A 60,948-nucleotide genomic window follows, 5' to 3' on the forward strand; every position below is an offset into this window, starting at 1 on the left:
TACACTTCCTGTTCTAGGGGGCGTGGCCTAACTGATGTTCATCATTCGATCATAGGTATTGTAGCACACCCGATGATGATCAATCACAGTAACTTTGGTGCCTCTGTGAGTTTCTGTGTAGGAGATATAGCAGTTTATGTTTTTATGGCGAGTAGGTGAACTTTGACCCCTGCTAACCCCCCTTCAGCATACTCAAAAACTCACGTTTTGATAACTTTAGATGGGACATGCCTTATGAACAGACTGACCAAGTTTGAAGCCGATCAATCGAAATCCCTAGGAGGAGTTCGATCAATACGAAGGCTGTAAACGGCAAAAATGGGGTCAAAATGGACTTCAATCCAAAATGGCTGACTTCCGTGATACTTGTAATGACATTAATTGTACAAGGTACACGTGTGTACAAAGTTTCGTAATTGTAGGTTAAAGCATGGCTTGGGGCTGGTCATTTAAAGTTTTCTAGGGGGCGCTATAGAGAAGTTAGGCGACGCCCAACAATTATTGTGATGGATTCCTGTCGGCGAGTTGATGGGGATCCATCCTTGTGAGTTTGGAGCAGCTGGGCCCGAAAATGTGGAATTGAGAGCCAAACGTATGGCGATGGCGTTACAGGTCACTTCGCCACGCCGCCACGCCCACCTGCTACATCGAAGCTGGTTGGGGTTGGAATCCTCAATACACCAACATGTCTTCTGTGTCTGGCTACAGTTTCATGTTGATGAGGTCAAAGGGGTCAGATAGCGACCCTTCACAGTAAAACATTACACTTCCTGTTCTTAGGGGCGTGGCCTAACTGATGTCATCATTCGATCATAAGGTATTGTAGCACACCCGATGATGATCAATCACAGTAACTTTGGTGCCTCTGTGAGTTTCTGTGTAGGAGATATAGCAGTTTATGTTTTTATGGCGAGTAGGTGAACTTTGACCCCTGCTAACCCCCCTTCAGCATACTCAAAAACTCACAGTTTTGATAACTTTAGATGGGACATGCCTTATGAACAGACTGACCAAGTTTGAAGCCGATCAATCGAAATCCCTAGGAGGAGTTCGATCAAATACGAAGGCTGTAAACGGCAAAAACGGGGTCAAAATTGGACCTTCAATCCAAAATGGCTGACTTCCTGTGATACTTGTACTATGACATTAATTGTACATTTTGAGCATCTCAGGGAGCTCTACAAGTGTACCAAATTTCATGTCTCTACGATGAAGTAAGTGAATAGCAAAGGGTCCTTTGAAAATTTATAGGTGGCGCTATTGAGCCATTTTTATGGGATTTTTGTGACAAATTGATGACTTTCTGCTGTTCTTGTTTCGCTTCAACAACACAAACAGTCTCAACTCAATAATAAGTTAGATCAAATCTTTTTACCAAAGCAGAATCAAAATTACCTTTTTTCCTTCACTTCAACGTCAGACAAGCTTCAGCTCTTCTGTCTGGAGGTCCTGGAAACAGCTGCACTTATACACAGTCACTGACAGACCTGTCAATAATACACTAGTGACTCTAATGTTTCAGTGAAATCAAAGCAAAGATGTGATTTTTACTTTATGACTTCAGCATCAGGGATTATTTTCACTGATGACATTTTTTGGAAAAAGGATTTAGCTTGTACTTCCTGTCCTTGTTAATTCATTTCCTGTTTTTGTGTGCTGAGTTGTGATGTTTTGAATCCTTTGTGATGTTTCAGTGAAAAGTCCCAGGATACATATTAATCTGACGAAATTAGGATTTTATTCCTAACAAGCCCAAGTTACAAATACATCCATACAAAGCAGGAAGTAACAACAGGAACAAAATGTTATTTTTCAACTTTCTTGACAATGTTAAAAAATGCCCCGTTTTCATATTTCCTAGTGTGTGCTCACTAGCACACACACTATGCTAGTTTATGAATACAAGCCTGAAAATTCACATGTCCAAATTTTCCATTCACTTGGCTGCAGAGGGAAAAGCAATTTTCTCCTCTTTGCATAAAAAACAGGTTGATGTTGCCTCTTGTGTGTCGAGACCAAAAGAATCTAATTCTGTAAATGATCTTGAAAGATCTCTGTAGGATAGCCTGACATGTTTAGCTCTGTTACATTTTAACAAATATGTTAAGATGTAACATATTTGTTACATCTTAACTTAGATGTAATTGAATCACCGACTTTGATTCAGTTGTTGCAATTGACTGCAGCCGTTTGTTGATGTAGAATAATTAAGATTGCCATAAAAACTCATCTTATATCAGGCATGTTGTGGGACCACATTGTCTCAGCTGTGAGCTCTCAGCAGGAGCTGTCAGCTCCTGTGAGCTCTGAGAAAAAAGAACGTTTGTCATGAAGTGGTGAAGTGGTGAGGTGGTGAGGCAGACGCTGGAGACCCAGGTAGGTGAATGGTGAGTAATTTAATTAAAATAATCCACAAAAACACAGTCAATAGAGTCCGCGGCCAGGCAGCACGGCTGAGCGGAAGCCAGGGCTCAACGCCGGTAGCAACTGGTCATACAGGCGGCTAAACACACAATGGCAGACAAAGGCAAAAGTACGACAAAGACCCGACGAGGAACAAAGGACACAGGAGGGACTAAATACACTGAGGGTAATCAAGGGAACAAGACACACCTGGGAACAATCAAGGGGAAGACAGGACAACGAGGAGACTCAGGACACAGAAACGGAATAAAACACAGAAAAACACCAAACCTGACAGTACCCCCCCCTTAAAGGGTGGCTACCAGACGCCCAAAAACACAACCAGGGAGGGCGGAGGGGTGACGGAAGGAGGGTCAGTCCAGAAACATAAAAATACCCACAAAGGGTGGGCGAAAAAAAGAGGGGCTAAGAGTCCAAAAGTCCAAGAATAAACAGAAAAACTACCCACAACGTGGGCGGAGACGTTGAGGGAGGTCCGGAGGGCGTCCGCGGCGCCCGAGCCAGACCCCACGGGGGAGGTCCGGAGGGCGTCCATGATGCCGAAGAACACTAGGGGGCACTGGAGGAACACTAGGGGGCAAGGGAGGAACACTAGGGGGCACGGGAGGAACACTAGGGGGCACTGGAGGAACACTAGGGGACACTGGAGGAACACTAGGGGACACTGGAGGAACACTAGGGGACACTGGAGGAACACTAGGGGACACTGGAGGAACACTAGGGGACACTGGAGGAGCACTAGGGGACACTGGAGGAGCACTAGGGATCTCGGAAGGAGCACTAGGGATCTCGGAAGGAGCACTAGGGATCTCGGAAGGAGCACTAGGGATAGAGGCTGCCGGAGCAGCAGCACGAGGAGCAGAGTCCACGGAGGCCGGAGCGGAATCCGGCGGAGCAGGAGCCGGAGTGGAATCCGGCGGAGCAGGAGCCGAAGCCGGAGCGGAATCCGGCGGAGCAGGAGCCGAAGCCGGAGCGGGGTCCGGCGGAGCAGGAGCCGAAGCCGGAGCGGTATCCGGCGGAGCAGGAGCCGAAGCCGGAGCGGAATCCGGCGGAGCAGGAGCCGAAGCCGGAGCGGGGTCCGGCGGAGCAGGAGCCGAAGCCGGAGCGGGATCCGGCGGAGCAGGAGCCGAAGCCGGAGCGGAGTCCGGCCAAGCAGGAACGGCAGCCGGAGCGGTGTCCGGCGGAGCAGGAACGCCAGCCGGAGCGGGGTCCGGCGGAGCAGGAACGCCAGCCGGAGCGGGGTCCGGCGGAGCGGCACGAGGAGCTGAGGATGGAGCTGGGGCTGGAACTGGAGCCCAATGTTTTTGCTGGACGAACTCATCATAAAGTTCAAAAACTAGCTCCAGCATGGAAGAGTCTCTTTTAAACAACTTGAAGAGGTGATTGAAATCTTCCTCTGAATTTATTTGGAAACCGGCTGGAGTTAGAAACGGAGGAGCGTTGATGGTGGCTGTCGGGGCGTGAATTTGTGAATTCGCCATGTCATAGTCCGACGGTAGTCCCATTTCCTCCAGCAGCAGCGGAGAAGGCAGGATCTCCACATCCTTGTAGAGATTCTTCTGTGCCAGCTCCAACTGCTGCTGGATCCAGTCCTCATGGTCCATCTGGGCTCTGTATCTCTTACGCCTCACCATAATTCCTTTCTTGGTCGGGTCCTTCTGTCATGAAGTGTTGAAGTGGTGAGGCGGTGAGGCAGACGCTGGAGACCCAGGTAGGTGAATGGTGAGTAATTTAATGAAAATAATCCACAAAAACACAGTCAACAGAGTCCGCAGCCAGGCAGCACGTCTGAGCGGAAGCCAGGGCTCAACGCCGGTAGCAACTGGTCATACAGGCGGCTAAACACACAATGGCAGACAAAGGCAAAAGTACGACAAAGACCCGACGAGGAACAAAGGACACAGGAGGGACTAAATACACTGAGGGTAATCAAGGGAACAAGACACACCTGGGAACAATCAAGGGGAAGACAGGACAACGAGGAGACTCAGGACACAGAAACAGAATAAAACACAGAAAAACACCAAACCTGACAACGTTAGCTTTGGTTCCTCTAGGCAGTGGCCTCAGTCTGCATTCCTCCAGTACCCGAGTCCTGCAAGTTTCAGATGTGTCCCTAGACCTAAAGACTTTAATTTAACTGTCTCACTGGCATGCAGTGAGGCTCTGCAGAGCTCTGTTGATGAGCTGCTATTGGAGCCAGGTGTGCTGAAGTATCTAAAAGTTGCAGGACACCAGGAAGACTTCCTGCCCCAACAATCAGGAATCAAAGGAAGGATTGGTGACCAGGACTGGTTGGTCAGGAGGTTCTTCTGTCATAGGGAAAAACACAAAAAGTGAATTTAATTGTTCAAAGAAACATAAATATCAAGACAATTTAGTTTAAATTGCTTTATTAAATTCGAACAAAGAAAATGTTTATTTGTTTAATTTATTTTGAGTGCGACACACTGAGTGCCTGCACCTTCGCCATGTTACTCTGGAGACAGAGTAGTCAGGTTGTTCATTAATACCTGCAGCTGATTATTGATACCTGAGTTTCCAAAGAATCTCAGGAAATGTTAACGCGAACAGGGTTATTCTACGGTCGCATGGAAGGAAAATCTTTGCACTTTTTATATTTAGGTCAATGAAAGAAAACGAGAAAACACAGGAAATGAGTAAAATAATAAACTACAGATCATATGGATTTGTTCTGGCATAAAACTGGTCTTTAGATTTGGTTTAAATATTCAGAAATAAAATGATCAATGTAAAAAGAAAAAGGATGAAATATAAATGTGTATTATGCCATGTTTGAAGATTTTCAAGTGTTTCCTGAACTGCATATGCAGGTTGTGCTTTAATCTGTTGCTGTGGGCTGTAAATGTTTATGACTCCAGAGATGTTTTCAGGTCAATGTCATTAACCCTCGGGCGTTCCTAATTTTCTATTTATGCCCCTTCTCCTATACTTCATTTGTTTTTATTATGTCTCAGTGTTTTTTGTTGTGCTGAGGAGCTTGGTGTGAGGGGTTGGCAGCAGATTGAGAAGGCAGGTGCAGGTCAAATGCAAGTTCAATTTGTGCATCAATCCAGTTTCTTTAATGTGTGTGTGTGGGGGGGCGGAGGCAGGTGTGTGTGTATGTGTGCGTATGTATTGGAGAGAGTTTGTGTGTGGCTTTGAACTCTTTTTCTGGAGTTCAAATGGTTGTCAGAGCAGTCAGGTTGTTCATTAATACCTGCAGCTGATTATTGATACCTGAGTTTCAGAGAATCTCAGTAAATGTTAACATGAACAGGGTTATTCTGCGGTTCCATGGAAGGAAAATATTTATACTTATTATGTTTAGGTCCATGAAAGAAAATGAGGAAAAGGTAGGAAATGAATAAAATAATAAACTATAGCTCACATTGATGGTTTCTGGAATAAAGCTGGTCTTTAGATTCGGTTTAAATATTCATGCAAATCCAGATATAAAGCAATGTTTTAAAAAAAAGATTCCTCAGAATAAATTAATATCAGAATGATCAATGTAAAAGAAAATTGATGAAATATAAATGTGTAGTATGTCATCTATGAAGGTTTTCATGAGTTTCCTGAACTGCATATGCAGGTTGTGCTTTAATATGTTGCTGTGGGCTGTAAATGTTTATGACTGCAGAGACGTTTTCAGGTCAAGGTCATGAACTAAGAAGCTCTGAGGATAAAACCTGTTTGTTTATCATTCAGGTTTATCATATTTCACTGGAGGTCATGCTGAACGGTTGAATTTTAATGGTGACATGTATATGATCTACAGAAAAACAATCTGCAGAACATTTACACTTTTTGTTTTTTCTTACTAAAAACTTGTAAAACGTTAAAAAGGTTCCCATCCAACAGCAGGAAAAGTGTATGTCTGATATTGACAGGTAGGTTTTAAAAACATTGAGACATTTTAATATTGCTAAGATGTGTCTGTTATTACTTATCACATGTTTGCGCAAAGATTTCTGCACATAAACTGCAGAAAATCAGACAAATTCAATCTTTAGAAACTGGGGAATGAAAAATGTTCAAGTGAAATCTGTTAGAGGTATTTTTTGTATGAAGCTTATGGCTTCATTCAATACATAACATTTAACTTAAGTCTTTAAAATGTAGTTTAAACTTTGCAGCTTTACATAATGAATTAATTGACACAATTATAATTCAGCTTTTGGTGTGATTTAATAATAAATAAGGAGGTGAAAACAGATGCACTGATTTTGACCACAAACAATGAGAGAAAAAAAGAAAGAACAAAAAAAAGAAAGAAAGAAAGAAAGAAAGGAAGGAAGGAAGGAAGGAAGGAAGAAAGAAAGGAAGAAAGAAGAGGTTGCTGTCATCCGTTTTATAACCACTAGGTGTCACTGTTGGATTTTCTTTCAGAGGTTTGGAACATTTTTCTAATCTGCAGAATAATGGGACAGGATGTAGATGAAGTCTAATAAAAAGTTCTCACAATCTCAGAGAAATTCTGCAATGTTTTAGTAATATCAATCTAATTAAATGAAATATAATTTCATCAATCACTATTAAGTTAAGGATGAACTCATAAAGACTGAATTGATCACATAGTGAACATATTGAATGGAATGAGAGGAAGATATCTTTAAAACAGAATAACAACAATCACTGGGAAATTAATTAGTATAACTTGTATGTTATCTTAAAGAATTAATGCTTACACTAATACTAATCACATTGTAAGACTATGCCTACCTTGAGTTATTTAAAACCTTCTTTGAATTAGTCTTTTCTTAATTTTTAACTTCTACTCGTTTACTATGTTTAAAATTTACTTTCTCTATTTTTACTCTGCTTGATCTTTTACTAACATTATTATTATTATTATTATTATTATTATTATTATTATTATTATTTTGTGACTATCTTCTTGCTGAATGTTGTTTTTTACTTTCTTGTACAAGCACTTTGAATAGTCTTTGGCTGAAAGGAGATGAATAAATAAAGTTGTCTTGCTTTGCCCAAATGGTTGCAGAACCTCAGTTGCCTCCTTGGCCTTTACCTCGACTTCAGATGGAAGCACAGGAGAGGAAGCTAGTACATAAAGCAGAGTTGATTTCAAATTTCGAGTCCATAAATTGGGAACTGATGCTGAGTAAGTGGTCAAATTGAAACAGCATGACTTGGAAGATTTGCGACTTTCACTAAGCAAGTCACCGCTTGGTGAATCTGTTCATTCAATTCTTTTTTCCAATGTCAGTTATGAGGTGTCAAGTTTCCTAGATAATGGTTGTACTATATATATCAGTCATTCAATATATATGGTTGCAGGCTTTAAAACTGTTCCTATTGTTTTATCTTAAATATTCAGATATACAACATTTATGCTGCAAAAACTTTCCAGTTGCAATGAAAGTTAAGAACATTTAAAGTTTATATTTGCACTGAAAGGTAAAAAATTCTTCCAGACCTTTGCAGCTTCATTGTGAAATATCACACAAAAAATGAACATAAACTGGAGATTTGGTTCAATTATATGTTTAAAAGGCTAATTATACCAATATATCCCATACTTTTTAATTGTTTATAAGACTGTTGAAAAAATGCAGGGTTTTCAATTAGTATTAATGCACTACATTAATGCACTACATGTTGCGTTTGCAAATCAAACCATAAAATAAATTGTATTGGCACATATAAGCTTGGAAAAAATACAAATTCGGGTTTGAGGCCCAGCTGGTTCATTCATATGGATCCATATGCAACTTCCCAAGTTATTAAAATGCATGAATAGCTTCTGAAAGAATGACCCATGCCCAGTTTTTAGAAAAATTGTCTAAGTTCATTTACTTATGAGTTTATTTGAAAGGCTATGTTTTTATATTATTATTCTGTGTGTTGTTTGCTTGACTCCTTTCTTTTGTGGTACAATATTAACTGTTTTTTCAGAAGTTTGCTTGGGGGTTGGAAATGTTTATACATCCTTGTGATACCACTGCTTTGATCATTAGCTGTCTGTGTTAACTACCTGTTGTTATTATTATTATTATTGTTGTTGTTGTTGTTGTTGTTATTATAATAATACACAGGTAATAACAACAGGTAGCTGTGTTAACAGCTACCTGTTGTTATTATTATTATTATTATTATTATTATTATTATTATTATTATTATTATTATTATTATTATTATTATTGCTGTTGTTGTTGTTGTTGTTATTATTATAATAATACACAGGTAATAACACAGGTACCTGTGTTAACAGCTACCTGTTGTTATTATTATTATTATTATTATTATTATTATTATTATTATTATTGTTGTTGTTGTTGCGTTGTTGTTGTTGTTGTTATTATTATAATAATACACAGGTAATAACACAGGTACCTGTGTTAACAGCTACCTGGTAACACAGGTATAACGGTCAGCCTTGTGTCCAGGTAAGGGCATGTTCACAGAAGGTCCCAAAACATCTTGTGGTTAAGGTTATTGATCAATTGTTTGTGTGACTGTGTGAAAAAGCCCAACCTTTTTTCTTGTAAACATAATAAAAGGCAGTTGAGAGCCGGTGGAGGAGACACAACACGGTGTTTGACGGTGGTAGAAAAGTAATTTGTGTCTTTGGTTGATTCTTTGCAGGTTGGGAACCAAAATAGACCCAACACCAGTTTCTTGATAATCAAAACTTAAAAGTCATTTAACAAAATTACTTTTTTCTTTTCAGATTAACACCTGGAGTTTCCATTAACATTCAAACTACTCATTCCATTACTTTGGATATAGTAGTCCACCAATAAATATCAATTTTAAGTTGAAGCACAATGCATTTGTTGGAGCTCTGCAGCATTTTCTGCTTTTAATTTCTATAATTTGCAAAAGTAAAAATAGAATTTGAATATTATTACAGGCATTTCCCCAAACATCTGCACTATGTATCAGAAAAGGAACAATTAGTGAATTGTATAATATCCACTATGCCTGAGCATTCAGTGAGTCTTTCACTGCATATAATAACAAAACTTTCTTCAACCTGATCAAATCAATCAACACATCTACAGAGTCTAAAAATCATGTAATTTGTTTTTTCAACACATTGACGCACATCATATGGTCATTATAAATGGTCAAACTATAAATATTTTATTGTTCTCCTGATATTATTAGATCAAGTTCTTGTGCTATTTTTTTACATTTTATTGCAAGAAAAAACTAATTGATGACTTTCTGCTGTTCTTGTTTCGCTTCCTGATTGTTTCTGATAAAAATCAAATTACACTCCATTTCTTTGTCTTAGCTAACACCAGATATACTTTATTTTCTCTGGGAGTGACATAAACAGATCATTAAATAGATATAGATGTTGACATTGACACAGTTGAGCATAAAATTTAGAATTATGGAAGACCTGGTTGTTTTTCAATTAATTGCATTTAACCAAGAGGTTTGATTCTAAAAATGTTTCCATTTGGCCCAATTTGTGTTTTAAAACTGGCTTATTTTAATTTTTACATAAAAAAATACAGACACACAAATATTGCTGCTGGCATCTTATTTATTATCAGAGATGAATTGATTACAGGTAGCAAACTCTCACCAATGATTTAATCAACTGGATTATATTTATTAGTAATCAAGTGAACTTTTGACTCATGTTTGAAGCTAAAAGTTGATGGTTGATTATAAGTCTAATATATACAATATAAAATAAACAAACACACAATAATAATAATATATACAACTAAATTAACTAAACTAAAGGCACTCAACCACACCAAAGAAAAAGCAGCAGGTCCAATTATTGTAAAGTGCAGATGATGTGACAGTGCAAGTGCAATGGCTGTGTGTGGGGTGGGGAGTATGTGAGGTTATGATATGTGTGGGAGGAGGTGGCGGGGGGCAGCAGGGGGCGGCAGGGAGTAATGGCTCTGACGGCTGTGGGGAAGAAACTGTTTCTCAGTCTGTTTGTTGTCATCCGTATATTCCTGACCGCTTGCCTGATGGCAGCGGCACAAACAGACTGTGGCCCGGGTGGCTGGAATCCATGGCTATGGATCCAGCTCTCTTCTTGACCCGGCCTATGTAAATAGAGTCCAGATCCGGGAGGGGGCATCCCACAATGCCTTGTGCTGTTTCCTCTCCAGTGCTGTGCAGCTACCATACCACACAGTCACGTTGAGGCAGAGGACGCTCTCGATCGTCGCCCTGTAAAAGTTCACGAGCAGCCGTGAGGAAAGTCCAGCCCGTCTCAGTTTCCTGAGGAAGAAGAGCCTTTGAGAAAATTTCCCATTTAAGTTATAATACTCCTCAGATATTAATTTCTATCTGCCTGTTGGTTCTCCATCATCCAGGACATGACGAAACTAAAAAAGGCTTTAAAATAAAGCAACTTAAGTTATAATTTAAATATCCCGTGGCTTGCATTGGGAGCCATTACAATATGTTTATGAGGAATTTTATTAAGAGCAGTTGCTGATTAGCTGCTTTTCTTTTTATTTAGAACTTTAACTTTTTGTAGCAGAGATTAGATCAGTGAGACTGAACAAAACTCGTATCCAAACAACATTTGAATTTTATTTTACTTCTCAACAGGAATCTTACTGAGAAAAACATGTTTGATTTGCATTTCTAGTTATTTTTGCTCCTGCAGCTTGAACGGGGTTTAAAAACGTTTTAAACATTTTCTATTACATTTCACTGTAACTCTGCTGACCCCCATAAAATTGGTCTTAGGAGATTTTTCCTATTTTTGATCCCCAATAATGAGATGGGATTTTCACCTTGGTTGAATGTTGTGCATTTTTGATTCAGTAAGGAGCCACACCTTTACACTGCGGGTTCAAACATCGGCCCACTCAATCTGACTGCGCCACATGTCAGTGTGCTGCAACATCTGGGCCTCAAGCAAGAACACAAATTCATTGATCTCAAGTCGCAGCTTCCTTCTGTCGTGAGTTAGCAGAAACATTGCATTCGAACCATCAACCTGTGTTTGTGGTCATTCAGAATTGACTCTAGTTTTCAGTAAGATAAATAAAATCAAGGTGCATATATTTAACAAACCGACACAATTAAATGCTTTTTACGAAACCTTGATGTTTATAGTGTGAGATTAAGTCACTTCCCTGCTGTTCTGTATTCAAACAGGCTGAAGACTCCAAAGCTACCAGACACACAAAGTTAGAGAAACAATAGAAATTGGTGACATTTATTAAATGTCCTTCACCAGACATTTGTTTAAAATTCTGTCTGTGTTTTATTTTTATTTTCAGTGAGTGAGAATTGAGAGAAGGAGGAAAATGTTCAGCTGAAGTTTGATGTTGATGAACCAAAATCCAAACGCCCGCCACCTCGACGCCATGTTGACTTACGCTGCAAACTTCTTATCCTTCTTTAACTTCTTGACAAGTTTTCAAAATTGTTTTTTCATTTCACAGTTGAGTCTAAAATCTGAACTTGTGAGGTTTATTTGACTTGCAGATTAGAAGTTAGGAGTTTCACATGATACAGAGACAGATTTCATTGTTGTGCCAACAGGCACTGCAGATGTTGACTTAACTCAACAGACCTTATCAGATTATTTGCAGACATGAATCTGAGCACACATCAGACACTAACAAAGCAAATGATTAATCTCCAGAAGCAGTAATAAATGGGGAATATCCTGTATTTGTATCAGACTTTCTCAAATCCAGAGAAAACTGAAACACTTCACACTACATTCACTCACCTGGTTTCTTTTGCAAAGCCCTTTAAACTGCCTTGCTTCTGAAATGTGCTGTACAAATAAACTTGACTCCAGTACCTGGACTGTGAGGTGAGGAGTGAGACGTGTGTTAAATGTCTGAGTTTCCCCCAGCAGGGGGCAGTGCTGCCACATTACTGCAGCCAGCAAGCACTCAACGCTTTTATGGTTTTTTATATTCTGGTTGCATCCTTTTGTGTTTTAGTTGGATTTTGGTTTGTAAAGCACTTTGTGCTGCACTATTGCAAATTGTTTCCTATTTCAAGCTGCATTTTAAAGGGGTAGGAATATGTGTGCTCTGTTTTATAGAATAATTAAATACCTATGTTACCTTCAGTTATCAAAATACTATATCAAATATGACAAACAAAATCTTACTTCCTTGAAATTGTCCTTTTGAATTTAATTCAGATTAACTTGTTTATTTGCTGGAGTTACAAGTAACTCTTTGTTTTAGTCCTTTTAATTTTGAGTGTTTGTAAAACCTTGTTTTCCCTGATGCAGTAGAGTCTCTGGGTGGGCAGCTCCAGGCCTCGAGGGCCGGTGTCCTGTCAATTTAAGATGCGTTTCTACTTCAACACACCTGGCGGTTGGAGTTGGTGCTGGAGATGATGGAGAGGCTGGAGCTGAGATGGTGGAGTCCTCTAGTCATAAGGAAAGTTTCAGCTGCTTTGTTTGCTCCTTCAGATGAAACAACATAGATATGAAATTATGTTAGAGGAACAAAACACAAGTAGCATTTCAGTTGAAGATTAGAGGAGCAAAGCACCAGCAGCTTAGTGTTTGGTTGTAAGATCTGTGGACATTGGGACAACAGAGCTGGGGTTGGTGGTCCTGTTCTGGGCCAAGTTCCAGTCCAGGCCTGGAAAAAACATTTCACAAAATAAAAAGAGGATCTCAAAAGAGAAGTTTGTTTCACAACCGTACTTCCACTAGCTTATTGAGTAATTCCTTTGCTCATTAAATATTTTAGCAAATCGATTGCACAATGCATGTGAAACATTTTTGTACTGTTCATTGTCTCCTCCCTTGGGTCAAATGAAACATTTCCATTTAAGGATGTGAACTCAGGTCAAATACTCATTAGATAAAAGAAGAGAGAGAAAGACAGAGAGAAAGAAAGATTGATTTTTAAAAACTCATTTATTCACTCAGTGATGATACACATAACATAAACATTCACCACAATTTCAAATTAACACATTCATAAATGATAATTCAGAATTATTTAAAGTAAATAAAACACCGTCATAATCCCAAATATTTTGAAAAACATTTAGTTCATCCACATTTAAATAATATTTATACTCTAACATCACTCTTGCTCTGACCATACTCTTAAAGAGTTTTGCACAATCAGTATTTTGTTCGTTATTAATTTTAAATTTCCTACTCAAATAAATTGCAAGCTTTGATTGACCAAGAAAAAAATTTAACAGTCGTCCAATTTTCTTCTTTTTTTTCCTATAAGAAACCAAAAATAAAAGACTGTTCTGTAAAGCTTTCTCCAAATAATTTCCAAATTTTTCTTAATAATGTAAATAAATCTATTAACCTAAAACATTGTACAAAACAATGAAAGATTGTTTCTCTTAACGAACAAAAAGGACATTTATCTGACACACCAGGATTAATAATAGAAACAAAAGCATTAACTGCAATAATTCCATGCAAAATTCTCCACTGTAGATCACCAACATTTTTAGTCAATGGTGGTTTATAAAGTAATCCCCATACAGGTTTAAACTCAAAACCAACTTTGAAAAAATCTCTCCAAGGAGTATCTTTTTTATCTTTTAATTTTACTTTGTTCAAAGCCTTTACACATTTCATATATAATATCTTTCCATTCACAGAGTCCAAAAGTGTCCATTCTTTTTTATCTTTCTGTAAAAAGAGTCCAGAACATTCAAGATCTTTCAATTGTGGCTTAACACACAACTTAAAGAATGGATCAGCTTTATCAGGCGTTAAAACGCCATCAAACCATCCTTTTATGAGTCTTTTATCATCTTCTGATAACATCCGCTTAAATGTCGCCAGCATAGTGCCTACAGTTCTTAAAGAGTGAATCTCCAATCTTCGAGCCAAGGAAACAGCATCATTCATTTCAGATCCAACAAGTTCAAGCAGATGTCTCAACGTAACCACCCCTCTTTTCATCAACAGTTCAGGAATCATAACCATGTTGTCCCAAGCTGAACCCAAACGAGATCCCTTGAGCACGGGTTCACGTAACAACCAATGTAAAGATGTGGATGTCCCATCTCTCTTTGTTTCCATGAGGTTCCAAGCTTTTAACACTCACATAAAACGGTGATAAACACTTTACACAATATTTTGAAAGGTCCATAATGAACAACATTTTACCAAAACCTAAATTACCAACTTTTGAAAAAATAAACTCTGTGACATGCCTCCACAAAACATTTTGATCACCATACAAAAAACTCTGTAAAAACTGTAACCTAAATGCTGCTTTCCGACTTTCTAAATGAATCAAACCTTGCCCTCCTTCTTCCTTTGACAAAAACAAAACACTCTGAGGGACCCAATGTAATCTGTCCCAAAAGAAATTCAAAATGATTGTCTGAAGTTTTACCAGAAGACCTGGTGGGGGTTCTAGAACAGATAAGCGGTGCCACAGAGTTGAAGTTACCAAATTATTAATAATTAGTGTACGACCTCTGTACGAGACTCGTGGCAAAAGCCAGTGCCATTTCTTTAATTTACCCTCCATCAGTTCAAGAAAACCTTCCCAATTTTTCATTACTTGAAATTGATCTCCCAGATAAACACCCAAATATTTAAAACCATTTTTTGACCACTTTAATTCATCAGGTAATTTAGGTTCTTGTTTTGTCCATTTACCAACTAACAAAGCTTTACTCTTGCTCCAATTGACTTTGGATGAAGAAATTTTCCCAAAACACTCAATAATTTTGTTTAAAATAAAGACATCTGACTCTTTTGTGATTGCCACAATAATATCATCCGCATATGCAGAAAGTTTAAAAGGTAAAGATATTTCATTTAAATTCACCCCCTGTAACTTTTTCCTGATTTGACATAACAAGGGTTCAATGCTCAAAGAATACAACATTCCTGACATTGCACAACCTTGGCGAATACCTCTCTTTACAATAAAAGGTGCACTTAAACCACCATTGACTTTCAATACACTTTCAATGCCACAATAAAGGGTTTTAATCATGGCAATGAACCCAGAGGAGAAACCAAAAGCCTTCAAACTATTCCATAAATACTGGTGCTCCACTCGATCAAATGCCTTTTCTTGGTCGATAGAAATTAGACCAAAGTTTAAATCCAATAAATTAGAGAGGTCCAAATAATCTCGAATTAAAGTTATGTTGTCTCTTATTGATCTGCCAGGGATGCAATAGGACTGATCAATATGTACAACTTGATCCATCACTTTTCTCAATCTGCATGCCAGAACCTTTGAGAAGATCTTATAGTCTGTACACAAAAGACTGACCGGTCTCCAGTTCCTTATTTCATAAAGATCACCCTTCTTAGGAAGAAGAGTGAGCACAGCTCTCCGACAGCTAAGGGGTAACATTCCCCTTGCCACGCTGTCATTGAGGACTTCCAAGAGATCTTCAGCCAGAAACAGGCCAACACGACTTATAAAACTCCACAGGCAAGCCGTCTATTCCTGGAGCTTTGCCATTTTCCATGCTCAGCAGCGCCTCCTGCAGTTCATCCAACGTTATGGCATGCTCCAAAACAACATTGTCATTGTCTGACACCTTTGGCAAGTCTTTAAGAAATTCTTCTGTTATCACAGAGTTTTCTCTGTAATCACTGGCATATAATGTTGAGAAAAAGTCCACAGCTCTTTTCCGCAGGTCAGTAGGATCCGTCAATTCTTTCCTTCTTCAGATCTTAAGCAATGGATGAAACGATTTTGTCCATTTTTTTCTCCAAACTGAAGAAGAATTTTGAAGGAGCATCCATTTCAGAGATACTTTGAAAACGTGAACGTACCAGAGCTCCCTGTGCTCTGACCCAAGCAGATCAGCCAAAGCAGCTTTTTTTTGTTTGAGCGCCTGAATATGGCCTCGATTTTCTGTGGACTCACAAAAAACCTGAAGTTCCACAATTTCAGTCTCTAATTTTCAATAGATTTCACCATTTCTCTTGTGACATTGTGAGTGTATTGATTACAAAACTGCTGAATTTTAATTTACCAATATCCCACCACTGCTGTACAGATGTAAATTGACATTTCATACGTCTCCACTGTTTCCAAAAATACAAAAATCCTTTTTTAAAACAACCATCATTTAACAAAACAGTGTTGAAATGCCAATATGCACTCTTAAGTTTAAATTATTTATAAACACATTCCCTATGATCATACAATGATCAGAAAAACCCACTGGACACATAGTGCATGATCTAAATATTTGTGACTGATGTCCAAAACAATAAAATCTATCAACCTTGCCAAAGTTATATAATTCTCTTTATAATGAGCCCAGGAATATTGCCTTATGTTTCCATTTTTAAGACGCCATACATCAGCTAAATCATAAGTTTCAATAATACGTTTCAAAATTCTCCTTGAATGTAAAGTGGCTCCAAATGATTCCTATCTAAATCATCTATTGTACAATTAAAATCACCCCTAAAATTAAATATTCTGTTGACCCACACTTTAAAAGTGTATTTGCCAACTCTTCTAAGAAAACACAGCGTTCACTTGGATTCACAGGAGCATATACATTTAGTAAAATCAACTTATATTTTCATATTTAACAATAACTTTTAACAATCTTCCAGATACAACATCTTCAATTTCAATAGACACTGGAAGAAAATTTCTTGAGAAAAGAATAGCTACTCCTGCACTTAGTGAAGTTTTATGACTCAGAACAAGATTTCCATCCCATTCTTTGTTCCAATCAACTTCATTATCAACGTTGCTATGAGTCTCTTGAGCAAAAGCTATGTCAACGCCTTTAGACTTTAAAAGTTCAAAATACACAGCCCTTTTTTTCACATCCCTTGCACCATTAAGGTTCAAAGATGATATTTTAAATCTACTCATAATCACATAGAAAAAGATCCAAAGAAACAAGAAAAAAACAGCATCTAAACTGCTTTTTAATTTTCATATTACTTAATACGAGCTCTGACTTTTTGCACAAGTTTTCGAAGTCTATATACTTCAGTGTCCCTTAGCCCATCAGAAGTCCTTTGTCTCATTAACCATTTAACTGAGTCAACAAACAATTTTTTATTAGGAAAAAAATCATCTATGACCACATCCCGTTTCCCTTTTGTCACTTCCAAAAACCTTCTAATCTGTTCTAGACTGTAGCCATTATTACTCTGGCCATCAGGAATAGAGGAATCAGAAGATTCTCTGTCACTATCAGAGTCACAAAAGGTCTCTGAATCACTTTCTTTCCCACTTTTTTCAAACTGACTCTTTTTAGGTTTCACCCCTTTCGGTCCTTTAGATTTTCTTTTAGTGTTTGGCACTTTGAAAACACTTTCATCATCCCTAATCAGACTTCCTTCACTGTGAACTAAATCATCAAAATCCATTTCTTCTTGTAATCCTTCAGGTGTGGTCGTTTGACTCTCTTCAGTTCTTTCAACAGAACTAATGACATCCTCAATGTCACGTTCTGCAACATTTGACAGCTTTTGCTCTCCAGGTGAAACTCCTTCCTCATCATTAATTTCTTGAGCTCCTTCCCCACCGGCAGCTACCGGGTCTGCCTCCCCAGCATCAGCCTCCGGAGCTCCCTCCCCAACTGCGCCCACTGGAGCTCCATTCACCGTATCCGCTGGTGTCATCAGCTCTGGATTTTCGTTAACCTGAACAGTCTCCTTTTGAACCTTTTCAGGGCAGTTTCGGACTGAATGTCCCTCCTGATTACATCCAAAACACCTCATCGTTTCCGTTGTCGCAAAAATAGTATAGTCAAAACCGTCAACCTTAAATTTCATCACTATGCTCAGTTCCTCAATATCATTTTTAAGAATCATAAACACTTGTCTTCTAAAAGACACAACATGTTTCAACTTCGGTGATTTGCAACCGGAAGGGAGCATTTTCATTGCTGACACGATCTGACCGTGACGTGACAATTCCTTCAGTAACACTTCGTCACTAATGAAAGGCGGCAAATTAGACAAGATGATCTTTTTTGCAGGGTTTATTAAAGGGAAAACAGTAGTTTGTGTATTTCTCAAAACAATTCCCCTCTCAACTACGCTGTTCACCTTTTCAATTGAGTCCAAAAATAAAACCACTGCATTGTTCATTCTGGACGCTGCTTTCACACTTTCACATCCGACAATTTCCCCAACAGCCAAACCACACTCCTCAACCGAGAAATCCACGCCAACCGGTATTTTAATACCGTGTCTTCGTGAAAGGCTCCTAAAGCCTGCAGAGCCATAACTTTTCCCGGCCATCACACCAAGCTAAAAAGCTTGGTGCAGCCGAAAAAAAACTATCAAAAACACCAATAAAAACAGAATGTGTTAAAGTGCGAAAAAAAAAGTGAAACACCACTGTGAAAAGTGAAAGTTTAAACCTTTGGAAAACCTCACACTCGTCCTCCTTCCACTCCACACATGCAGCAGCAGACGCTCACGCATGCGCACTCCAGAGAGAGAGAGAGAGAGAGATGCTTCCATGCTTAAAACATGCTTCCTTTATGATTTATCCAAAACATGAAGGAAGTAGGACTGGAATTTGCCACAATGCATATTGACAAGCCACAAAACTTCTGGGAAAATGTTCTTTCTCAAATGAAACAAAACTTTATGACCACAAACTCAAAATGAAGAGTGAAAACTCTGTCCCACTGAGAAACATGGAGGAGTCTTGGCTATGTTCTGGGCTGCTTTGCTGCATCTTTAATCTGTTCAGGATACAATAAAATCTCAATACCATAAAAGGCCTTAGGGACAGAAATGTTCTTCCTGGTGTCAGAAAGCTTGACCTCCGTCACAACCAAAGGCCTTCCAGCAGGATAATGACCTGAAACATGCAGCCAAAAACACGCAAAAGCAAAACAACGGATTTTTCTGCAAATGCTACTGAACATCTGAGGACAAACCGAAAAACAAACTTCAAACCTGAAAGCAGTTTGACCTGAATACTTGTGGACAGTTACTCTGTCAGTGTTTCATAACCTGGGGTTGCCAACAACTGTGTGCATGTGCATGAATAACAATAACAGACTTTAAAAAAACAGGAATGTTTTCACTCTGTAACTTAGAAGAAATTTAATTTACTCTCTGAGGAAGAAACAAAACACTTCATGTTCCATAAGTGATTGTTGATCAGAGTATGCAATTTGCATACGGTCACCCCTTCTTTAATGTTTCAGTTTCCTCCTTTAAGATGTGATGTTAAGATAAATGTGTCTATAAAAGCCGACTTACCGTTTCTGTATCTGACCTGAAACTTCCTGATTCAGAGCTCAGAGTGAGAGGCTGATTCTTTTCTGCAAGCCCTTTTTGCTTAACCTCGTCCTGTTTTTCTGGTTCTTGGTTGTACTTTGATTTTGTATGTTTCTTTTTTCAGGAGGTGATAATTATCTCCCAGTGACCTGCAGCCATGAGGATCCTGCCTCTGCCTCTGCTTCTCTGTGGCTTGATGCTTCTGAGCAGCGTTAATGGTGAGTATTCTGTCAGTAAGTGTGAGAAGCAACAATCCTTTGAGTTGTGCAACTAAAATGATTTGACTGAAGAAAATGAATGTCATTTTTAACATTAAAAATTGCCATCATTTATAGTTCCTGAGACTCTATATTTCTATATTATTGGTTCACTTTCTTTTCAGGATTTTCTTACACCGAGTCAAAAGTACTATAGTACTGCAGTGTGAAAATTAGAACTTTTATGCCATATTAGTGAAGATTAGTTTGATATTTTTCAGGGCAGTATTCACTATGAGATAAATGGTGTCATAGATAATGTTTTTTATATTTTTTCCCACAAAGAGATCAATGGACATAGAACTTACTGCCCTCATGGTTGGCGTCTGATCCATGGACGCTGTTTCAAGTATGTCCCGAGACGTATGACTTGGATCAAAGCTGAGGTACGACTGGACTATGACTCATGTTTATATTCTTTAATGTTGCGTCTTCCTAAATAAAAAGCAGATAATTATATTCACAATTGTTTACTCTTCTTTCTTCCGATTGATTGGCAGAGAAATTGCATTTCCATGGGAGGAAACCTTGCATCTGTGCACAGTTCTGATGAATACCATGGGATTCAGGGGCTCATTTTGCAGGTCACACATGAGATGAAGCAAGCGTGGATCGGCGGCACTGATGCAGCTGAGGTTAGCATTACCCAGTATTACTCTATTCATCAAAACCTCCTCAACACAGACTCTAAGAGGTTTTCTCTTGATGCGTCTTGCAGGAAAATCATTGGCATTGGTCTGATGGGACGCTGATGACGTTTACATACTGGTGTCCCGGAGAACCCAACAATCATGCTTATCACCAGGACTGCATGCAAATGAATGACGCAGGTAAAACTGTTCTTTCTTTTGAGCACGATAAAGTCACTTCTTATAGATTTCTGATCACATGCAAAAACATAAAATAAATAAAAATATATTTTATTTTTAGTGGTGGAAAGTTTTTTCAGTTTGAATGCCCCTGTTACTTTTAAAAAGCTTCAGGCTTTTTTTGGTCTAAAACTGTTTTCTGTCTTTTTCTCTTACAGGAGAAAGGTGCTGGGACGATTACAGATGTACGGGCCGCCTACCCTCTGTCTGCGTTTGAAGAAATGAAGCAGGGCTGAGCTGAAGACATGAAGAATCTTCCTCATTTCACGTCTTTTATTTTCCATCTATGCTGCTTGACGGATGACGCGACGCAGCACATCGACAGAGGAACTCTGTCTTGCTTCTCATGCGATCAGAACAAATGTACTGTGAAGTAACTCCTTCATGTACTTTCTTGCTGATTAAACTTTCATTCTTGTTCTTTGCAAAATTAAATGGCAGGCATTAAAATATGCTGGTCTGGATGTGTTTGTGTTTGGTGTGTAAAATGTTTTATTAGTTTCAGCAGGCTGGGTTCTCAGCTGCAGCTCAATCAAGTTAACTTTATTTTTATTGTACATTTTAGCAACAAAGCAGATCAAAGTGCTTTACATTATGAAACCATAACACAATGAGCAAACACTGTAAAAGGTTTGAGGCACATTTAGTTGTTTCTACTAACTTCTAGACTATAAATCAAATAAATCTTGCAAATTTGACATTTTGAATTGAAATGTGTGTTTGTAAAAAACAAAAAAAAGACTCATTAAAATGTCATTGTGAGGCTAATGCAATCAATCTGAAAGTTGAGTTTAAACCTTTACACAAAACATGGACCAGTTCTGTAGCAGTGAAGGATCTGGGATGGACTAAACCAAAAAACTTTTGTTTGAATTATTTAGTTTTACTCCTTTAGGTTTCACAAGAAAAGAAAAAGAAAATTTTAAGGATGGATAAAATTGGTTTGGCTGTTAAAGACTAATTTTATTTGAAAAAGGGCAAAAATAACTTGTTGCTTTGAGGAGATTACTGACCACTGAACTGCCCATACAGGTGCGCCCTCTACTGGTGCAGCAAAATATTTTTGCAATTCAGATCATAGATTCTGTTCTTCAGTGCATTGGATAAAAATGTTGAATGTAGCAGTTATAGGAACAATAAACTGGGATTTGGGAGGGACTGTGGCCAGTCAGAAACACAGAATGCAGAATAGTTTTTTTATTTTTTTTACTTTGTTCAAACAATAAATTCTTCCGTCTTGTATGAAACTAAAATCCAGTTTCTCTCCTGATTATTAAGCCTGCAGTATGTAATTTCTGAAATTTTTCTATATTTTTAAAAAAATATCACCGTGTTGTGAGATTTTCATATGAGACAGATAATCTGTAAAGACATTGAACTCCCCCACGACCTCCCAGTGTTACTACCGTTGTCTGCAAAAAGCACCAAAAACAACCAATCAGAGCCAGGAGGCGGGTCTTAGCGCTGTCAATCAACCTCCTTTACACTGATCTGAATGAAAATGGTGGAAAAATAACTTCCTACAGAGGAAAACCATTCTACTATCATCGATGTTCAGGCTAACTTAGTAAATGGTCAAAGTTGAAAAGGTCAACTATAATATTAATATATTGTTTCCTAGAAGAGTGTAACGATAAAGCAAACTCAGCCAGAACCCAAAACGCAGCCAACACAGAAGTGAGTTTCACCAGATGTTTTAATGACAAAATAGTATAGACGGGGCTGAACGGGGTGGGATGAGACGAGCGGATAAGGGAGGAGGAATCCACAGGGGACAGGGATCCAGCCAGGGGTGGGACCAAGTAGGAAGAAAGGACTACGGAAAGTCTTGGGGGCTCAGGGAACAAACGGACGACAGGGCAAAATCCACCAACCTCGAGACAGAGTAGTGAGACGATCTGGGGTCATGCACGGTAGAGCCACAGGCAAAGATAATCCAGCAAACAGCAAGCAGGAGGCAGGGTCAGCAACAGGCAGGGTTCTTCAACAGGAGGTCCGAAAACTTGCAGCAGCCGAGGGACAAGGCAGAATCTGTGGTCAAGGACAGGCAGGATCAGAAAACCACAAAACTCTTTGAAACATGAAACAATGGCTTGAAAGCTGTGACTAGAGCAACAGACGATCTCGCACTGAGCAGGTGAAAAGCAGCACAGTGCAGGTGAGAGTGAAGAGCATTCAGCACAGAGGGTGGAGCAGAAATGCTGAAGTCATGACAAAGAGTGAATGAAAGTGGGCTAATGGAAGAAGTACAAAAAGCTAAAAAAAAAAAGTTCAAAGACTGAAATGACATTGATACGGTTATTGTGAAACCAACATTTACTGTATTGTTAAATCTCACCTGTATAAAGAGCTGATTATTTTTAGTTGAAGCTAAACGAAGATTGCTAAGTTATTTTAAGAATACAAAAGTAGTGATGAGCAAATTTGAACAAACTTAAAAAAGAACCAATATTAAAGATAATCTGACTGAAGACTTCCACTGTATTCACTTTATCTGCTGATGATGTTTTTAATATGCTTTAATTTTTCTTGAATAGCAAAATAAAAAACAGGTTTGACATTATGAGTTTTAGTTGAAACTGTTTTATTTCTGTTCTAAACTAATTCATTCTTTAGAAACAAGGGCAACAATAACTGGATGCTTTAACCAGGTTATTGATCAGTGAACTGCTTCCTCTAGTGGTTTAGAAAAGTTTTTATACTTTTATATCATCCATTTGATCATAATTTAAAAGATAACAGCTAAGAAATGAACAATTTGATATATCTGCTGTAACATCAACACCCTAAAGCCTAAATGGATGTTTATCAAACTTGAGTATTTATTCTAAATTATTAGAATTATATATAAAATTCTGTTCTAATTATTAAATGAGAGAAGTTGTAAACTCATAGCAACAAAGTTATTACTCTCAATGCAGTAGGCAGCTTTTATAAAAATATGGGACATAATCTGTGAAAAACTTGAGAAATATTTTATAAAAGTTTCCTACTGTAGTTTTATTAAGTTTAATGTGTTACAGACGTCCTATCTGTTCTAAATAAAGGGGATAATGACAGGCTGATGATTTGTTGAGGCAAGGCAGGATGGTTCATGCTGCCCCATTTATTCACAAGCTAATTAATTACAGTGATTTATTTTCCATGAAAGGAAAAACAAAGCAAAGCAAGAATCCATGTCATAAAAGAACAATATACTAAAATACACAATCAAGGAAAAACCTCAAAACAAACTCATTTGTCAGTTTGTTTGATCAAAAGTTTTAATAAACACAAATGTTTAATGTGTAAACCAGAGTTCTTGTTTTGCCATTATTTCCAGATAACGTCTCTTATCAATCAAGGAAATGTAATTTATTTCCCTGTGGAAGGATTTCCCTTTTCCCCAAGGTCAGACACGATGTTCTGCAGGATGGTCATAAACTCCTCCTCATGTTTTATATCAAATATTCAGACATAAGCAGTTAAACTGTAAACGTCCTGGTTGCAATGCAGACTTAGAAAATCTAAAGTTTGTATTTGATCATGCAGAAAAGATTATTCTGGTTTGATCCTGACATTTCAGAGGAATGTGAGACATTCACATGCACTGCTAAGATACATGCACATCTTAGCAGTGTGCATGTATTATTAAACATTACTACACTTTGATTCAATGCAAATTGTCACTGATCAAGTAAAAATGACAAGATCACCTCTGAAAAATAAAGTGTTGCAATATAAAAGTTTGCACAAGGCACGTTTTAAAAACCACATTTGGACTTTGATAACTGATAGATGTAAAAAATATTTGTTCAAAAGATAAGAAATCAAGAGGGGGATATTTTTTCAGAAATTCAGACGCCAGCTTCCTTGTTTTGAGGCTGGAAGAAACAGAATATAAGAGCCGCTGTGTTTCTGGTGCAGCGCATTCAACCTGCAGACCGACTGTAAACGTGGAAACTTCATGTGGTGTGATTGGTCGAAATTATTATCTCTTTACTGTCTTCAACCTGCATCATCAACGCCATGATGTGTCTCCTGCTGCTTCTTTGTGCCTTGTTGCCTTTGAGTCAACCTGCTGGTTTGTATGCATATTATTACTACTGCTTCACCAATGTAAATATTATTCCCACCTTTAATCTAATGTTAAATTATGATATTTTTATATCTGGTATAGTTCTGTAATTCATTGCTGTGTTTAATGCAGTGCTTCCAGTTGCTGTGGATGGGGCTGAGAGCCATGAGGCTCTTCCAGAAGGTGAGGCTGTATTTCATCAGATTCATTATTTTTGTAATGTTTTTTGAAACAGCTTCCAGATGTATTTCTAAACATCTGTCTTTCTGACTACATCCAGTGTTAGAAACAGGCCTACTCTTGCTGCTGATGTTTTCATCCAGAGTAGTTTGATGAAGTGCTTTAATTAGCGACTCTTCTCTGTTTTAATATAAACAGTGAAAAACATATTTCAGATGGATAAACCGATACGCAGATCGGTTTATCCATCTGCGTTGCAAATTCGACTTTTTCTGCCTTTTGAACTAAGTGCTTTATGCTTGTGTTGTACAACATTTATGGATTCTGTTTTGGCTCTGATGGACTCTGTTTGCTACACCCAGAGCAGTTATTGTGAACATAATGCCAACAAAACAGGCTAGAATAAAATTTTAACAGAAGATTTTAGGAGACCGAATAGCAAATCAGACACGTTTTGTGAAGTAGACCCAATACTGAGCATAAACACTAAAATACTGTGATTTTTAGTTCATATTTTTCCTTGTACGTATTATTAATGTTAAAAATTTGAATTATATCCAGACACCAGAGAAAATCCTGAGACTGAGGACATTTTTGCAGAAGGTAAGTCTACGTTTGCCAATTATAAGCATTACATTCTGAATAAACCAACAAAATGAATTTACCATTCAAACTTTGCCAGATCATTTGACTCTTCATGAAGAGGAACCTGGAAACTGGACAGATGCAGAAGGTTGGTGCTTTTTTCTTCTGCTTCATTAAAAAAACACAGTGATTTTCATCCTCTTCTCCTCGTGTTTTTTGCAGAACCAACCTTTGAACCTGTGGATGAGGAAGCTTACCTGAAGGGTGAGTTTACCTTTCCTGATAATGTGGGTTAAAGTTTTGTTTTGCAGCAAGAGGAACAATTTAGTTTCAACCAAGACACCTGAATTCAGAAAGTTCAGCTTCCTTCCTGAAGAAAGGCTCTCTAGCAAGTGAATAACTTAAATAACTAAAATCATCAAAAATAAATAACAATAAAACAATCACTAGTCTTTTCATTAGCCCTAATCCTGATGTTGGTTTTTAAACATCTGAATGTTGCAGAGTGGCGACTAAATCAGACTGAGACGTTTCCTCAGGGACACGGTGAAGCAAACTTAAATATGAAATCAGTTTTTTAACACAGTTCAGGTTCAGTTTTTGTATCCATGCTTATTTTTATGTCTTTTATTGCATGAAATATTCCCATGCATTTATATCAGAAAGCAATGATTGTTGATTTTATTAAGACTGGATGAATTTTTCCAGTTCCCGGCTGAGTTGCTTTTTCCTCGACGTTTTTGTCCCAGCAGTGCATAATTAAAGCTACCAGCTGAATATTAGAAATAATTTACCTGGGACTTTGATTGTTTGTTTTAAGCTCTGAATGGAACAGTCCAACGTTCAGGATCCTGTTCTTCTGGCTGGACCGGGTCAGAGGTCGCTGCTACCACGTCTTTCCATTCGCTGCCACTTGGCACAGAGCTCAGGTGACCTTTGATTAACTTCACTTGTATTTTCTCACCAACCATCTCCTTCTTGCATTAGTGTAACTGGTCTCCTCTTGTCCACTGCAGTCGAACTGCAGGTCCATACTTGCACTTGCATCAGTCCATGACTACGAGGTGAATAATCAGCTTGTGAGGATGATAATAGCTGCAGGCCGGGGGCGATCTGCAGTCTGGATTGGAGGCAATGACATACAATGGGTAATTTCACATGTGCACCTTATGTGTCAGTCCTTCAGAAAAATACACTTAAGGTAAAGCTCAGACTGCTTCACCTTCCAGGATGGCCGCTGGCGCTGGGTGGACGGAAGCCCTTTTCGCTATAGAAACTGGTGTCGATTCGAACCCAACAACTTCTTTGATCAGGACTGTTTGCAGATGAACTTCAGTCGTAAGTGAAATGATCCCATCTAAGTGACTCTAATTGTAAATCAATAAATCAATCAATCAATCAATCAATTAAATTTCAAAGTGCTTTACATCAAAAACACAAAAACATAAAGTCATGTAACATAGAATAAAGACTAGCCTCAGTCCGGTTCTTCACGTAGGATTCTAATTCCGAGGACAGAAAGTTTTACTCACAGAGAGAGATGAGCACCACTCACTCTTGTATGCACACACACACATACACACACACACACACACACACACACACACACACACACACACACACACACACACAACAGCAATGACACAGCAATACACAACAAACAATTTCCTATCAGTGCGAGGATTCTTCCTGATGGGAAGTCCTCATAAAAAGAGGGGCTCTAAAAACACCCGTCTTGTAGATTTTAGTTGAACCAACTGGGATTCAACACCTTCTGGGAATTTAGTCAAGTTGTTCTGACAAGGCCTCCAACCTGGGAGTTTAGCTGAGAACTATCAGCTGGGCCTCCAACCCTTTGGTACTTTAGTCAAAATACTATATGTCAAGGACACCAACCTAGGAAAAAAAACATTGTTACATATTACATTTCAAATACAGTTCTGAACAAGTGTGTTTTTAGTTGAGATTTAAAGGAAGTCGGGGTTTCCACTGTTTTACAGTTTTCTGGAAGTTTGTTCCAAATTTTTGGTGCATAGATGCTGAAAGCTGCTTCTCCTCTTTTGGTTCTAATTGTAGAGATGATCAGGCTCTTACCACAAATTTACTGATTGTTTCTACATTTTAGATTTCAGATCTTTCTACAATTCAACATGTTTTTGTTTGTTTTCCTGCAGGGCACAGATGCTGGGACGATGAGCAGTGTTACTTTCAAAGACCATTTATCTGTGTCAGAAACTTCTGATGGCTATTTGATTAGAAATGATGCACTTTGTGTGTCAAAAACACAGAGGCGTTGGTGATCAATGTTGGTGTTTTTCTTACAGAGTGTCAAGACAATAACAAGGATAAAAAGTATGAATATCTGTATTTAAATACAGATATTAAAGACAAAAAAGAAACTCGTTTAAATGTATTTGTCAGATTGTTTGATCAAACGTTACAATAAATAAAAATGTTTAATGTGTAAACCAGTGTTACTTATTATTTCTGCATAACTATCACATAAAATCTGTTGTCAAAAAAGGAAATGTAATTTATTTACGTATGGCAGCCTTTTCCTTTTGCTCAACATCAGATTTGAGGTGTTAAGGCTTTTACATTATGTTTTTACTTTCAACTTTAGAAGATCCTCCTCCTGTTTTATCTTGACAAAAATGATCTGAATAAAAACTCAAGTTTGATTTTATCATTTGAGATTAATCATATATATTCTCAGACCACATCAACACATGATTAATACTTCATAGTTGCATGCTGTTGATTGTGACTGAGTGGAAAACAAAGTACCAGGAGATGTAAAATATTTAGTTTAGGTTGCATGTAAATGCAGCTTTTGGAGTGAATATTAAACATTGGGATAATTATGTGGTTCACAAAAAGTAGAATAAAAAAAACGTGTGACTTGAAAAATGGGCATCTTCTAATAGTATATGAAATAATTATTTTTTTGCTTTTGACTACATGTTGATGTACCTCTGGGCAACTAAATCCCATATTGCCTACCGGTCTGCGTATCGGTGTATGAATGTGAGTTCGTTTGTGAATGTGACTCTAGTGTAAAGCGCTTTGAGTTCAGAACATTTACCATTTTTTTTTATACCAATATATTCCATATTTTTCAACTGGTTATTTGTAAGACTGTAAAAAAAGTGCAATGTTTTCAATTAGTATTAATGCTCTACATTATGTTGCGTTTGCAAATAAAATCATAAAATAAATTGTATTGGCACATATCAGCTTGGAAAAATACGAATGTGGTTTTGAGGCCCAGCTGGTTTATTCATATGGATCCATTTGCAACTTTTACCTGGAAAAAAAAACCTACTCAGCAAAGTTATTAAAATGCATGAAAAGTTTTCAAAAGAATGACCCATATCCAGTTCTTGCTACTCAAAACGTAAAACCTATTAAACAAAATTACTTTTTTCTTTTCAGATTATCACATGGAGTTTACATTAACATTCAAACTACTCTCTTCATTCATTGCTTTACTACAGGATATAATAGTCCACCAATAAATATCAATTTTAAGTTGAAACACAATGCATTTGTTGGAGCTCTGCAGCATTTTCTGCTTTCAATTTCTATAATTTGCAAAAGTAAAAATAGAATTTGAATATTATTACAGGCATTTCCCCAAACATCTGCACTATGTATCAGAAAAGGAACAATCAGTGAATTGTATAATATCCACTACGCCTGAGCATTCAGTGAGTCTTTCACTTCATATAATAACAAAACTTTCTTCAACCTGATCAAATCAATCAACACATCTCCAGAGTCTAAAAATCATGTAATTTGTTTTTTCAACACATTGACGCACATCGTATGGTCATTATAAATGGTCAAACTATGAATATTTTACTGTGCTCCTAAAAGTACAATATGAAATTCATGAGATTTTGTTTTTTACATTTTATTGCAAGAAAAAACAAATTGATGACTTTCTGCTGTTCTTGTTTCGCTTCCTGATTGTTTTCTGATAAAAATCAAATTACACTCCATTTCTTTGTCTTAGCTAACACCAGATATACTTTATTTTCTCTGGGAGTGACATAAACAGATCATTAAATAGACATAGATGTTGACATTGACACAGTTGAGCATAAAATTTAGAATTACGGAAGACCTGGTTGTTTTTCAATTAATTGCATTTAACCAAGAGGTTTGATTCTAAAAATGTTTCCATTTGGCCCAATTTGTGTTTTAAAACTGGCTTATTTTAATTTTTACATATAAAAAAATACAGACACACAAATATTGCTGCTGGCATCTTATTTATTATCAGAGATGAATTGATTACAGGTAGCAAACTCTCACCAATGATTTAATCAACTGGATTATTTATTAGTAATCAAGTGAACTTTTGACTCATGTTTGAAGCTAAAAGTTGATGGTTGATTATAAGAAAAAGCAACTCATTATTTTTTGCTGGATGTTTGACCTGCAGATTTACTTGGCAGGACGGATCTTCATGCTGATGCTCTTCAGGGAGTAACCAAGTCCCTTCCATTGAACCCATTCCACTCCAACATCAAGGAGTGTGTTGTCAGCCCCGCAGCGATAAACCCCGTTAGGGTTTGTATAGTGACAAGATTTGTACCAGAAAGCACCGAGATATGTTGTGGCACAGTTGCCGCTCAACTTATCCTGGTCTTTGTCAAAAGTGGTAAATTTCTGTTGGTCGTGATAGGAAAGGCTGTCTCCTGCAGAAATAATAATAGGATACAAAAACTATATGAATAAAACAGACATTCAGTTGAAAGCTTGAATAGTGAAAAAAAATACAAATTCTGCGTGATCCAACATCAATAAATTGTAATTTCAATATTTAACAAAAATGCTGACTTTGTGAAAAGTTGATAATGTTTTGTGAAATAAATTATGAGTTATGTTAATTTCTTACTGGGATATTATCAATGAGATCAATTAAATTTACTTTGTGCTGTTAACTACCAACATCAATCTTCCTGCTTCAGAACCATAAGAACAAACTCTGGATTTAGATATAACTGACACAACACATTTAATCCAATCAAGGTCTATTTCTCTTAATCCTGATTTGTCTAACTACAGTAAATTAGCTTTATTAATTATCATCATCATTATTATTATTATTATTATTATTATTATTATTATTATTATTATTATTATTATTATTATTATACACCAGGAGTGTATGGTAATACACTCCTGGTGTATATTACACACCAGGATCCATGCTCAGTGCCTTGCTCTACATTTCCAGACTCACTGCACGACTTTCAGACCCAGCACAAGTTGAATTATTCATTTTACAAAGAAATAATTAGTGATGGGCATCATTCCATCCATCCATGAATTCATCCTGACTAGTAAAGTTAGAATGTGTTTTTTCTCCTGACTCACCAGCGCCCCCTTTGTTGTCGAAACCACTCACATGCAGAAGGTAACCATCAAACTCAGCATCGACTTTAAATGAAGAGTAAAGAGCAAACTTTTTGTTTCCTTCAAAGTCCTCCATGTCGACCATCAGTTCATAATTCTGACTCCGTGTCAATTCATGGATGTTATCAAGACCTGCACAGACATGGAAACCATTAAATTTAGATTTTACTGAGATCATTAAACACCTGGTTAATCTGGGTTTGCAGGAACTGAGTTATAACTATGTTATAAGTAAATAAATAAACCTGCAGGAACTGAGTTATAACTATGTTATAAGTAAATAAATAAACCAACCATACATTGACTAACTGTTTAGGTCGGTGTCTCACCCAGCCAGTACTCTCCAGCAGCGTTTCCAAAGCCTCTCTTGTACTCCACCCAGGGTCTGTAGAAGTTTACAGAGCCATCCATCCTCCTCTGGAAAACCTGGAACAACAAAGGAATCTGATCAAGAAGTGAACAACGTTCTCACTGACACACTCAGGGTGAAAAGGAAGTGGGTTGTACCAACTCTGAATTGGTATCAATAATCAATATTTAACATGACAAAACTGATCAAATCTTATCTCAGGCAGGTGAAAATGGAAGGAAAATAAAGACTCTTCTTTCAACAGAACTTGATGTTTGTTGGATGAAATCCCCCAAGAATCCTGAGATAAACCAAGTTGAAGTGTAAACAGAGAGAGTTCATGTAGAGATGGACTCACCGTCCAGCGTCCTCCTCTGAGTCCATGTCGCAGTAAGCCTTCACACAAACACATTCATGACTTGATGCAGTTTTTATTATGTAATGCAATGTCACACTTTATATGGAAAAATAAATACTATCAAGAAAGTTCAGTTTCAAATAGTCAGTTTATGTAATGTGTATGAAGATTAAGTAAAAACATCCTCAGCATTGTTAACAGATAAACCTCCAGTCTTGGTCCTGCACAGAACTTTAATCTGGATCTTCATTTTTATGAACAAACCAAACATAAAGTTCACCTGAATAGCAGATGTAGATCCACTTGGATAGATGATGTAAACTCCACTGGTAAGATTATTATCCTTATTGTAGATGTCAATACAATCACGTGGCAGTTGGTCCTCAGCCGCTTCACAGCTGATCAGCAGTGGAGCCAGGAGGAAGAGAAGTGATAACAGCTGGAAGACAGAACATGACACCTTCTGAACATCATCAGAGAAACTCTGATTAACGTTCATTTAGTCAGATTAAACCTGATCCCTGATCTTGTCCTGCATGTGGCCTGTAAGCTGTGCTGCCAGATTTTCTGTCAGAATTATGCTGAATTCTGCCTTAACAAAGGTTTCTGGTTGGTTTGATCCTCCATTTTTTAACAACTCATTTCATCAGTCCTGTTAACAAATGTTATTTCCAGAGCCAAAACTATGTACAGTGTTTACATGCATTGAGTGTTTGGATAAATTTAAACACTCAAATTCACTCAACATTTCAGTGACTGAACAAAATACCAAACATTTTAAATAATTAACAAACTCACTAGAAGTTGTTTAATTTTTAAATTTTTTGACTACATAGTTAAATATCTTGTTGTTGTTTGTGTTCATATTCTAATCATTATTGATGTTTCATAATTTGTATATTTTATGTACAATGTCTCTGCGCTGATTTTTATTTTGGTCATTTGTTGTTAACAAGATTTTAAACATTAAAAATACCTTCCTTGTTAAAATAAATAAAGATAGATGAATTATTTTTTATTTTTTTACAGTGCAAGTTACAGGCTTACCTTCATCTTTACTGTTGATCTGGATAAATTGATCAAACTTGATGAAAATCTGGAGTTTGACTTGCAGCACAATGAAATTCCCTGTTAATGTAAAACATAGAGAAACTTTAGTGGACAAACTCAGTTGTAAATGAATTCATGTGTTCATCTCTCACCTGCAGCTGGAATGAACTTGATTCCAAAACTTCTGCTTCTCCTCTGTGTCTCCGACGTTCAGACTCCGTTATTTATACCTGCTGATGTGTCACCTCACCTTGATGATCAGGAATCTAAATCAAACATCACCTGATGAAAAACATGAGCTTGGTTTCTTCATTTTACATTTTACTTCTTTCTGAACTTTGGATAATGAGTCTCAATTGCACAAATAATGCAAAATAAAATGTAACATTAATATAACTGGAGATGCGGCTTGCATGGATTTTGGACGGTTGAATTGATGGATGAGAGCCACCTCAAATTCATCTGTAGCAAAATTATTTCAATCATGTTTTGCAACCATTTACTGTTTTCTGAGAGTTTTAGTAGAAATTTCCAAAAATGTTCTCCTGCTCTTCCATCAGCTTTGTTGAAATAATTTGCCCTTCTGGCTTAAAAAAGGACTTAATATTTGAGAGAGTTTAAGAAAGTACATAAAATCTGAAATGGTCGATGATCTGAATGCAAAGGCTCTTCTTGATTAGTTTTTGTGAATATACAGTAAAATGTGTTGTTTAACTATAGTTCATTATAATAATATAATAATTCAATATATAACATAATTATGAAACCCAATTGTATTACATTATTACATAATGCAGTGTAACAAGCTCAAAGAAACATCAGAACATTCAGAGTCATTGAAGATCACCTTCAAAAACACAAACAGTCTCAACTCAATAAAAAGTTAGATCAAATCTTTTTACCAAAGCAGAATCAAAATTACCTTTTTTCCTTCACTTCAGCGTCAGACAAGCTTCAGCTCTTCTGTCTGGAGGTCCTGGAAACAGCTGCTCTTATACACAGTCACTGACAGACCTGTCAATAATACACTAGTGACTCTATAATGTTTCAGTGAAATCAAAGCAAAGATGTGATTTTTACTTTATGACTTCAGCATCAGGGATTATTTTCACTGATGACATTTTTTGGAAAAAGGATTTAGCTTGTACTTCCTGTCCTTGTTAATTCATTTCCTGTTTTGTGTTCTGAGTTGTGATGTTTTGAATCCTTTGTGATGTTTCAGTGAAAAGTCCCAGGATACATATTAATCTGACGAAATTAGGATTTTATTCCTAACAAGCCCAAGTTACAAATAGATCCATACAAAGCAGGAAGTAACAACAGGAACAAAATGTTATTTTTCAACTTTCTTGACAAACTTTCTTGACAAAGTTAAAGCCGTTTGTTGATGTAGAATAATTAAGATTGCCATAAAAACTCTCATCTTATATCAGGCATGTTGTGGGACCACATTGTCTCAGCTGTGCTGTGTTTCCTGTGAGCTCTGAGAAAACAGAACGTTAGCTTTGGTTCCTCTAGGCAGTGGCCTCAGTCTGCATTCCTCCAGGACCCGAGTCCTGCAAGTTTCAGATGTGTCCCTTGACCTAAAGACTTTAATTTAACTGTCTCACTGGCATGCAGTGAGGCTCTGCAGAGCTCTGTTGATGAGCTGCTATTGGAGCCAGGTGTGCTTAAGTATCTAAAAGTTGCAGGACACCAGGAAGACTTCCTGCCCCAACAATCAGGAATCAAAGGAAGGATTGGTGACCAGGACTGGTTGGTCAGGAGGTTCTTCTGTCATGGGGAAAAACACAAAAAGTGAATTTAATTGTTCAAAGAAACATAAATATCAAGACAATTTAGTTTAAATTGCTTTATTAAATTCGAACAAAGAAAATGTTTATTTGTTTAATTTATTTTGAGTGCGACACACTGAGTGCCTGCACCTTCGCCATGTTACTCTGGAGACAGAGTAGTCAGGTTGTTCATTAATACCTGCAGCTGATTATTGATACCTGAGTTTCCAAAGAATCTCAGGAAATGTTAACGCGAACAGGGTTATTCTACGGTCGCATGGAAGGAAAATCTTTGCACTTTTTATATTTAGGTCAATGAAAGAAAACGAGAAAACACAGGAAATGAGTAAAATAATAAACTACAGATCATATGGATTTGTTCTGGCATAAAACTGGTCTTTAGATTCGGTTTAAATATTCAGAAATAAAATGATCAATGTAAAAAGAAAAAGGATGAAATATAAATGTGTATTATGCCATGTTTGAAGATTTTCAAGTGTTTCCTGAACTGCATATGCAGGTTGTGCTTTAATCTGTTGCTGTGGGCTGTAAATGTTTATGACTCCAGATATGTTTTCAGGTCAATGTCATTAACCCTCGGGCGTTCCTAATTTTCTATTTATGCCCCTTCTTCTATACTTCATTTGTTTTCATTATGTCTCAGTGTTTTTTGTTGTGCTGAGGAGCTTGGTGTGAGGGGTTGGCAGCAGATTGAGAAGGCAGGTGCAGGTCAAATGCAAGTTCAATTTGTGCATCAATCCAGCTTCTTTAATGTGTGTGTGTGGGGGGCGGAGGCAGGTGTGTGTGTATGTGTGCGTATGTATTGGAGAGAGTTTGTGTGTGGCTTTGAACTCTTTTTCTGGAGTTCAAATGTTGTCAGAGCAGTCAGGTTGTTCATTAATACCTGCAGCTGATTATTGATACCTGAGTTTCAGAGAATCTCAGTAAATGTTAACATGAACAGGGTTATTCTGCGGTTCCATGGATGGAAAATATTTATACTTATTATGTTTAGGTCCATGAAAGAAAATGAGGAAAAGTTAGGAAATGAATAAAATAATAAACTATAGCTCACATTGATGGTTTCTGGAATAAAGCTGGTCTTTAGATTCGGTTTAAATATTCATGCAAATCCAGATATAAAGCAATGTTTTTAAAAAAAGATTCCTCAGAATAAATTAATATCAGAATGATCAATGTAAAAAGAAAATTGATGAAATATAAATGTGTAGTATGTCATCTATGAAGGTTTTCATGAGTTTCCTCATCTTATATCTGCATATGCAGGTTGTGCTTTAATATGTTGCTGTGGGCTGTAAATGTTTATGACTGCAGAGACGTTTTCAGGTCAAGGTCATGAACTAAGAAGCTCTGAGGATAAAACCTGTTTGTTTATCATTCAGGTTTATCATTTCACTGGAGGTCATGCTGAACGGTTGAATTTTAATGGTGACATGTATATGATCTACAGAAAAACAATCTGCAGAACATTTACACTTTTTGTTTTTCTTACTAAAAACTTGTAAAACGTTAAAAAGGTTCCCATCCAACAGCAGGAAAAGTGTATGTCTGATATTGACAGGTAGGTTTTAAAAACATTGAGACATTTTAATATTGCTAAGATGTGTCTGTTATTACTTATCACATGTTTGCGCAAAGATTCTGCACATAAAACTGCAGAAAAATCAGACAAATTCAATCTTTAGAAACTGGGGAATGAAAAATGTTCAAGTGAAATCTGTTAGAGGTATTTTTTGTATGAAGCTTATGGCTTCATTCAATACATAACATTTAACTTAAGTCTTTAAAATGTAGTTTAAACTTTGCAGCTTTACATAATGAATTAATTGACACAATTATAATTCAGTTTGGTGTGATTTAATAATAAATAAGGAGGTGAAAACAGATGCACTGATTTTGACCACAAACAATGAGAGAAAAAAAGAAAGAACAAAACAAAGAAAGAAAGAAAGAAAGGAAGGAAGGAAGGAAGGAAGGAAGGAAGAAAGAAAGAAAGAAAGAAGAGGTTGCTGTCATCCGTTTTATAACCACTATGTGTCACTGTTGGATTTTCTTTCAGAGGTTTGGAACATTTTTCTAATCTGCAGAATAATGGGACAGGATGTAGATGAAGTCTAATAAAAAGTTCTCACAATCTCAGAGAAATTTCTGCAATGTTTTAGTAATATCAATCTAATTAAATGAAATATAATTTCATCAATCACTATTAAGTTAAGGATGAACTCATAAAGACTGAATTGATCACATAGTGAACATATTGAATGGAATGAGAGGAAGATATCTTTAAAACAGAATAACAACAATCACTGGGAAATTAATTAGTAACTTGTATGTTATCTTAAAGAATTAATGCTTACACTAATACTAATCACATTGTAAGACTATGCCTACCTTGAGTTTATTTAAAACCTTCTTTGAATTAGTCTTTTCTTAATTTTTAACTTCTACTCGTTTACTATGTTTAAAATTTACTTTCTCTATTTTTACTCTGCTTGATCTTTTACTAAAATTTTTATTATTATTATTATTATTATTATTATTATTATTATTATTATTATTATTATTATTATTTATTATTTTGTGACTATCTTCTTGCTGAATGTTGTTTTTTACTTTCTTGTACAAGCACTTTGAATAGTCTTTGGCTGAAAGGAGATGAATAAATAAAGTTGTCTTGCTTTGCCCAAATGGTTGCAGAACCTCAGTTGCCTCCTTGGCCTTTACCTCGACTTCAGATGGAAGCACAGGAGAGGAAGCTAGTACATAAAGCAGAGTTGATTTCAAATTTCGAGTCCATAAATTGGGAACTGATGCTGAGTAAGTGGTCAAATTGAAACAGCATGACTTGGAAGATTTGCGACTTTCACTAAGCAAGTCACCGCTTGGTGAATCTGTTCATTCAATTCTTTTTTCCAATGTCAGTTATGAGGTGTCAAGTTTCCTAGATAATGGTTGTACTATATATATCAGTCATTCAATATATATGGTTGCAGGCTTTAAAACTGTTCCTATTGTTTTATCTTAAATATTCAGATATACAACATTTATGCTGCAAAAACTTTCCAGTTGCAATGAAAGTTAAGAACATTTAAAGTTTATATTTGCACTGAAAGGTAAAAATTCTTCCAGACCTTTGCAGCTTCATTGTGAAATATCACACAAAAAATGAACATAAACTGGAGATTTGGTTCAATTATATGTTTAAAAGGCTAATTATACCAATATATCCCATACTTTTTAATTGTTTATAAGACTGTTGAAAAAATGCAGGGTTTTCAATTAGTATTAATGCACTACATTAATGCACTACATGTTGCGTTTGCAAATCAAACCATAAAATAAATTGTATTGGCACATATAAGCTTGGAAAAAATACAAATTCGGGTTTGAGGCCCAGCTGGTTCATTCATATGGATCCATGCAACTTCCCAAGTTATTAAAATGCATGAATAGCTTCTGAAAGAATGACCCATGCCCAGTTTTTAGAAAAATTTCATTTACTTATGAGTTTATTTGAAAGGCTATGTTTTTATATTATTATTCTGTGTGTTGTTTGCTTGACTCCTTTCTTTTGTGGTACAATATTAACTGTTTTTTCAGAAGTTTGCTTGGGGGTTGGAAATGTTTATACATCCTTGTGATACCAGCTGCTTTGATCATTAGCTGTCTGTGTTAACAGCTACCTGTTGTTATTTTTATTATTATTATTGTTGTTGTTGTTGTTGTTATTATTATAATAATACACAGGTAATAACAACAGGTAGCTGTGTTAACAGCTACCTGTTGTTATTATTATTATTATTATTATTATTATTATTATATTATTATTATTATTATTATTATTGTTGTTGCTGTTGTTGTTGTGTTGTTATTATTATAATAATACACAGGTAATAACACAGGTACCTGTGTTAACAGCTACCTGTTGTTATTATTATTATTATTATTATTATTATTATTATTATTATTATTGTTGTTGTTGCTGTTGTTGTTGTTGTTGTTATTATTATAATAATACACAGGTAATAACACAGGTAGCTGTGCCAACAGCTACCTGCTAACACAGGTATAACGGTCAGCCTTGTGTCCAGGTAAGGGCATGTTCACAGAAGGTCCCAAAACACCTTGTGGTTAAGGTTATTGATCAATTGTTTGTGGACTGTGTGAAAAAGCCCAACCTTTTTTCTTGTAAACATAATAAAAGGCAGTTGAGAGCCGGTGGAGGAGACACAACACGGTGTTGACGGTGGTAGAAAAGTAATTTGTGTCTTTGGTTGATTCTTTGCAGGTGGGAACCAAAATAGACCCAACACCAGTTTCTTGATAATCAAAACTTAAAAGTCATTTAACAAAATTACTTTTTCTTTTCAGATTAACACCTGGAGTTTCCATTAACATTCAAACTACTCATTCCATTACTTTGGATATAGTAGTCCACCAATAAATATCAATTTTAAGTTGAAGCACAATGCATTTGTTGGAGCTCTGCAGCATTTTCTGCTTTTAATTTCTATAATTTGCAAAAGTAAAAATAGAATTTTGAATATTATTACAGGCATTTCCCCAAACATCTGCACTATGTATCAGAAAAGGAACAATTAGTGAATTGTATAATATCCACTATGCCTGAGCATTCAGTGAGTCTTTCACTGCATATAATAACAAAACTTTCTTCAACCTGATCAAATCAATCAACCCATCTACAGAGTCTAAAAATTATGTAATTTGTTTTTTCAACACATTGACGCACATCATATGGTCATTATAAATGGTCAAACTATAAATATTTTATTGTTCTCCTGATATTATTAGATCAAGTTCTTGTGCTATTTTTTTACATTTTATTGCAAGAAAAAACTAATTGATGACTTTCTGCTGTTCTTGTTTCGCTTCCTGATTGTTTTCTGATAAAAATCAAATTACACTCCATTTCTTTGTCTTAGCTAACACCAGATATACTTTATTTTCTCTGGGAGTGACATAAACAGATCATTAAATAGATATAGATGTTGACATTGACACAGTTGAGCATAAAATTTAGAATTATGGAAGACCTGGTTGTTTTTCAATTAATTGCATTTAACCAAGAGGTTTGATTCTAAAAATGTTTCCATTTGGCCCAATTTGTGTTTTAAAACTGGCTTATTTTAATTTTTACATATAAAAAAATACAGACACACAAATATTGCTGCTGGCATCTTATTTATTATCAGAGATGAATTGATTACAGGTAGCAAACTCTCACCAATGATTTAATCAACTGGATTATATTTATTAGTAATCAAGTGAACTTTTGACTCATGTTTGAAGCTAAAAGTTGATGGTTGATTATAAGTCTAATATATACAATATAAAATAAACAAACACATAATAATAATATATACAACTAAAATTAACTAAACTAAAGGCACTCAACCACACCAAAGAAAAAGCAGCAGGTCCAATTATTGTAAAGTGCAGATGATGTGACAGTGCAAGTGCAATGGCTGTGTGTGGGGTGGGGAGTATGTGAGGTTATGATATGTGTGGGAGGAGGTGGCGGGGGGCAGCAGGGGGCGGCAGGGAGTAATGGCTCTGACGGCTGTGGGGAAGAAACTGTTTCTCAGTCTGTTTGTTGTCATCCGTATATTCCTGAACCGCTTGCCTGATGGCAGCGGCACAAACAGACTGTGGCCCGGGTGGCTGGAATCCATGGCTATGGATCCAGCTCTCTTCTTGACCCGGCCTATGTAAATAGAGTCCAGATCCGGGAGGGGGCATCCCACAATGCCTTGTGCTGTTTCCTCTCCAGTGCTGTGCAGCTACCATACCACACAGTCACGTTGAGGCAGAGGACGCTCTCGATCGTCGCCCTGTAAAAGTTCACGAGCAGCCGTGAGGAAAGTCCAGCCCGTCTCAGTTTCCTGAGGAATAAGAGCCTTTGAGGAAATTTCCCTTTTAAGTTATAATACTCCTCAGATATTAATTTCTATCTGCCTGTTGGTTCTCCATCATCCAGGACATGACGAAACTAAAAAAGGCTTTAAAATAAAGCAACTTAAGTTATAATTTAAATATCCCATGGCTTGCATTGGGAGCCATTACAATATGTTTATGAGGAATTTTATTAAGAGCAGTTGCTGATTAGCTGCTTTTCTTTTTATTTCGAACTTTAACTTTTTGTAGCAGAGATTAGATCAGTGAGACTGAACAAAACTCGTATCCAAACAACATTTGAATTTAATTTTACTTCTCAACAGGAATCTTACTGAGAAAAACATGTTTGATTTGCATTTCTAGTTATTTTTGCTCCTGCAGCTTGAACGGGGTTTAAAAACTTTTTAAACATTTTCTATTACATTTCACTGTAACTCTGATGACCCCCAAAAAATTGGTCTTAGGAGATTTTTCCTATTTTTGATCCCCAATAATGAGATGGGATTTTCACCCTTGGTTGAATGTTGTGCATTTTTGATTCAGTAAGGAGCCACACCTTTACACTGCGGGTTCAAACATCGGCCCACTCAATCTGACTGCGCCACATGTCAGTGTGCTGCAACATCTGGGCCTCAAGCAAGAACACAAATTCATTGATCTCAAGTCGCAGCTTCCTTCTGTCGTGAGTTAGCAGAAACATTGCATTCGAACCATCAACCTGTGATTGTGGTCATTCAGAATTGACTCTAGTTTTCAGTAAGATAAATAAAATCAAGGGCATAGATTTAACAAACCGACACAATTAAATGCTTTTTACGAAACCTTGATGTTTATAGTGTGAGATTAAGTCACTTCTCTGCTGTTCTGTATTCAAACAGGCTGAAGACTCCAAAGCTACCAGACACACAAAGTTAGAGAAACAATAGAAATTGGTGACATTTATTAAATGTCCTTCACCAGACATTTGTTTAAAATTCTGTCTGTGTTTTATTTTTATTTTCAGTGAGTGAGAATTGAGAGAAGGAGGAAAATGTTCAGCTGAAGTTTGATGTTGATGAACCAAAATCCAAACGCCCGCCACCTCGACGCCATGTTGAGTTACGCTGCAAACTTCTTATCCTTCTTTAACTTCTTGACAAGTTTTCAAAATTGTTTTCATTTCACAGTTGAGTCTAAAATCTGAACTTGTGAGGTTTATTTGACTTGCAGATTAGAAGTTAGGAGTTTCACATGATACAGAGACAGATTTCATTGTTGTGCCAACAGGCACTGCAGATGTTGACTTAACTCAACAGACCTTATCAGATTTATTTGCAGACATGAATCTGAGCACACATCAGACTCTAACAAAGCAAATGATTAATCTCCAGAAGCAGCAATAAATGGGGAATATCCTGTATTTGTATCAGACTTTCTCAAATCCAGAGAAAACTAAAGCACTTCACACTACATTCACTCACCTGGTTTTCTTTTGCAAAGCCCTTTGAACTGCCTTGCTTCTGAAATGTGCTGTACAAATAAACTTGACTCCAGTACCTGGACTGTGAGGTGAGGAGTGAGATGTGTGTTAAATGTCTGAGTTTCCCCCAGCAGGGGGCAGTGCTGCCACATTACTGCAGCCAGCAAGCACTCAACGCTTTTATAGTTTTTTATATTCTGGTTGCATCCTTTTGTGTTTTAGTTGGATTTTGGTTTGTAAAGCACTTTGTGCTGCACTATTGTAAATTGTTTTCTATTTCAAGCTGCATTTTAAAGGGGTAGGAATATGTGTGCTCTGTTTTATAATAATAATAATAATAATAATAATAATAATAATAATTAAATACCTATGTTACCTTCAGGTATCAAAATACTATATATCAAATATGACAAACAAAATCTTACTTCTTTGAAATTGTCCTTTTGAATTTAATTCAGATTAACTTGTTATTTGCTGGAGTTACAAGTAACTCTTTGTTTTAGTCCTTTTAATTTTGAGTGTTTGTAAAACCTTGTTTTTCCCTGATGCAGTAGAGTCTCTGGGTGGGCAGCTCCAGGCCTCGAGGGCCGGTGTCCTGTCACTTTAAGATGCGTTTCTACTTCAACACACCTGGCGGTTGGAGTTGGTGCTGGAGATGATGGAGAGGCTGGAGCTGAGATGGTGGAGTCCTCTAGTCATAAAGAAAGTTTCAGCTGCTTTGTTTGCTCCTTCAGATGAAACAACATAGATATGAAATTATGTTAGAGGAACAAAACACAAGTAGCATTTCAGTTGAAGATTAGAGGAGCAAAGCACCAGCAGCTTAGTGTTTGGTTGTAAGATCTGTGGACATTGGGACAACAGAGCTGTGGGGTTGGTGGTCCTGTTCTGGGCCAAGTTCCAGTCCAGGCCTGGAAAAAACATTTCACAAATAAAAAGAGGATCTCACAAAAGAGAAGTTTGTTTCACAACCGTACTTCCACTAGCTTATTGAGTCATTCCTTTGCTCATTAAATATTTTAGCAAATCGATTGCACAATGCATGTGAAACATTTTGTACTGTTCATTGTCTCCTCCCTTGGGTCAAATGAAACATTTCCATTTAAGGATGTGAACTCAGGTCAAAACTCATTAGATAAAAGAAGAGAATGAAAGAGAGAGAGAAGAGAGAGAGAGAGAGAGATGCTTCCAGGCTTAAAACATGCTTCCTTTATGATTTATCCAAAACAGGAAGGAAGCAGGACTGGAATTTGCCACAATGCATATTGACGAGCCACAAAACTTCTGGGAAAATGTTCTTTTGTCAAATGAAACAAAACTTTATGACCACAAACTCAAAATGAAGAGTGAAAACTCTGTCCCACTGAGAAACATGGAGGAGTCTTGGCTATGTTCTGGGCTGCTTTGCTGCATCTTTAATCTGTTCAGGATACAATAAAATCTCAAGACCATAAAAGGCCTTAGGGACAGAATGTTCTTCCTGGTGTCAGAAAGCTTGACCTCCGTCACAATCAAAGGCCTTCCAGCAGGATAATGACCTGAAACATGCAGCCAAGAACACGCAAAAGCAAAAAAACGGATTTTTTTGCAAATGCTACTGAACATCTGAGGACAAACCGAAAAACAAACTTCAAACCTGAAAGCAGTTTGGCCTGAATACTTGTGGACAGTTACTCTGTCAGTGTTTCATAACCTGGGGTTGCCAACAACTGTGTGCATGTGCATGAATAACAATAACAGACTTTAAAAAAACAGGAATGTTTTCACTCTGTAACTTAGAACAAATTTAATTTACTCTCTGAGGAAGAAACAAAAACTTCATGTTCCATAAGTGATTGTTGATCAGAGTATGCAATTTGCATACGGTCACCCCTTCTTTAATGTTTCAGTTTCCTCCTTTAAGATGTGATGTTAAGATAAATGTGTCTATAAAAGCCGACTTACCGTTTTTGTATCTGACCTGAAACTTCCTGATTCAGAGCTCAGAGTGAGAGGCTGATTCTTTTCTGCAAGCCCTTTTTGCTTAACCTCGTCCTGTTTTTCTGGTTCTTGGTTGTACTTTGATTTTGTATGTTTCTTTTTTCAGGAGGTGATAATTATCTCCCAGTGACCTGCAGCCATGAAGATCCTGCCTCTGCCTCTGCTTCTCTGTGGCTTGATGCTTCTGAGCAGCGTTAATGGTGAGTATTCTGTCAGTAAGTGTGAGAAGCAAGAATCCTTTGAGTTGTGCAACTAAAATTATTTGACTGAAGAAAATCAATGTCATTTTTAACATTAAAAATTTCCATCATTTAAAGTTCCTGAGACTCTATATTTCTATATTATTGGTTCACTTTCTTTTCAGGATTTTCTTACACCGAGTCAAAAGTACTATAGTACTGCAGTGTGAAAATTAGAACTTTTATGCCATATTAGTGAAGATTAGTTTGATATTTTTCAGGCAGTATTCACTATGAGATAAATGGTGTCATAGATAATGTTTTTTATATTTTTCCCACAAAGAGATCAATGGACATAGAAACTTACTGCCCTCATGGTTGGCGTCTGATCCATGGACGCTGTTTCAAGTATGTCCCGAGACGTATGACTTGGATCAAAGCTGAGGTACGACTGGACTATGACTCATGTTTATATTCTTTAATGTTGCGTCTTCCTAAATAAAAAGCAGATAATTATATTCACAATTGTTTACTCTTCTTTCTTCCGATTGATTGGCAGAGAAATTGCATTTCCATGGGAGGAAACCTTGCATCTGTGCAGAGTTCTGATGAATACCATGGATTCAGGGGCTCATTTTGCAGGTCACACATGAGATGAGAGAAGCGTGGATCGGCGGCACTGATGCAGCTGAGGTTAGCATTACCCAGTATTACTCTATTCATCAAAACCTCCTCAACACAGACTCTAAGAGGTTTTCTCTTGATGCGTCTTGCAGGAAAATCATTGGCATTGGTCTGATGGGACGCTGATGACGTTTACATACTGGTGTCCGGAGAACCCAACAATGCTGCTTATCGCCAGGACTGCATGCAAATGAATGACGCAGGTAAAACTGTTCTTTCTTTTAAGCACGATAAAGTCACTTCTTATAGATTTCTGATCACATGCAAAAACATAAAATAAATAAAGATATATTTTATTTTTAGTGGTGGAAAGTTTTTTCAGTTTGAATGCCCCTGTTACTTTTGAAAAGCTTCAGGCTTTTTTTGGTCTAAAACTGTTTTCTGTCTTTTTCTCTTACAGGAGAAAAGTGCTGGGACGATTACAGATGTACGGTCCGCCTACCCTCTGTCTGCGTTTTGAAGAAATGAAGCAGGGCTGAGCTGAAGACATGAAGAATCTTCCTCATTTCACGTCTTTTATTTTCCATCTATGCTGCTTGACGGATGACGCGACGCAGCACATCGACAGAGGAACTCTGTCTTGCTTCTCATGCGATCAGAACAAATGTACTGTAAAGTAACTGCTTCATGTACTTTCTTGCTGATTAAACTTTCATTCTTGTTCTTTGCAAAATTAAATGGCAGGCATTAAAATATGCTGGTCTGGATGTGTTTGTGTTTGGTGTGTAAAATGTTTTATTAGTTTCAGCTGGCTGGGTTCTCAGCTGCAGCTCAATCAAGTTAACTTTATTTTATTGTACATTTTAGCAACAAAGCAGATCAAAGTGCTTTACATTATGAAACCATAACACAATGAGAAAACACTGTAAAGGTTTGAGGCACATTTAGTTGTTTCTACTAACTTCTAGACTATACATCAAATAAATCTTGCAAATTGACATTTTGAATTGAAATGTGTGTTTGTAAAAAACAAAAAAAAGACTCATTAAAATGTCATTGTGAGGCTAATGCAATCAATCTGAAAGTTGAGTTTAAACCTTTACACAAAACATGGACCAGTTCTGTAGCAGTGAAGGATCTGGGATGGACTAAACCAAAAACTTTTGTTTGAATTATTTAGTTTTACTCCTTTAGGTTTCACAAGAAAAGAAAAAGAAAATTTTAAGGATGGATAAAATTGGTTTGGCTGTTAAATACTAATTTTATTTGAAAAAGGGCAAAAATAACTTGTTGCTTTGAGGAGATTACTGACCACTGAACTGCCCGTACAGGTGCGCCCTCTACTGGTGCAGCAAAATATTTTTTGCAATTCAGATCATAGATTCTGTTCTTCAGTGCATTGGATAAAAATGTTGAATGTAGCAGTTATAGGAACAATAAACTGGGATTTGGGAGGGACTGTGGCCAGTCAGAAACACAGAATGCAGAATAGTTTTTTTATTTTTTTTACTTGTTCAAACAATAAATTCTTCCGTCTTGTATGAAACTAAAATCCAGTTTCTCTCCTGATTATTAAGCCTGCAGTATGTAATTTCTGAAATTTTTCTATATTTTTAAAAAAATATCACCGTGTTGTGAGATTTTCATATGAGACAGATAATCTGTAAAGACATTGAACTCCCCCACGACCTCCAGTGTTACTACCGTTGTCTGCAAAAAGCACCAAAAACAACCAATCAGAGCCAGGAGGCGGGTCTTAGCGCTGTCAATCAACCTCCTTTACACTGATCTGAATGAAAATGGTGGAAAAATAACTTCCTACAGAGGAAAACCATTCTACTATCATCGATGTTCAGGCTAACTTAGTAAATGGTCAAAGTTGAAAAGGTCAACTATAATATTAATATATTGTTTCCTAGAAGAGTGTAACGATAAAGCAAACTCAGCCAGAACCCAAAACGCAGCCAACACAGAAGTGAGTTTCACCAGATGTTTTAATGACAAAATAATAGTATAGACGGGGCTGAACGGGTGGGATGAGACGAGCGGATAAGGGAGGAGGAATCCACAGGGGACAGGGATCCAGCCAGGGGTGGGACCAAGTAGGAAGAAAGGACTACAGAAAGTCTTGGGGGCTCAGGGAACAAACGGACGACAGGGCCAACCCGAGACAGAGTAGTGAGACGATCTGGGGTCATGCACGGTAGAGCCACAGGCAAAGATAATCCAGCAAAACAGCAAAGGAGGCAGGGTCAGCAACAGGAGGTCCGAAAACTTGCAGCAGCCGAGGGACAAGGCAGAATCTGTGGTCAAGGACAGGCAGGATCAGAAAACCACAAACTCTTCGAAACATGAAACAATGGCTTGAAAGCTGTGACTAGAGCAACAGACGATCTCGCACTGAGCAGGTGAAAAGCAGCACAGTGCAGGTGAGAGTGATGAGCATTCAGCACAGAGGGTGGAGCAGAAATGCTGAAGTCATGACAAAGAGTGAATGAAAGTGGGCTAATGGAAGAAGTACAAAAAGCTAAAAAAAAAAAAAAGTTCAAAGACTGAAATGACATTGATACGGTTATTGTGAAACCAACATTTACTGTATTGTTAAATCTCACCTGTATAAATAGCTGATTATTTTTAGTTGAAGCTAAACGAAGATTGCTAAGTTATTTTAAGAATACAAAAGTGGTGATGAGCAAATTTGAACAAACGTAAAAAAGAACCAATATTAAAGATAATCTGACTGAAGACTTCCACTGTATTCACTTTAACTGCTGATGATGTTTTTAATATGCTTTAATTTTTCTTGAATAGCAAAATAAAAAACAGGTTTGACATTATGAGTTTTAGCTGAAACTGTTTTATTTCTGTTCTAAACTAATTCATTATTTAGAAACAAGGGCAACAATAACTGGATGCTTTAACCAGGTTATTGATCAGTGAACTGCTTCCTCTAGTGGTTTAGAAAAGTTTTTATACTTTTATATCATCCATTTGATCTTAATTTAAAAGATAACAGCTAAGAAATGAACAATTTGATATATCTGCTGTAACATCAACACCCTAAAGCCTAAATGGATGTTTATCAAACTTGAGTATTTATTCTAAATTTTTAGAATTATATATTAAATTCTGTTCTAATTATTAAATGAGAGAAGTTGTAAACTCATAGCAACAAAGTTATTACTCTCAATGCAGTAGGCAGCTTTTATAAAAATATGGGACATAATCTGTGAAAAACTTGAGAAATATTTTATAAAAGTTTCCTACTGTAGTTTTATTAAGTTTAATGTGTTACAGACGTCCCATCTGTTCTAAATAAACGAGATAATGACAGGCTGATGATTTGTTGAGGCAAGGCAGGATGGTTCATGCTGCCCCATTTATTCACAAGCTAATTAATTACAGTGATTTATTTTCCATGAAAGGAAAAACAAAGCAAAGCAAGAATCCATGTCATAAGAGAACAATATACTAAAATACACAATCAAGGCAAAAAACCTCAAAACAAACTCATTTGTCAGTTTGTTGATCAAAAGTTTAATAAACACAAATGTTTAATGTGTAAACCAGAGTTCTTGTTTTGCCATTATTTCCAGATAACGTCTCTTATCAATCAAGGAAATGTGATTTATTTCCCTGTGGAAGGATTTCCCTTTTCCCCAAGGTCAGACACGACGTTCTGCAGGATGGTCATAAACTCCTCCTCTTGTTTTATATCAAATATTCAGACATAAGCAGTTAAACTGTAAACGTCCTGGTTGCAATGCAGACTTAGAAAATCTAAAGTTTGTATTTGATCATGCAGAAAAGATTATTCTGGTTTGATCCTGACATTTCAGAGGAATGTGAGACATTCACATGCACTGCTAAGATACATGCACATCTTAGCAGTGTGCATGTATTATTAAACATTACTACACTTTGATTCAATGCAAATTGTCACTGATCAAGTAAAAATGACAAGATCACCTCTGAAAAATAAAGTGTTGCAATATAAAAGTTTGCACAAGGCACGTTTTAAAAACCACATTTGGACTTTGATAACTGATAGATGGAAACAATGTTTGTTCAAAAGATAAGAAATCAAGAGGGGGATATTTTTTCAGAAATTCAGACGCCAGCTTCCTTGTTTTGAGGCTGGAAGAAACAGAATATAAGAGCCGCTGTGTTTCTGGTGCAGCGCATTCAACCTGCAGACCGACTGTAAACGTGGAAACTTCCTGTGGTGTGATTGGTCGAAATTATTATCTCTTTACTGTCTTCAACCTGCATCATCAACGCCATGATGTGTCTCCTGCTGCTTCTTTGTGCCTTGTTGCCTTTGAGTCAACCTGCTGGTTTGTATGCATATTATTACTACTGCTTCACCAAAGTAAATATTATTCCCACCTTTAATCTAATGTTAAATTAAATTATACCAGATATAAATATTTTATATCTGGTATAATTCTGTAATTCATTGCTGTGTTTAATGCAGTGCTTCCAGTTGCTGTGGATGGGGCTGAGAGCCATGAGGCTCTTCCAGAAGGTGAGGCTGTATTTCATCAGATTCATTATTTTTTTTATGTTTTTTGAAACAGCTTCCAGATGTATTTCTAAACATCTGTCTTTCTGACTACATCCAGTGTTAGAAACAGGCCTAATCTTGCTGCTGATGTTTTCATCCAGAGTAGTTTGATGAAGTGCTTTAATTAGCGACTCTTCTCTGTTTTAATATAAACAGTGAAAAACATATTTCAGATGGATAAACCGATACGTAGATCGGTTTATCCATCTGCGTTGCAAATTCGACTTTTTGTGCCTTTTGAACTAAGTGCTTTATGCTTGTGTTGTACAACATTTATGGATTCTGTTTTGGCTCTGATGGGTTCTGTTTGCTACACCCAGAGCAGTTATTGTGAACATAATGCCAACAAAACAGGCTAGAATAAAATTTTAACAGAAGATTTTAGGAGACAGAATAGCAAATCAGACACGTTTTGTGAAGTAGACCCAATACTGAGCATAAACACTAAAATACTGTGATTTTTAGTTCATATTTTTCCTTGTACATATTATTAATGTTAAAAATTTGAATTATATCCAGACACCAGAGAAAATCCTGAGACTGAGGACATTTTTGCAGAAGGTAAGTCTACGTTTGCCAATTATAAGCATTACATTCTGAATAAACCAACAAAATGAATTTACCATTCAAACTTTGCCAGATCATTTGACTCTTCATGAAGAGGAACCTGGAAACTGGACAGATGCAGAAGGTTGGTGCTTTTTTTCTTCTGCTTCATTAAAAAACACAGTGATTTTCATCTCTTCTCCTCGTGTTTTTTGCAGAACCAACCTTTGAACCTGTGGATGAGGAAGCTTACCTGAAGGGTGAGTTTACCTTTCCTGATAATGTGGGTTAAAGTTTTGTTTTGCAGCAAGAGGAACAATTTAGTTTCAACCAAGACACCTGAATTCAGAAAGTTCAGCTTCCTTCCTGAAGAAAGGCTCTCTAGCAAGTGAATAACTTAAATAACTAAAATCATCAAAAATAAATAACAATAAAACAATCACTAGTCTTTTCATTAGCCCTAATCCTGATGTCGGTTTTTAAACATCTGAATGTTGCAGAGTGGCGACTAAATCAGACTGAGACGTTTCCTCAGGGACACGGTGAAGCAAACTTAAATATGAAATCAGTTTTTTAACACAGTTCAGGTTCAGTTTTTGTATCCATGCTTATTTTTATGTCTTTTATTGCATGAAATATTCCCATGCATTTATATCAGAAAGCAATGATTGTTGATTTTATTAAGACTGGATGAATTTTTTCCAGTTCCCGGCTGAGTTGAGTTGCTTTTTCCTCGACGTTTTTGTCCCAGCAGTGCATAATTAAAACTACCAGCTGAATATTAGAAATAATTTACCTGGGACTTTGATTGTTTGTTTTAAGCTCTGAATGGAACAGTCCAACGTTCAGGATCCTGTTCTTCTGGCTGGACCCGGGTCAAAGGTCGCTGCTACCACGTCTTTCCATTCGCTGCCACTTGGCACAGAGCTCAGGTGACCTTTGATTAACTTCACTTGTATTTTCTCACCAACCATCTCCTTCTTGCATTAGTGTAACTGGTCTCCTCTTGTCCACTGCAGTCGAACTGCAGGTCCATACTTGCACACCTTGCATCAGTCCATGACTACGAGGTGAATAATCAGCTTGTGAGGATGATAATAGCTGCAGGCCGGGGGCGATCTGCAGTCTGGATTGGAGGCAATGACATACAATGGGTAATTTCACATGTGCACCTTATGTGTCAGTCCTTCAGAAAAATACATTTAAGGTAAAGCTCAGACTGCTTCACCTTCCAGGATGGCCGCTGGCGCTGGGTGGACGGAAGCCCTTTTCGCTATAGAAACTGGTGTCGATTCGAACCCAACAACTTCTTTGATCAGGACTGTTTGCAGATGAACTTCAGTCGTAAGTGAAATGATCCCATCTAAGTGACGCTAATTGTAAATCAATCAATCAATCAATCAATCAATCAATTAAATTTCAAAGTGCTTTACATCAAAAACACAAAACACAAAGTCATGCAACATAGAATGAAGATGAGCCTCAGTCCGGTTCTTCACTTAGGATTCTAATTCTGAGGACAGAAAGTTTTACTCACAGAGAGAGATGAGCACCACTCACTCTTGTATGCACACACACACACACACACACACACACACACAACAGCAATGACACAGCAATAAACAACAAACAATTTCCTATCAGTGTGAGGATTCTTCCTGATGGGAAGTCCTCATAAAAAGAGGGGCTCTAAAAACACCCGTCTTGTAGATTTTAGTTGAACCAACTGGGATTCAACACCTTCTGGGAATTTAGTCAAGTTGTTCTGACAAGGCCTCCAACCTGGGAGTTTAGCTGAGAACTATCAGCTGGGCCTCCAACCCTTTGGTACTTTAGTCAAAATACTATATGTCAAGGACACCAACCTAGGAAAAAAAACATTGTTACATATTACATTTCAAATACAGTTCTGAACAAGTGTGTTTTTAGTTGAGATTTAAAGGAAGTCGGGGTTTCCACTGTTTTACAGTTTTCTGGAAGTTTGTTCCAAATTTTTGGTGCATAGATGCTGAAAGCTGCTTCTCCTCTTTTGGTTCTAATTGTAGAGATGATCAGGCTCTTACCACAAATTTACTGATTGTTTCTACATTTTAGATTTCAGATCTTTCTACAATTCAACATGTTTTTGTTTGTTTTCCTGCAGGGCACAGATGCTGGGACGATGAGCAGTGTTACTTTCAAAGACCATTTATCTGTGTCAGAAACTTCTGATGGCTATTTGATTAGAAATGATGCACTTTGTGTCAAAAACACAGAGGCGTTGGTGATCAATGTTGGTGTTTTTCTTACAGAGTGTCAAGACAATAACAAGGATAAAAAGTATGAATATCTGTATTTAAATACAGATATTAAAGACAAAAAAGAAACTCGTTTAAATGTATTTGTCAGATTGTTTGATCAAACGTTACAATAAATAAAAATGTTTAATGTGTAAACCAGTGTTACTTATTATTTCTGCATAACTATCACATAAAATCTGTTGTCAAAAAAGGAAATGTAATTTATTTACGTATGGCAGCCTTTTCCTTTTGCTCAACATCAGATATGAGGTGTTAAGGCTTTTACATTATGTTTTTACTTTCAACTTTAGAAGATCCTCCTCCTGTTTTATCTTGACAAAAATGATCTGAATAAAAACTCAACTTTGATTTGATCATTTGAGATTAATCATATATATTCTCAGGCCACATCAACACATGATTAATACTTCATAGTTGCATGCTGTTGATTGTGACTGAGTGGAAAACAAAGTACCAGGAGATGTAAAATATTTAGTTTAGGTTGCATGTAAATGCAGCTTTTGGAGTGAATATTAAACATTGGGATAATTATGTGGTTCACAAATAATAGAATTAAAAAAAAACGTGTGACTTGAAAAATGGGCATCTTCTAATAGTATATGAAATAATTATTTTTTGCTTTTGACTACATGTCGATGTACCTCTGGGCAACTAAATCCCATATTGCCTACCGGTCTGCGTATCGGTGTATGAATGAGTCATTTGTGAATGTGACTCTAGTGTAAAGCGCTTTGAGTTCAGAACATTTACCATTTTTTTTTATACCAATATATTCCATATTTTTCAACTGGTTATTTGTAAGACTGTAAAAAAAGTGCAATGTTTTCAATTAGTATTAATGCTCTACATTATGTTGCGTTTGCAAATAAAATCATAAAATAAATTGTATTGGCACATATCAGCTTGGGAAAAATACGAATGTGGTTTTGAGGCCCAGCTGGTATTCATATGGATCCATTTGCAACTTTTACCTGGAAAAAAAAACCTACTCAGCAAAGTTATTAAAATGTATGAAAAGTTTTCAAAAGAATGACCCATATCCAGTTCTTGCTACTCAAAACGTAAAAGCTATTAAACAAAATTACTTTTTTCTTTTCAGATTATCACATGGAGTTTCCATTAACATTCAAACTACTCATTTCATTACTTTGGATATAGTAGTCCACCAATATATATCAATTTTAAGTTGAAGCACAATGCATTTGTTGGAGCTCTGCAGCATTTTCTGCTTTTAATTTCTATAATTTGCAAAAGTAAAAATAGAATTTGAATATTATTACAGGCATTTCCCCAAACATCTGCACTATGTATCAGAAAAGGAACAATCAGTGAATTGTATAATATCCACTACGCCTCAGCATTCAGTGAGTCTTTCACTTCATATAATAACAAAACTTTCTTCAACCTGATCAAATCAATCAACACATCTCCAGAGTCTAAAAATCATGTAATTTGTTTTTTCAACACATTGACGCACATCATATGGTCATTATAAAGTCAAACTATGAATATTTTACTGTGCTCCTAAAAGTACAATATCAAATTCATGAGATTTTGTTTTTTACATTTTATTGCAAGAAAAAACAAATTGATGACTTTCTGCTGTTCTTGTTTCACTTCCTGATTGTTTTCTGATAAAAATCAAATTACACTCCATTTCTTTGTCTTAGCTAACACCAGATATACTTTATTTTCTCTGGGAGTGACATAAACAGATCATTAAATAGACATAGATGTTGACATTGACACAGTTGAGCATAAAATTTAGAATTACGGAAGACCTGGTTGTTTTTTCAATTAATTGCATTTAACCAAGAGGTTTGATTCTAAAAATGTTTCCATTTGGCCCAATTTGTGTTTTAAAACTGGCTTATTTTAATTTTTACATATAAAAAAATACAGACACACAAATATTGCTGCTGGCATCTTATTTATTATCAGAGATGAATTGATTACAGGTAGCAAACTCTCACCAATGATTTAATCAACTGGATTATATTTATTAGTAATCAAGTGAACTTTGACTCATGTTTGAAGCTAAAAGTTGATGGTTGATTATAAGAAAAAGCACTCATTATTTTTTGATGTTTGACCTGCAGATTTAAATGACAGGACGGATCTTCATGCTGATGCTCTTCAGGGAGTAACCAAGTCCCTTCCATTGAACCCATTCCACTCCAACATCAAGGAGTGTGTTGTCAGCCCCCCAGCGATAAACCCCGTTAGGGTTTGTATAGTGACAAGATTTGTACCAGAAAGCACCGAGATATTTTTTGGCACAGTTGCCGCTCATCTCATCCTGGTCTTTGTCAAAAGTGGTAAATTTTGTTGGTGGTGATAGGAAAGGCTGTCTCCTGCAGAAATAATAATAGGATACAAAAACTATATGAATAAAACAGACATTCAGTTGAAAGCTTGAATAGTGAAAAAAAATACAAATTCTGCGTGATCCAACATCAATAAAATTGTAATTTCAATATTTAACAAAAATGCTGACTTTGTGAAAAGTTGATAATGTTTTGTGAAATAAATTATGAGTTATGTTAATTTCTTACTGGGATATTATCAATGAGATCAATTAAATTTACTTTGTGCTATTAACTACCAACATCAATCTTCCTGCTTCAGAACCATAAGAACAAACTCTGGATTTAGATATAACTGACACAACACATTTAATCCAATCAAGGTCTATTTCTCTTAATCCTGATTTGTCTAACTACAGTAAATTAGCTTTATTAATTATCATTATTATTATTATTATTATTATTATTATTATTATTATACACCAGGAGTGTATGGTAATACACTCCTGGTATTATTATACACCAGGAGTGTGTAATAATACACTCCTGGTGTATATTACACACCAGGATCCATGCTCAGTGCCTTGCTCTACATTTCCAGACTCACTGCATGACTTTCAGACCCAGCACAAGTTGAATTATTTATTTTACAAAGGAATAATTAGTGATGGGCATCATTACGTCCATCCATGAATTCATCCTGACTAGTAAAGTTAGAATGTGTTTTTTCTCATGACTCACCAGCGCCTCCTTTGTTGTTGAAACCACCCACATGCAGAAGGTAACCATCAACCTCAGCATCGACTTTAAATGAAGAGTAAAGAGCAAACTTTTTGTTTCCTTCAAAGTCCTCCATGTCGACCATCAGTTCATAATTCTGACTCCGTGTCAATTCATGGATGTTATCAAGACCTGCACAGACATGGAAACTATTAAATTTAGATTTTACTGAGAGCATTAAACACCTGGTTAATCTGGGTTTGCAGGAACTGAGTTATAACTATGTTATAAGTAAATATAAACCAACCATACATTGACTAACTGTTTAGGTCGGTGTCTCACCCAGCCAGTACTCTCCAGCAGCGTTTCCAAAGCCTCTCTTGTACTCCGCAAAGGGTCTGTAGAAGTTTACAGAGCCATCCATCCTCCTCTGGAAAACCTGGAACAACAAAGGAATCTGATCAAGAAGTGAACAACGTTCTCACTGACACACTCAGGGTGAAAAGGAAGTGGTTGTACCAACTCTGAATTGGTATCAATAATCAATATTTAACATGACAAAAACTGATCAAATCTTATCTCAGGCAGGTGAAAATGGAAGGACAATAAAGACTCTTCTTTCAACAGAACTTGATGTTTGTTGGATGAAATCCCCAAGAATCCTGAGATAAACCAAGTTGAAGTGTAAACAGAGAGAGTTCATGTAGAGATGGACTCACCGTCCAGCGTCCTCCCTCTGAGTCCATGTCGCAGTAAGCCTTCACACAAACACATTCATGACTTGATACAGTTTTTATTATGTAATGCAATGTCACACTTTATGTGGAAAAATAAATACTATCAAGAAAGTTCAGTTTCAAACAGTCAGTTTATGTAATGTGTATGAAGATTAAGTAAAAACATCCTCAGCATTGTTAACAGATAAACCTCCAGTCTTGGTCCTGCACAGAACTTTAATCTGGATCTTCATTTTTATGAACAAACCAAACATAAAGTTCACCTTAATAGCAGGTGAATATCCAGTTGGATAGATGATGTAAACTCCACTGGGAAGTTTCTTGTCCTTATTGTAGATGTCATTGCAATCACGTCGCAGTTTGTCGTCAGTCGCTTCACAGCTGATCAGCAGTGGAGCCAGGAGGAAGAGAAGTGATAACAGCTGGAAGACAGAACATGACACCTTCTGAACATCATCAGAGAAACTCTGATTAACGTTCATTTAGTCAGATTAAACCTGATCCCTGATCTTGTCCTGCATGTGGCCTGTAAGCTGTGCTGCCAGATTTTCAGTCAGAATTATGCTGAATTCTGCCTTAACAAAGGTTTCTGGTTGGTTTGATCCTCCATTTTTTAACAACTCATTTCATCAGTCCTGTTAACAAATGTTATTTCCAGAGCCAAAACTATGTACAGTGTTTACATGCATTGAGTGTTTGGATAAATTTAAACACTCAAATTCACTCAACATTTCAGTGACTGAACAAAATATCAAACATTTTAAATAATTAACAAACTCACTAGAAGTTGTTTAATTTTTACATTTTTTGACTACATAGTTAAATATCTTGTTGTTGTTTGTGTTCATATTCTAATCATTATTGATGTTTCATAATTTGTACATTTATGTACAATGTCTCTGTGCTGATTTTTATTTTGGTCATTTGTTGTTAACAAGATTTTAAACATTAAAAATACCTTTCCTTGTTAAAATAAATAAAGATAGATGAATTATTTTTTATTTTTTTACAGTGCAAGTTACAGGCTTACCTTCATCTTTACTGTTGATCTGGATAAATTGATCAAACTTGATGAAAATCTGGAGTTTGACTTGCAGCACAATGAAATTCCCTGTTAATGTAAAACATAGAGAAACTTTAGTGGACAAACTCAGTTGTAAATGAATTCATGAGTTCATCTCTCACCTGCAGCTGGAATGAACTTGATTCCAAACTTCTGCTTCTCCTCTGTGTCTCCGACGTTCAGACTCCGTTATTTATACCTGCTGATGTGTCACCTCACCTTGATGATCAGGAATCTAAATCAAACATCACCTGATGAAAAACATGAGCTTGGTTTCTTCATTTTACATTTTACTTCTTTCTGAACTTTGGATAATGAGTCTCAATTGCACAAATAATGCAAAATAAAATGTAACATTAATATAACTGGAGATGCGGCTTGCATGGATTTTGGACGGTTGAATTGATGGATGAGAGCCTCAAATTCATCTGTAGCAAAATTATTTCAATCATGTTTTGCAACCATTTACTGTTTTCTGAGAGTTTTAGTAGAAATTTCCAAAAATGTTCTCCTGCTCTTCCATCAGCTTTGTTGAAATAATTTGCCCTTCTGGCTTAAAAAAGGACTTAATATTTGAGGAATTTTAAGAAAGTACATAAAATCTGAAATGGTCGATGATCTGAATGCAAAGGCTCTTCTTGATTAGTTTTTGTGAATATACAGTAAAATGTGTTGTTTAACTATAGTTCATTATAATAATATAATAATTCAATATATAACGTAATTATGAAACCCAATTGTATTACATTATTACATAATGCAGTGTAACAAGCTCAAAGAAACATCAGAACATTCAGAGTCATTGAAGATCACCTTCAAAAACACAAACAGTCTCAACTCAATAAAAAGTTAGATCAAATCTTTTTACCAAAGCAGAATCAAAATTACCTTTTTTCCTTCACTTCAGCGTCAGACAAGCTTCAGCTCTTCTGTCTGGAGGTCCTGGAAACAGCTGCTCTTATACACAGTCACTGACAGACCTGTCAATAATACACTAGTGACTCTATAATGTTTCAGTGAAATCAAAGCAAAGATGTGATTTTTACTTTATGACTTCAGCATCAGGGATTATTTTCACTGATGACATTTTTTGGAAAAAGGATTTAGCTTGTACTTCCTGTCCTTGTTAATTCATTTCCTGTTTTTGTGTTCTGAGTTGTGATGTTTTGAATCCTTTGTGATGTTTCAGTGAAAAGTCCCAGGATACATATTAATCTGACGAAATTAGGATTTTATTCCTAACAAGCCCAAGTTACAAATAGATCCATACAAAGCAGGAAGTAACAACAGGAACAAAATGTTATTTTTCAACTTTCTTGACAAAGTTAAAAAAATGCCCGTTTTCATATTTCCTAGTGTGTGCTCACTAGCACACACACTATGCTAGTTTATGAATACAAGCCTGAAAATTCACATGTCCAAATTTTCCATTCACTTGGCTGCAGAGGGAAAAGCAATTTTCTCCTCTTTGCATAAATGAACAGGTTGATGTTGCCTCTTGTGTGTCGAGACCAAAAGAATCTAATTCTGTAAATGATCTTGAAAGATCTCTGTAGGATAGCCTGACATGTTTAGCTCTGTTACATTTTAACAAATATGTTAAGATGTAACATATTTGTTACAACTTAACATCTCAGTCAAAAAGTAACAGAGATGTTTAGATGTAACATCTTTGTTACATCTTAACTGAGATGTAATTGAATCACCAACTTTGATTCAGTTGTTGCAATTGACTGCAGCCGTTTGTTGATGTAGAATAATTAAGATTGCCATAAAAACTCTCATCTTATATCAGGCATGTTTGGGACCACATTGTCTCAGCTGTGCTGTGTTTCCTGTGAGCTCTGAGAAAACAGAACGTTAGCTTTGGTTCCTCTAGGCAGTGGCCTCAGTCTGCATTCCTCCAGGACCCAAGTCCTGCAAGTTTCAGATGTGTCCCTTGACCTAAAGACTTAATTTAACTGTCTCACTGGCATGCAGTGAGGCTCTGCAGAGCTCTGTTGATGAGCTGCTATTGGAGCCAGGTGTGCTGAAGTATCTAAAAGTTGCAGGACACCAGGAAGACTTCCTGCCCCAACAATCAGGAATCAAAGGAAGGATTGGTGACCAGGACTGGTTGGTCAGGAGGTTCTTCTGTCATAGGGAAAAACACAAAAAGTGAATTTAATTGTTCAAAGAAACATAAATATCAACACAATTTAGTTTAAATTGCTTTATTAAATTCGAACAAAGAAAATGTTTATTTGTTTAATTTATTTTGAGTGCGACACACTGAGTGCCTGCACCTTCGCCATGTTACTCTGGAGACAGAGTAGTCAGGTTGTTCATTAATACCTGCAGCTGATTATTGATACCTGAGTTTCCAAAGAATCTCAGGAAATGTTAACGCGAACAGGGTTATTCTACGGTCGCATGGAAGGAAAATCTTTGCACTTTTTATATTTAGGTCAATGAAAGAAAACGAGAAAACACAGGAAATGAGTAAAATAATAAACTACAGATCATATGGATTTGTTCTGGCATAAAACTGGTCTTTAGATTTGGTTTAAATATTCAGAAATAAAATGATCAGTGTAAAAAGAAATCGGATGAAATATAAATGTGTATTATGCCATGTTTGAAGATTTTCAAGTGTTTCCTGAACTGCATATGCAGGTTGTGCTTTAATCTGTTGCTGTGGGCTGTAAATGTTTATGACTCCAGAGATGTTTTCAGGTCAATGTCATTAACCCTCGGGCGTTCCTAATTTTCTATTTATGCCCCTTCTCCTATACTTCATTTGTTTTCATTATGTCTCAGTGTTTTTTGTTGTGCTGAGGAGCTTGGTGTGAGGGGTTGGCAGCAGATTGAGAAGGCAGGTGCAGGTCAAATGCAAGTTCAATTTGTGCATCAATCCAGTTTCTTTAATGTGTGTGTGGGGGGGGCGGAGGCAGGTGTGTGTATGTGTGCGTATGTATTGGAGAGAGTTTGTGTGTGGCTTTGAACTCTTTTTCTGGAGTTCAAATGGTTGTCAGAGCAGTCAGGTTGTTCATTAATACCTGCAGCTGATTATTGATACCTGAGTTTCAGAGAATCTCAGTAAATGTTAACATGAACAGGGTTATTCTGCGGTTCCATGGAAGGAAAATATTTATACTTATTATGTTTAGGTCCATGAAAGAAAATGAGGAAAAGTAGGAAATGAATAAAATAATAAACTATAGCTCACATTGATGGTTTCTGGAATAAAGCTGGTCTTTAGATTCGGTTTAAATATTCATGCATATCCAGATATAAAGCAATGTTTTTAAAAAAAGATTCCTCAGAATAAATTAATATCAGAATGATCAATGTAAAAGAAAATTGATGAAATATAAATGTGTAGTATGTCATCTATGAAGGTTTTCATGAGTTTCCTCATCTTATATCTGCATATGCAGGTTGTGCTTTAATATGTTGCTGTGGGCTGTAAATGTTTATGACTGCAGAGACGTTTTCAGGTCAAGGTCATGAACTAAGAAGCTCTGAGGATAAACCTGTTTTTTTATCATTCAGGTTTATCATATTTCACTGGAGGTCATGCTGAACGGTTGAATTTTAATGGTGACATATATATGATCTACAGAAAAACAATCTGCAGAACATTTACACTTTTTGTTTTTTCTTACTAAAAACTTGTAAAAAGTTAAAAAGGTTCCCATCCAACAGCAGGAAAAGTGTATGTCTGATATTGACAGGTAGGTTTTAAAAACATTGAGACATTTTAATATTGCTAAGATGTGTCTGTTATTACTTATCACATGTTTGCGCAAAGATTTCTGCACATAAACTGCAGAAAATCAGACAAATTCAATCTTTAGAAACTGGGGAATGAAAAATGTTCAAGTGAAATCTGTTAGAGGTATTTTTTGTATGAAGCTTATGGCTTCACTCAATACATAACATTTAACTTAAGTCTTTAAAATGTAGTTTAAACTTTGCAGCTTTACATAATGAATTAATTGACGCAATTATAATTCAGCATTTGGTGTGATTTAATAATAAATAAGGAGG

The 60,948-nt window shown here is 36.6% G+C and overlaps 2 protein-coding genes and 4 pseudogenes across 2 annotated transcripts; 4 read left to right on the forward strand and 2 right to left on the reverse strand.

Annotated features, from left to right (window-relative positions):
* Nucleotides 1–19,557: 19,557 nt before the first annotated feature.
* LOC129376624 (type-2 ice-structuring protein-like) lies at nucleotides 19,558–21,169 on the forward strand. The gene is made up of 6 exons (XM_055056215.1): nucleotides 19,558–19,616; nucleotides 19,716–19,809; nucleotides 20,134–20,234; nucleotides 20,349–20,483; nucleotides 20,567–20,678; nucleotides 20,876–21,169. Exons 2-6 carry the CDS (start codon nucleotides 19,749–19,751, stop codon nucleotides 20,932–20,934), a joined length of 468 nt encoding a protein of 155 aa, XP_054912190.1. The 5' UTR covers nucleotides 19,558–19,616; nucleotides 19,716–19,748; the 3' UTR covers nucleotides 20,935–21,169.
* A 3,509-nt stretch (nucleotides 21,170–24,678) lies between these two features.
* Nucleotides 24,679–27,994, forward strand: LOC129376620 (type-2 ice-structuring protein-like; annotated as a pseudogene).
* A 1,805-nt stretch (nucleotides 27,995–29,799) lies between these two features.
* LOC129376614 (microfibril-associated glycoprotein 4-like) lies at nucleotides 29,800–32,741 on the reverse strand (annotated as a pseudogene).
* A 3,296-nt stretch (nucleotides 32,742–36,037) lies between these two features.
* Nucleotides 36,038–45,433, forward strand: LOC129376625 (type-2 ice-structuring protein-like; annotated as a pseudogene).
* Nucleotides 45,434–47,090: 1,657 nt separating this feature from the next.
* LOC129376619 (type-2 ice-structuring protein-like) lies at nucleotides 47,091–52,035 on the forward strand. The gene is made up of 10 exons (XM_055056211.1): nucleotides 47,091–47,106; nucleotides 48,858–49,014; nucleotides 49,155–49,205; nucleotides 49,764–49,805; nucleotides 49,885–49,935; nucleotides 50,009–50,050; nucleotides 50,613–50,722; nucleotides 50,810–50,944; nucleotides 51,026–51,134; nucleotides 51,934–52,035. Exons 2-10 carry the CDS (start codon nucleotides 48,960–48,962, stop codon nucleotides 51,999–52,001), a joined length of 663 nt encoding a protein of 220 aa, XP_054912186.1. The 5' UTR covers nucleotides 47,091–47,106; nucleotides 48,858–48,959; the 3' UTR covers nucleotides 52,002–52,035.
* A 2,131-nt stretch (nucleotides 52,036–54,166) lies between these two features.
* LOC129376617 (microfibril-associated glycoprotein 4-like) lies at nucleotides 54,167–56,943 on the reverse strand (annotated as a pseudogene).
* Nucleotides 56,944–60,948: the final 4,005 nt, after the last annotated feature.

Source organism: Poeciliopsis prolifica, unplaced genomic scaffold (genome assembly GCF_027474105.1).
Source record: "Poeciliopsis prolifica strain line A6 unplaced genomic scaffold, Auburn_PproV2 SCAFFOLD044, whole genome shotgun sequence".
NCBI lineage: Eukaryota > Metazoa > Chordata > Actinopteri > Cyprinodontiformes > Poeciliidae > Poeciliopsis > Poeciliopsis prolifica.

Bases quoted from the DNA above. Each gene is read 5' to 3' on its own strand.
- LOC129376624 (XM_055056215.1), top strand. From the start codon at position 19,749: ATGAGGATCCTGCCTCTGCCTCTGCTTCTCTGTGGCTTGATGCTTCTG. The intron at 19,810-20,133 runs GTGAGTATTCTG...TTTCCCACAAAG, and splicing joins GCTTCTGAGCAGCGTTAATG to AGATCAATGGACATAGAACT. The intron at 20,679-20,875 runs GTAAAACTGTTC...TTTCTCTTACAG, and splicing joins CATGCAAATGAATGACGCAG to GAGAAAGGTGCTGGGACGAT.
- LOC129376619 (XM_055056211.1), top strand. From the start codon at position 48,960: ATGATGTGTCTCCTGCTGCTTCTTTGTGCCTTGTTGCCTTTGAGTCAA. The intron at 49,206-49,763 runs GTGAGGCTGTAT...AATTATATCCAG, and splicing joins CCATGAGGCTCTTCCAGAAG to ACACCAGAGAAAATCCTGAG. The intron at 50,051-50,612 runs GTGAGTTTACCT...GTTTGTTTTAAG, and splicing joins TGAGGAAGCTTACCTGAAGG to CTCTGAATGGAACAGTCCAA.